The sequence below is a fragment of the Dromiciops gliroides genome, chromosome 1 (assembly GCF_019393635.1).
Source record: "Dromiciops gliroides isolate mDroGli1 chromosome 1, mDroGli1.pri, whole genome shotgun sequence".
NCBI lineage: Eukaryota > Metazoa > Chordata > Mammalia > Microbiotheria > Microbiotheriidae > Dromiciops > Dromiciops gliroides.
Window position 1 is genome coordinate 374,919,708 of NC_057861.1, and position 72,089 is coordinate 374,991,796.

Below are 72,089 nucleotides of genomic sequence, written 5' to 3' on the forward strand. Positions count from 1 at the left end.
CAGGATAAAGTATTTACATGCTTAGAGGAGACACCCTTTAACTCACCAACAAGTTTGAGGTCCCTCAGTTAACCTCAGTCTGATCTGGTCTGTCTGCCAAAATGGTTTACCAAGGTATAGCCTGCTACAGCTTCTTGGAACCACAGGTGAGAGTTGTATGGCAGATAGACACCAAAAGTGAAAGCAACCCTGAAAAGGTCTCAGCAGTCCTTGCACCAGAGGTATTAGCCTTCCCTAAAGACCCATATACCCTCCAGTTCTTATGAGTCTATGCAAAGGAGCCTCCTGCTTATTCTGTTGTATTTATGTATAGATGCTATCTTATTTTATTCTTATGCAACTAAGTAAAGTAATTGCTTATCAGCATTTTAAAGATGAGAAAGCTAAAAATGTGCAAGGTAATGGTTCATACAAGGTGCATGTATCTGGGGCAGAGTATGAACTCCCAAAGTGCTATCTAAGGCACATCCATCTGCCTCAGTTAGCTGCCTCTTCAGCTATATATGTGTACTCCCTCCTACTCCATATAGTAATAGCCCATGTCACCTCTGTTATTTCTACAGTATGAAAATTCCTTCAAATCAAGTCATAAATAAGAAAAGAGCCTTATCCTAAAATCAATTTTCATATACAAATTTCAGTGGTGATTGAATTGTCAAGAATAAGCTTGAGATAGTAACCAACTTTTATTGTTTGAGTTCCCTCATTTTTCTGTTTCTAAATTCCAAGCTTGAAACATGGATCATAATCTTTACCCAAGGCAGCTAGTTGGTACTGGGGACTGAGTACTGGGCTTGGAGTCAGTAAGACTCATCTTCATGTGTTCTAATCCTGCCTCAGATGTTTACTAGCTGTGTGACCCTAGGTAAGTCACTTAACCCTTTTTGCTTTAGTTTCATCATCTGTAAAATGAGCTGGAGAAGGAGATGGCAACCCACTCCAGTATCTTTGTCAAGAAAACCCCAAATAGGGTCAAGAAGAGTAGGACACAACTGAAAGTATCGAATAAAAATGACAACAACAAACTATCTCTACCTATTGTATATACGAGGACTTCACTATTGAAAGCCATGCACTGAATCCACTTCATTGACACTGGTTTATTATATTGAATTTAATACTTCCTCTATTTTATCCTTCCTTTCCATATTCTGACTTCAATTTCAATATCTGGATTCACTCTATTGTATCAATCATGACTTTTTATACTTCTTTCTAAGCATTTTAAAAAGTGGATTGCAAGTGCATGGTCACATTGGTGGCACTTCAAGTCAGACCTTCATTGTGTGTCACCATTGTAAAAAGGATTTGAGTGTCTGACATTCCCTAAATAGCATAGGGAGTGCAGAATAATTAGAAAATCTTACCAAAGCAAAACTTTGGATTTTTAGTCCTGGGAGTATAAAATGGTGGTATAAAAGAATAAAGTGTACTGAATGGTATTTCAAGTAAAAAACAAAAAGAAGATGAGAAAGGAACAGTGTTTTCACCCATTTTTACTCAGGAAAATTATGTAAAAGGTATTAATGCACCATGTTATTTACAGGGCTCCTATAACATACAGCATATCTATAAGTAACAATGTCCATCAAAACACAAGAAAAACTTCAGAAAGAAAAATTCAGGACATGGAAAATCACCAATCAAATATTTTCTCTCTATATGCTTAAAGAATGGTTGAGTTCTTATCACCTTAAATCCATGCTCCTACCCCCTTTAATCTCTCAACCCAGTGTTCTGAACACTGAGCTCAGTGAAAGAAGCAGGAGAAGAAACAGAGAATGAAGGAAGATTTACAATGATAGAGCTTAATAAAATGAATGAGATATTGTGAATATCAACGGATAACACAGTTTTTGATATTTGCAAACTCTGAGGGAAAAAGAGAAAAAAAGATATTTAATACTACAGTGGGAAAAGGGAACATATATATGTATAGATATATACGTATATATATATATATATGTGTGTGTGTGTGTGTGTGTGTGTGTATGTATACATTATATATATATATATATATTAACTTTCCCAAGAAGAATAAAAATATTTTATAGCAAAATCTCAAGTCATAGACCATTCAAGAGGATTTTTTTAACATAGAGAGAATGGCTGAAATACTGCAATGTATGAAAATAGATGCACACAATGTTGAAGCTTGGGAAAGCTATTCACAGTTTTTTGAAAAGATGATAGAGCCATGTAATTTTGCCAACAGGGTTTTTCAGGGTGAAAACAGATAGAAGAAAAATGATGTTTTATGTATTTAAGGAACATGTTTTTCTCTAGGTGCAATGACAAGAAAATGAACAAAGATGGATTTAGAATGGATATATCAACAAAAATACTGTCTTGGAAAAAAAAATCTCAGGAAATTATTACATCTCCTTTGGTTTCATGATTGAAAATCATTCTATACTCATACACCAGAGAAAAAAGAGGTTGGCAGGAGTGGAAATGCCTACAGGAAAAAAAAATATTGAGAACTTAGCTTCTGTTTGGGTAAGTGTCCAAAAGCTTCCTACCTTTTGAAAGCTTTGAGAAATAGGATATTCCCTATCCACTCCTAAATACATGTCTCAATTGAGTTGGCATCCTTTTATCTATTATTTTCTTCTGTGTACTTTACTATTAGTTGAAATACCTGCCTCTTGGGCCCATGTCCTATTCCAGCAAAACTATGAATAATGTCACATACTGCTCCCTCCTTCCTCCTGCTAAGGCCTAATTTCCAGGGATATCTAACACTCAGTCTTAAGCTGACCCATAAAAATATTTAATGCCTAAAAGGAAATAACACAGGTAGGTTTTGAGGAAATTAAGATAAATTTCCCAATATTATCATACTGAGTGGGAAGATTATGATTTTCTAGTTTAATACCTACATCATGAAATTAAAATAATGTCCCTCCCACTGAGGTGGTCACATATCCAGAATGAATCCTAAAATCTCTTTAGCTTTTTAATTCTAAAGAAAATAATTTATAATCTGACCTGCAATAAAGATTATCGAAGCTGATTATGTTCTAAGAATATCAGTGAGTTATGACTCAACTAATTCTTTCTTACAATATAAATGATTTATATGAAAATGTACCAAGATATTCTAAAATCTCACTACATAAGATATGTATGCTTCTTACCACTGGAAAAATAAAATCAATGTAAACACACCAGATCTGACAGGCTGTTGTTATCAATGTTTCACAACACCTAAAATCAACCTAAAAGATAACCTTCTGAAACTCAGAGGAAAATGCACACTTTTAAATTTGCCTGCCAATCTCTCTCTCAAAGAAAAAAAACAAAACAAAAGCAGAAAAGTGACTTTAAAGGGGTATGGTCTCCTATGATTCATTTTTTAAAAAATGTGTTTCCCATTGGAAGGAACTTTTATCAGGACAAGACAAAGCTTTATGCTGTCTTGTTTGACAGCCAGTCACACATTTCTCTTTTAAATAATGAACAGTTTTGTTGAAAATTTTGAATTCGAAATTTTCAGCCACACATTTCAAATGCCTTCTTGTAAGAAGTTTGAGCTACTCAGAAATCACTACTTGGTTTTTCTCATAAGGTGCAATTCAAAGGAAGCTGTTGTGACCACTTTTTACCCTCTCTTTCTGAATTATTCTTTTGAATATTTATTTGCTTAATTTATAATAAATGTAAATTAAAATTATCTACCCAACAACTCTGTTGAGGAGCCCAAAATGATTCCATGCCTGTACAACCTTTTCAGTGTGGTAGTGCGGCAAGAGAACTTAGTTTCCAAGTTTGTGGATACTGAATAACCTCAAGGTTTGCTTAGCAATTTCCTGTTTTGAAACAGGAAACTTTATATATAAAGGTAAACATATATCTAGACAATAAGTGAGATATTAGGACTATAATTGCAAAGTTAGAAAGGATTTCAGAGGGAAACTCGTACAATTCTATCCTTTGAGATATTTGGTTCCTTATATATCTTATGTAAAAACACTTAAGACAATCACTTTGACTCTAAGTATTCACTAAACTGATTAAATCATAAGGGCAGAACACAAAGACCTATTATTTCCATTTCAGCTCTATATCAGAGATCTTATGATTCTATTACCTACATGTATAACCTAAATCCTGAGGTTGAAACTTTTTCAATCTTACCACCACATAAATTTGGTTTAAAATATAGAAAAATGTCAACAATTAGAATTGTAAGAAAATGCAATGACTTATTTCCTTGGGTACTGTTTGAGAATAAGGTGGATAACCACTTCCCCAAAAAGCTGTAGAGTTAATTCATTCATTTGGATGGGGTTGAATTAGATTTGTTCTAACCATAAAATTTTAAAATTATATGATTCTGGATAAATTACATGGATGGATTGGTTGAAAGTTGTGCTCAGAATGCATTCCAGAACTCTTAAGTATCAATATAGACTGAGGACATACATAGTTTCTCTAGAAAAAGAAGTATGGATTTTAATTTTTGAGGCAACATCTTCTAATTTTATATAGAATGGACTTTTGAAATGATTATTCTATTGTTATGGGACCAATTTACAAGTAGCATGCAAGTAATGTACACTGAAACTTGATATTTACTGTTGGTTCAGCCTAGAATTAAAGCTCTTACTATTTTAGTTCCACTAAAGGTTATGATTTATGAATCATATCCTCAATCAATGGGAAGATAATCTGACTGACTCAACACTTCTGAAGTAATTTTGATACAGGCATCCTATATATGACAAAAGAAATTTTTTTCATGTTATCTATGTAGCAATTCTCCTAATTATATTGTTTAAAATATTCAGACTTTTAAAGGGAAAGAAAATATGTTTAAATATTTTATGATATGAATGTTTTGCTAAAATAATTAGAAAGAGAAATTATATTGTTATAATGGCATATTTAATTTCCATCTACTAAATTACTATTCATAATAGTTCAACCAGATGAGTAAGTAGCTCTTGAAATTTGTCTTTAGAATGCAAACTCTGAAAAGAACCTCTAAGCTAGAAAAGTTTTAAGAATTGACTAAGAAGGGAATATTGTCTGAGAATAAGTCTACTTAAGTGAAAAGAACCTTTTCACTAAAAATGTTTCCAGCTAGGACACTAAGTTATTTTGGCTTCAGGAATTCATAACACCCTATACAAAGACATGGGAAAGCTATCATTAGTATTTTAATGGGAATAATCACATTGATGAAATAATGAATTTTTACGAAGTACTGAAAAATTTAATAATATTCATTACTACATAATTGTTATCATTACATGCTATTGTTCAAGTGTGTCAGTTGTGTCCAATTCTTTGTGACCCCGTTTTTTTGGCAAAAATAATGGAGTGCTTTGCCATTTCCTTCTCTAGCTCATTTTACAGCTAAGGAAACTGAGGCAAATAGGGTTAAGTGATTTGCCCAGTGTTGTATATCTAGTAAGTGTCTGAGGCCAGATTTGAACTCAGAAAGTTGAGTCTTCCTGATTTCAGGCCTGGCACTCTATACACTGTACTACCTAGCTACCCTTATAATTAAATAGCATCCATTAAAAACCACGGCAATGCATGATAAAATGTCATAAAATATATACTTTGTTAAATATGAGACTATTACTGATGATCTTATATAAAAACTTATACACTGAGGCTCATAATCACATAAATTTAATTTTTACCAAGATAAGAACTTGTTCCATAATTATAACTAAGAATACTCGCAAAGAAAATGACATGTACTATAAAATGTGGTGTCCTACAACTGGTCTCACCCAACTCAACTTGCTTAATTGGAATGAAATTTAGTTTAATAATTTTAAAATATGTACAAAAGTGAAGGCATTAAGTAGTTTAATTTCATTTCCAATTGTTAAGTTAGTAACATATCAGAGAAGTTGATCTGTTACAATGGTCTCTAAACTTTGTGCAAATGACTGCTAATTATAGCCATGCATTTCTCAACTCAGCTTGAGGCAGCTTTGAAAGTTTAAGAAAGGAACTATAATTTCCAGTGTAATTTGAAACTTGAACCATTATGAGGAATAGTTGTCACTATGTGATTTGTCACAGTGCTACCTGGATCATCTTATTCATTTAGTGATAGACAGAATTAGTATGGAATAATCTAATTATCTTTAAAAAATCAATGATGGCAACATCTCACTTATTCAGCATGGTTAGGAAACAATGTGCTTTTAATGATTAAAGGTAACAGTAATAGAACATGTTATTATAAAACTCAAAGGCTTCTAAGTAATCATCTAGTCAAGAGACTATAATTCTAATCCAGCTCTATCAGCTTTGTGAGCTTTGGCAACCATATCTATTACATATAATCAAAAGTTCTACTAGGTAAAAACTCTAAGGACTTCTCTATAGCAAACATTGCATTTCTCTATGAAATGAAATATCAGTATGAGATTTCCTCCAGTTCCAGCCCTCTGCTTATCTATCTTGGTCACTTCAATTTAACTAACATACAAATACATGTCTCTAGCTATCACTTCATTTTAGTATTTCTCTTGACAATCATGGTATTTAAAAGAGACAGATGCAGACACAGACACAGACACAGAGAAAGATACATAGAGAGACAGAGATGGAGACAAAAAGAGAGAGAGAAAATAAAAGTTTTAAAATTGGATGGGAAATTAGAAGTCACTCAGTCCAAATCATGCAATTTAAACTTGAAGAAACAGAGGTACAAAGAGCCTTGCTCATAGTAACATAGCTGGTAAATGTCTCTAGGTCTTTATAACACTGTAAATCCAACATTTTAAACATTTTGTCATCTACTTTCCTAATCCAGTACTTTTCTGAGATATAGGCATATTTGTGTGGGAGTAGGCTAGGTGGAAAGAATTGATTCTCAAGTTGATTAAAAATAGACATGATTGCAAAAAATAAAATAGTTAATTCTGACTAAATGAAATGGTGGAATTTTTTCATGAACAAAATAAATATAGTTGGGATAAGAATGTAAATGTTTAATGAAGGAAAAATTTTTTTACATCAATGATTTCTGTTAAAAATATTCATACCTCTTGACCTAAAGGACCCATAATTAGGTATATGCAATCTAGCTACAATAATTTTTAAGAAGGCTTCATATACATCAAAATATTTAGACCACACTATTTTTAAATTTTATGATTTTTATAGTATTTAATTTTTCCTAATTACATGTAAAGATAATTTTTAACATTCATTTTTATTAGATTTTGATTCCCAATGTTTTTTTTCCTCCCTATTTTCTTCTCTTCCTCTCTCCTTTCCCTCCTCCCTCCATAAGACAGCAAGCGATATGTTATAGGTTATACAGTACAATCATATTTAACATATTTACACATTAGTCACATTGTGAAAGAAGAATCAGAACAAAAAGGGAAAACCACAAAAAAAGAAAAAAGAAACAAAAAAGTGAAAATTGTATGCTTTGATCTTCATTCAGACTCAATATTTTTTTTCCTGGTTATGGCAAACATTTTCCATTAGGAGTCTTTTGAAATTGTATTGGATCATTGCATTTCTGAGAAAAGTGTAGTCCATTATAGTTGATCATTGCACAATGTTGGGCAGTTTTTTAGTAGTAAGTCCTTAGAAGCAAATTACAGATCTATTGGCTAAATATATTTAAACAAATTGTGACCTATAAATAAAAAAGAATACCAATATATAATTTAGTTCATTATTTTGAATTTTGTTTATATAATTTATATTTGTTTATATAATATATAGAATATGTATACAGTGGTATGTATGTTTTGTTATATGGTATGGTTTTCTTTGAGAGTAGAGCTGAGGGGCAGCTATGTGGCACAGTGGATAGAGCACTGGCCCTGGATTCAGGAGTACCCGAGTTCAAACCCGGCCTCAGACACTTAACACTTACTCGCTGTGTGACCCTGGGCAAGTCACTTAGCTCCAGTTGCCTCACTAAAAGAGAGAGAGAGAGAGAGAGAGAGAGAGAGAGAGAGAGAGAGAGAGAGAGAGAGAGAGAGAGTAGAGCTGAAGGGCTAATAGTGGGGAATGAATGATTTTTAAAAGTATGTATTCATAAAATACTAGTATATAATTAACTTTACTCTTCTATTTCTACTTATCTGTTGGATATATTCACTTACAAGTTCTGGCATCACCCTAATCCCCAATATATTTAAAATTATTTCATCCTCTTTTTTTCAAATCAACTTATTCCCCATACTTTCAATCATTAAATTAAAAAAAAACTGCAATTGACTTTTTAAAAATTAGATCTAATGAACTGATGTTACAGATGTAGAAATTTTAGACCAGAAAAATTGAAGGATTTATTCCAAGTCACAGAGTTGGTTTAGCTGAGCCAGAAATATAATCTAGGTCTGCTTTTCTTTTTCATGTTTTTCTATGTAGAAGCCTATGTGAAATGGATTAAAATTATATACCCCTAAAAACACTTAATATGCTTTGTTAAAGGTATTTATATATTTTTTTCCTAATGTATCAATTGTGAGGTAAAATTTTAAAGAAAAGTCTTTCAGAGAGAGAATCTAACAAAATTATTAAGAACTAATCCCAAATAATAGAAAAAAAAAACAAACTTACAAACACAAATGCTGATAACTTTCTTTTGTTTTTCTCACGAAAAACAAATTCTCAAGATATAGTTATATGATCTCCTGGTCGATGTATCATGTGTATTCTTATTTAAAAGTATATAAAATAAAACAAACAAGGGGAAAGAAGCTCTTCATCAACGTTGTTTTCTCATCCTTAAAACATGTTTCTTACTATCATTCTCAATGTCATTTGACTTTTAAGCACCATTAAAAACATCCATTATCTGTCATAGGCAAACACTTCTATCTAATAATCAGCTTTAATCCACATATTTGGTCAACTACAACATTCTCTTTCCTTTCTAGATCAAGTAGCTAATTCATCTAAGTTTGTTCACTGTATTGTCCTCTTTCATCAGGAAACATTACCATCTTGTGGTCTTTTAGGATATTGCCAACAAAACCCAATAAAAGTAGAGTTCGGTGGGGGGGCAACTTCTGATTATATTTGGATTTGTATTATCAGTTATTGTTGTTGTTTTACCATAGAAGCTTTTCTAGATTTCTTTCTAGATGTCTGGTTTATCTAATGTGAAATATACTTTAAAAGTAAAATATTTCATATTACTGGATGTCAGATTCTCCTCTAACCTCATGTCTATTATAGGCATCTTGAAGAAATCAGTAGCTTTGTCTTGATAAAAACAAAGGTATGGCAAGCCAGTAAAATTCATATAAATAAAGTAGAACAAACAATATAAAGATAAAAATAATTAATAAAAAAGAAACTAGAAGTGCAAACAAGATGTAGAAAAGAATTTTAAATGTACTGGCAACAATTAAGTTATGTAACAATTCTAATGCCTTAAACTCTCTTTCATCCTCTATCTTCCCACCATGAGAGAGAGATTGATTCAGCTCAAAGCATTAAATTTTATCATTCTGAGGACAAATTTCTAGGCAAAACTATTAATCAGGAAGTATCTTATGAAGTCAGAACAAACATTTGATTTCTCCAACCTTCAACACTGTTTTTAATTATGGCCCCAAATGAAGTTCATCCATTCTGAGACCTACCTTATTGACAGATGCTTCTATAGCTTATGGTGATGATGTTCAAAAAGAAATTTCAAAGAAATATCTTAATGGAGATTATCGCTTTACATGAATGGAGGGTTTAAGGATGGATATTACAAGATCATGTTATTGTTCAGAACATCATAAATATTTTTCCTAATTAGCACAGTTTTTTTGTTCTATAACTGTTCCTCAATGAAATGAAATTAATGATGTTGCATATTTATTTAGTTTTCAAAAACTTATCACCAATTAAATATCTAGGCAGACAAAATCAGGTAGAAATAATTATTCACCAGAGGCTTGGGTATTTTTCTTACACTAGGAACAAAGAGGATATCCTAAAATGGTGATTTACTCTTATGAGTATCTCTCTAATAAGGAAATTCCTTGTACCCATACAGGTCAGCAACCACTTTATAATTTATACTTTTAGAAAGTTGTCTGTGACACTGACAGGTTAAGTGACTTGCCTAAGGGCATTTAGTTTTATGTGGATCTTGCAATCTAAATCTTCCTTGCTCTCAAGCACATTCTCAAATACCTATGTTGCATTGACAATTCCCCAAATATACTTGGGATTTTATATATATATATATATATATATACACACACACACATACACACATATATGTATGTATGTATATGTGTATATATGTTTGCATATGTATATATATATACATATATATATGTGTATATATATACATTTGAATCAACACAATTACAGAACAAATCATTACTCAAAATCATCTTAACATAAACTTATCCTACAGAAATCTAAGAACAATTCTTAAAATATTGTCATATTATTCCCCAATTGATAAATGGCCAAAGGATATAAACAGGTAATTTTCAGATGAAAAAATTAACGCTATCTACAGCCACATGAAAAAATGTTCTCAATCACTACTAATAAGAGAAATGCAAATGAAAACTACCCTGAAGTGCCACCTCACACATATCCAATTGGCTAATGTGACAAAAATGGAAAAGGATAAATTTTGGAGAAGAAGTGGGAAAACTGGAACACTAATGCATTGCTCATAGAATTGTGAAATGATCCAACCATTCTGGAGAGCAGTATAGAACCATTTCCCAAAGGCTAGAAAACTATGCATACCCTTTGACACAGCAATATTACTACTACATCTATATCCTAAAGAGATCATAAAAAGATAAAAGAACCTGCATGTGCAAAAATATTTATAACTTCTCTTCTTATGGTGGCAAAAATTGGAAATTGAGGGGATACCAATTAATTGGTTAATGGCTGAGCAAGTTGTGGTATATGAATTTAATAGAATACTATTGTGATGTAAGAAGTGATGAGCAGGCAAATTTCAGAAAAACCTGAAAAGACTTACATGAATTGATACTGAGTGAAATGAACAGAATCAAGACAACATTGTGACAACAACATTGTGTGATGATCACCTGTGATAGATTGAGCTCTTTTCAGAAATACATTGGTCCAAGATAATGCCAAATTAAATTTTACAGTGTAAAAGCCTCTCTCCACATTCAGAAAAAGAACTGTGAAATCTGAATGTAGATTTAAGCATACTATTTTCACTTTTGTTATTGCTGTTGTTATTTTATTTCTTCTTGTGTTTTTTTTTTCTTTTTGTTCTGATTCTTCTCTTACAACATGACAAATGTGACCAATCATGTTTAACATGATTGTAATTTATAATATGGTAATGTGTATATATATATATATATATATATATATATATGTGTGTGTGTGTGTGTATGTAATTGTCAACATTTATTTTAGTAATATTTTGAATTCCCAATTTTTCTCCAGAATCCATCCATATGTGGGAATTCAAAATATTACTAAAATAAATGTTGACAATTATCTCTACATATAATTCAAAAACATTATTATAATAAATATTGTCTTATTCATAACTCAAAACCTCCAAACCAATCAAAATATAGAAACTTAATGAGAAAAAAATCAAAATCTAGTGGAAAAAATAAAATATATCTATCACCATTTTTTTCTATCTGCTACTGATCTTATCCTGAAGATGCCATCAATGAGGTTATAGAAAATGAACTTGAATCTTAATATTTATATTCCTTTACAAAAATTAATCATTTTATCCACTGGTAGAATAGTCTACAAAACATTGAACATAAAGGCATAATATGATAGTGACTTGATACAGGCAGATTTCCAAATTCTCTATTGAACATAAAGTTAAGAAAATAAAAATAATAATTATTATAATCATAATTATTTTATTATAATTTTGATTAGAAATTTCCATAATTTGAAATGTTGTTTTATTTTTCCCATTCAGTTACTCCCCGGGATATCATGGAAAGGTACTTGTGACAGGTATTATTGTATCCTTTTACCAAGTAAGGAAACTTAGGCACAGAGATATTAAGTAATTTTTCCAATTTTATAAAAGACAGTGATTAAAGTAAGATTACTTGCTTTATGGAAAGGAATTTGTAGCTCAACTCTATCCAGATCATTAATTTGTTCACCACCTCTGATCTAGTGTTATTAATTCTAGGCATATGTTCACAATGAGATCAAACAGAGAAGAAAATAACCAATATGTGTAGAAATCTTTATACTTTCACTTTTTAGTTGTATCAACAAATAGGAAAACAAAGTGAGTACTCATCAATTGGGGAATGACTGAATAATTTTTGTGCCAATATAATGGAATATTATAATGTGTTAAGTAGTAACAAACTGGAACAATTCAGAGAAATTTGGAAAAAACATGAAAAAGGTGCAGAGTGAAACTAATAGAAACAAAAAAGTAATTTACAAAATGGCCACAACATTAGAAAACTCCAGAATTATACCCAATGTAGTGACAAATAAAGATTCAGTATTTTTGTCTGCCTTTGGGAGCAAGGTATTAAACTGGATTCACAGAATGAGTCATATCTTTTAACGTATTGATACGTGTTTCACTTTAGTATACTCATCTGTTATAAGGCAGGGTTCTATTTGGCAGGGAGAGGAGTGAATTAGTGGGAAGTGAGAGTTGTAAAAAAATTTTTTTTAAAATAAAATATAACTATATATATTCTACGCTGATCCCACCATCAGGGTCCTAGTGGATTGACTCCTCCTCAATTCACTCAGGTTCCATTAAGAGGCAAACATTTTAATGGGCAGCTAGTAGGTGCAGTGGATAAAGCACCAGCCCTGGATTCAGGAGGATCTGAGTTCAAAACCGACCTCAGACACTTGACACATACTAGCTGTGTGACCCTGGGCAAGTCACTTAACCTTCATTGCCCACAAAAAAAAAAAAGAGGCAAACATTTTAGCAGACAATTTTTAGGACTCTGAATTCAATCTTTGGATTCATATAAGATTAGTATTGGGCTTATTAGGAAGATAACACGGTAGGATGTGTCCACTATCACTAATCTCATACAATCACTAGCTTCCAGAGAAGATTCAAACCAGGTAAATTGTAATTGAAACATTTGGAGCAAACTTTCAATAAAAGGAGACATTCTAAATTTCTGTTTAAACTTCTTCAATGGCCTTTAGCAGTATCAGGTTATCTTGCCCCATGCTAAATGGTGCTCACACTTTCAGATATTCAAAATTTCATTGTAGCGCATTGGAACATGAAACTGTTGGACCTCATGTTGGGAGACCTGGGTTCAAATCTCATTCCCAATATGGGTAATCATGGTTAAGCCAATTAAGCTGTCTAGTACTCACTTTACTAATCTATAAAGGGAAAGTTTTAATACTTATTCTGTCTATCTATCTATCTATCTATCTATCTATCTATCTATCTATCTATCTATCTATCTATCTATCTATCTATCGATTGATCTATCCAGCCATTCAGGGAATTTGTTTTTCTTGACTAAATATTTGTTCGAAATATTTTTATTTTCTTCTCTTTCCCCAAGTGGTATGGAGTTAGACGTTTGAGAAAATAGAACTGTGCTCTTTTCAAAAATAAATAAATGGGGGCAGGGGGCAGCTAGGTGGCACAGTGGATAGAGCACTGGCCCTGGAGTCAGGAGTACCTGAGTTCAAATCTGGCCTCAGACACTTAACACTTACTAGCTGTGTGACCCTGGGCCAGTCACTTAACCCCAATTGCTTCACTAAAATAAATAAATAAATAAACAAACAAACCAACAAATAAATAAATAAATAAATGGGAAGGGTGCTACAGATGTGAAATGTTTTATTATTTTCAGATGAGGTAACTGATCTATTTGTTTTACATAAGTATTTTTTGTTTCTATAAGAAACCAAGTATGAATTAGATTTAAAATGTAAAAATGAAATACATCAATAAAACTAAAAGAGTCAAAATTTTAAAAAGAAAATACTTGTTGTGTAGAAATCAATATATGATTTATCAAAAGGCGGGGTGAAAGAAGAAATAAACTTGATGTTGATACTTATGTTGATACTGTCATTAATATTTATGAGACCTGGCAGAGCAGCTGAAAAAGGTAGATTGGTTTTCTATTATTTTTGTTTTCTTTTGCCTCAGGCATACTTGAAGGCTTTAAGGCATGGGAGCAGAATGTGTTGGCTGTAGATCTGTGGGAGCTATGCCTGTCCCCCACCCCCCAAGTGGCTGTTATACCTCAGGGAAGTAGCACAAGTCATAGTCTATAGTATTTTTATACATTTCTACCAAACAGCAATATTTCTTAAAGCACATTTCCCATTAGAATAGTTTTCCCCTAATGCTGCCAAAAAAAAACATATTGAGACAGCCAAACTCATAAAATTTTATTCTTGGAAATGAATAAATAAAATATATTTTTATCTTTGTCTTTTAAAAATATATTCTGGGGGGCAGCTAGATGGCTCAGTGGATAGAGCACAGGCCCTGGAGTCAGGAGTACCTGAGTTCAAATCCGGCCTCAGACACTTAACACTTACTAGCTGTGTGACCCTGGGCAAGTCACTTAACCCCAATTGCCTCACTAAAAAAAAAAATATATATATATATATATATATATATATATATATATTCTGAATGGGTAAAATTGTCTGAGAAGATACAATTGAAGTCACTTTGTTTTTACATTTAGTAGTTATTTAAAGATGGAGAATGAATTGAACATAAATCCAGAGGCCCATAGAGGCCAACTAACTGCTTCCATACTTTAAGCATCCCTTCCCCAGGATACTTGGTGATCTGGCTTGAGGAAAAACAGTGAAGGGAACCATATTTCCTCTTAGTCAACCATAATTGTTAGGAAAGTTTGTTGTTTTCTGAATTTTTTTTTTTGTTTTACCTTTCTCCTTAAATGGAACCTAATATGCTTCTTTGAAATCCGAAGCTCCTATTTCCATTTATCAGAGCCAAGCAAAGCAATGTTAAGCCTTTTTTTGAAATGACACACATTCATATGTTTTAAGGGTTAAACCCACAATCTTATTTTTGTTTAAATATCCTCAGTTCCATTAATGAGTCCTCAAATGTCCTGAATATAATGTTTTCAACATCCTAATTATGGCCATCTGGACTTTTTTTCATTTTATCATTGTTCTTCACAAAATTTCACTGAGAGCTAAGCACAATACTGTATGCATGGTATATAAAGGGAGTGCAGTTGGACCATCACCTCTCCATTCTTGAATCCTGTTCCTCTCTTATTGAAGCATTAGCTTTCTTGGTTGGTACATTGCCCTTCTGATTTTCACTAAACTGGCCTACATGCCAGCTGTGTGACCATTGCTCGGCCATCTTGTCTGTTTGACTCTCAGGTTTATTCTTTGTAAAATGAGTAAAGTGATATCCATATTACAATGTTGGTGTGAGACTGCCTGAAATTTATGTATCCAAAGCGCATTATTTACTTTAAAGAACTGTAATTATCATTGTTTTTTTTTAATTCATAATTTATGGAGTTCAGAGGGAAATAGTCCCGGGAGAAGTCACTATTCAATTGTTTATATTTGGTAGACTGTTGATCAGGTAGATAAAATTATTATTTTAATTATTGAAGCAAAAAATCTCCATGGAATCTAGCACATATTAGATCATTTGTTCTGGATATTATTGTATTCATTGTTGTTTTTCATATCTCATTCTCATTTTTTTCTCATATGGACAGATTTAAATAGTCCTAGGACAAATTTATATCCTGCTAGGATTTTTGTATTTAATAATCTATGAATTATACTTTTGATTTATTCTGGTAAATCTCTTATTTTAAAAGCTTTTTTGTTCCACATAGCCTAGAAATTATAAACAAAGGGCATGGTGATAACTATTAAAATGTTAGACTTAAATTTTTATGTATAAATGTTTTCTCAGGGCAATCAATCTGTTGGTGAGAAGAGTCAGTTTCCAGTAGATTTTATTTCTTTAATTCTCATTTTTTTTTTCAAATCTTTATTTGGAATAAAGGGATTGCTTCTTACTTCATCAAATATAGCAAATTCCTGATGTATGATACAAACCAAGTTGTGTTTTTGGCAAGGTAGCTGCTACATTTTATAACAATATCTAATATTTCCTGGCAAAATCTTCATCATTATTTTCATCCCTCTGTAATTTTAGATGGTAATGACTTGATCCTCAATTACCATCATAAACTCTTCATTTTCTATAAAAAATATGCATTACTCAGCTATTTCTTGGCTGTATCTTTGTCAGTATATTGTTTGTGCTTAACCATAAAGGTTAACCTATAGAGGACCATGTTTGTGTCTTCCATGACACTAACTTTCCATCTCATCCTCTGCCATCCCCTTCTTCTTTTGCCTTCACTATTTCCCAACATCAGAGTTTTTCCAATAAGTTCTGTCTTTTCATTATTAGCTAAAGTATTTAAGGTTCATATTCATCATTTGTCTTTCCAATGAATAGTCTGAATTAACTTAAGTATTGATTTGGGATGATATGTTGTGCAGTGATGGCCTTGTTTCAGGAAGACTTATCTTCCTGAGTTAAATTCTGTCCTTAGACACTTACTAGCTGTGTGACCCTGGCCAAGTCACTTAAACCTGTTTATCTATGTTTCTTTCTTTCTTTTTTTTTTTTTTTTGGTGAGGTAATTGGGGTTAAGTGACTTCCCTAGGGTCACACAGCTAGTAAGTGTTAAATGTCTGAGGCCAAATTTGAACTCAGGTACTCCTGAATCCAGGGCCAAATTTGAACTCAGGTACTCCTGAATCCAGGGCCGGTGCTCTATCCACTGCATCCATCTAGCTGCTCCGCCCCCCATGTTTCTTCATCTGGAAAATAAACTGGAGAAGGAAATGGCAAACTGTTCTCTAGTCTTTGCCAAGAAAACCCCAAATGGAGTTCAGGAAAAGAGATACATGACTAAAAGAATTGAAGAACAAGAAGTACTGACTGATTTTATCTACTTGCTGTCCAAAAGAATCTCAGAAATTTCTCCAGCATCATAATTCAAAAGTGTAAATTCTGTGGTGCTCAACTTTTGTTATAGTCCAACTCACAGCCAGACATTACTACTGGAAAAACCAAAGCTTTGACTATATAGATCTTTCTTGGCAAGGTAATGTGACTGCTTTTTAATATAGTGTTCATATTTGCCATAGCTTTTCTTCCAAGTAGAAAGCATCTTTTAATTTCATGGCTGCAATTGCTGTCTGCAGTGATCTTTGAGCCCAAGAATATAAATCTGACACTGTTTCCATTTCTTTTCCTTTTTTTGCTAGGAGTGATGGGATCAATTGCCAAGATCTTAGTGTTTTTTTAATGTTAAACTTCAAGTAAGATTTCATACTCTCTTCTTTCACCCTAATCAGGAGGCTTCTTAAATCTTCATTTTTTTCTGCTTCTGTTAAGCCACTATGATTTTTGTCTTTTATCATGCCCATTTTCACATGAAATGTTCCACTGATATCTCTATTTTTTAGTATTTCAATCTTCTATGATGAATTGACATCTTTTTTGAGGGGAGGTTATTTCTAGATATTGTAGGTCTTGATAAAATTGAGCAACTTTGATTTCTTCAGCATTAATCCCATGAATTGGAGCATAGACTTCTATTACTGTGATGTTGAATCTTTTGTCTTGGATGAACAAATATCATTCTGTCATTTTTAGGATTATACCCCAGTACTGCTTTTCTCACCCTTTTATTTACTATGAGGCCTACTCCATTTCTTCTAAAGGATGCCTGTGCACAATATTATATGAAACAATCACCTCAACTAAATTTACTCATTCAATTTCATTTATGTTCACTGATACAAAGATTTTTGAGTATAAATTTTCTGTCTCTTGTTTGATCACATCTAGCTTACCATGGTCCATAGATTTACATTCCAGCTTCCTATGTGATAGTAGTCTTTGCATCATTGGACTTTTCTTCCATCATGAGAAAAACATCCACAACTGAGCATCCATTCAGGTTTATTCTTTCTGCAGCTACATGTACTTGTCATCTACTCTTCCTCAATAATATATTGGATACCTTCCAATCTAAGGGGTTCATGTTCCGATGTCATATCTTTTATTATTTAAATACAATAAATGGAATTTTCTTGGAAATGATGCTGGAATGCTTTGCATTTCCTTCTTCAGTGGCTTACCTTTTATTTGAATACTCCATTACAATCTGTCCATTTTGGGTAACTCATAACTCATGGCATTGCTTAACTCATAGTATCATTGAGCTATACAAGTCAGTAATGACATAGCAGTAATTCAGGAAAGATAATTTGGGGTACTGACATCACTGAAAATGCTGTTTCTATTTGGTGTGGTGACATCTATTGAAAAGATTATTCTTTAGGTTACTGTGTTTTGTTTTGGTTATTTGTATCAGTAGTATGTCTGGTCATTTGGGAGAAGAGTTCATTCTTTGCTTAGGACTTAGTTTGAGTATAGTTTAATTATTGAGTTTTATAGAAAAAAATGGGCTTTTGTCAATTACTCCATGAAAAAAGGAGAACATATATAGTCTAATTCTAGCCAGAAGATATTTAAAATGAGTTAAATATTTAGCACTCTTACCAGATTTAGTGGTATGGACCATAATTTCCATGATTTCTTCACATAATCTACATTTATCACTAAAACTCCAAAAGAATAGTTTTTCTATAGATTTTGCTGTCAGGCCATTGGTCACCAATTACTATCACAAACCTCTCTGTTTCCATAAACAAATCATCATGACTCAGTTATTTATGTAAAGCATATAGCCATTTGCAATATATTTGAGGGTATTATTAGCCCTTATGATTACAAAATGAAGTGAGATATGCTTATTATGAAAGTTATTGCATAAGTTTGTTTCCTGGTTTTAAGGCGATCTAAGAATGTCAAAATCTTCAATTTTGGCCAAATCTTATCAGAGTTTATAGAGGTAAATAGGCTGTGTGTGTGTGTGTGTGTGTGTGTGTGTGTGTGTGTGTGTGTGTGTTTCATTTGTTTGTTTGTGTTTGCTTGGGGCAATGAGGGTTAAGTGACTTGCCTAAGGTTACACAGCTAGTAAATGTCAAGTATCTGAGGTCAAATTTGAACTCAGGTCCTCCTGAATACAGGGCCAGTGCTCTATTCACTGCACCACCTAGCTGCCGCTTCTATGTGGTTTTAATATTGTAAAAGTTTTTCTTAGAGTATGCAATCTCCAAGTATATAATCAGATTTATATTTATTAAATTCTGAAAATAAAATAACAAAGAGCCACAGATTTTATTCAACAACTGTTAACTCTGAAAATACCAAAGAGCTCACAAAAGTTGTACAGCAACGGTCAACTGTGACCAAAGAGCCACAAAGATTATAGTAAAAAAACTTTATATTAACTATCCAACTATGAAAAATAAAATAAAACTCAAGGGGTAACAGTGGTTATAAGAAAAATGCACTTTTTATTCTTTTGGAAGAGGGGAACTAGATATGTGCTAGGATCTCCTTTAAGACCAAGGAAATGCAAGGCATTGAGGTTAAGCCTTGATACATAAGGGTTTAGTTAGAAAAAGAACTGAACAGTGAGGTATAGTCATGACAATGAGAGGTAAAAGAAATCATGAGAAATGTTTGATTCATAGCAGGTCTTCAAGACTAAAGGTGCTTGTCCAAGTTCAAGGACTACCTCGTGCTGGTGTGAACCAATTCTGTGATTTAACTGCCACAGAGTTTATCTACAGAGTCAGAGGAAAAGATTATTGTTATGTCCAACTCGGGGCGCAGCTTGCTTACTGTGCATTAGCTCTGGAAAACAGGGTGTCTCCTAATAGTAAAAACAGAGGATGGAAAAGAAAGAGGTGGTCTTGGTATGGGGAACCTGATATTTTACATAGCTATAAATTGCTCTAAACCTATTCTTCCTTTTCAGTTTTTATTTCAGAATACTAATAATTCTCTTAATGTATTAAGTCATAGCTTTCTACATAATGTTTTTTATAATGTCTTGTATGGAGGACACCAAGATATATAGCTATAACCATCATATATAGGTTTAATGGTATTTCTGAACTCAAGCTCAAAACTTCAGTCCCTCCTCTCGGAATGTTAATGTTGTTTTTTTTTTCTCATTTATTTCAAAAGAACAATTGCACAAAAGAATAAAGAATGTATTGAATACATATCGCATAGAAATACTTGTCCTAAGGTTTGAGTATGCAAATAGGAAAGTAAGACTTTTTTTTGTTTTGTTTTCAAGGAACACACATTCTAATGGAGGAAACAACATATTTGGAAAGTTTCAGCCCCAAGTTACATAAAAAGTTTCCATAGGCCTTAGGGTTTATTGACAAAGAAGATGCTATTTCAATTTTAATGTCATTTCTACTGATAAATTAATATAAATTTCTGATGTCAAATTCTATTACAGTGTCAAAAACATTGGTAGTAAGAACTTTTTCTTTTTCTGCATTCAGTAACTATAGAAATACCAACTTCAGAGTAGTTTACAGGTCATATTTCCATAGATTTTGCTTTCAAGGATGATGGTGTAAGACATTGGGCTAAAAAACATTTTTGTTAGTAAGGTTCTCAGATTTCAAAGACTGCACTATCTCCATGAGGGTATGAGGGGATATAGTGATCAGAATGGTAGTGCTGGTTTCACTTATGTGGCACATGCTGCCTCCTGTCTTTACCTCAAGGTGCCTTGTTGTTTCATCTAAGCACTCTTTCCTGCCCTCTATGTGTCAGATGGTGGGCTATTAGTTGATGGGGATGGATGGATATTCTCCAAAGAATTTCCTTCCTCAGATGGGTATAAAGGTTAATTTTGGAAGCAGGACCAGTTGTCTGAAAGGTGCTGCTAATTCAAGAGGTCCAGTTGACGTCAATTGGCCAGAAGTTGTTGTTAGAAGTAGTAAGGACAATTGGCCACTCCGTCTACAATGATTTTTCAACTTAATGATCACTGTGGTAGCTGTTCTGGAAGCAGATTATGTGGTTTGTGGGAGTTGTCATCCACGAGGCTCTTGACTTAGGGTCTTGGGCTATGTCCATCACTGTCCAAGATGAGATGGTGGTCAAAGTGGTGGTGGTGATTTGAAATGCCTGGTTGTTTACTACCTCCTCTGCCTCTTCTGTCTCCTCCAGGTTATCTTACTACTTTGAGTATGCTGACTTGCATATCCTAGTACATTTCATTATCATGGAAGAAAGATTCTAAGAGCTAAAGGGGACATTTTATTTTTTTATTAAAACATATGGGTTAATGTTATCTATTAACTTATTAATAAGAATGGTTGTGTCTTGTTTGTTTGTTTGTTTTTAATTTTGATGCTATTCTTCTGGGAGCCAAGATGGTGGAATAAGTCAGGAACTTACCTGAAATTCTCCCAAATTCGCCTCAGACAGGTACAAAATAATGCCATGAAATAAATTCTGGAGTGGCAGAACCAATAAAAGAAATGGGGTAGAATAATTCTTTGGTCAAAGACAATTTAAGTCAGCAAGAAAGATCTGTATCACTTATATAAAAGGTGAAAATTATCTCACAGAAGTAAAATAAAAACACAGTCCAGTGTTGGTGGTGCCAAAGTAAGCCAGTAGCAAGCTATGCCCCAGTAAGCCAGTGGGAAGCCCTGAGGTGCATCTCAGGTAAGGCCTGAGGCTACAGATCTCCTGTACAATAGCAGGTGAAAAGAGAGGCAACACAATCCTGTGCAGCAACATGCAAGTAGCTAGGTTCCCATTCCAGCAACATAGCAGCAGGCAAGGAGCTGGGACCAATAGCCCCTAGCCTGAGAATCTTGAGAGATAAACAGGGTGGAAACAAGATGGAGGGAAATACACAGTAATCATAACTGTGAATGAAAATGGGATAAACTCGCCCATAAAATGAAAACAGATACTATAGTTGACTAAAAACCCAAACCCTAAAATCCTAGATGCACACTTGAAGCAGAGGGACACACATAAAGTAAAGGGAAAGGGCTGGAACATAACAGCTTATGTTTTAGTGGAAGTAAAAAAAAAAAAAGCACAGATAGCAATCATGATCTCATACAAAGCAAAAGAAAAAAGAGATCTAATTAAAAGAGATAAGGAAAGAAACTATGTCTTCCTAAAAGGTATCATAGTAAATGAAGTAATATCAATAATTAACACACACACACACACACACACATATATATATATATATATACATTTTACATTATCTAGATTTACATATATGTATACATATACACATATAGGTGTGTTTATACACACACACACACACACACACACACACACACACACATATATATATATATAATGGTATAGGATCAAATTCTTAAAGAAGTTAAATAAGTTACAGGAGAAAATAGGAAAATTATACTAGTGGGAGAACTTAGTTTTCCCCTCCAAGAACTAGATAAATTTAGTCACATTAACAATAAGAAAGAACTTAAGGAAATGAGTAGAATTTTGGAGAAAAATAGATATGATAAACCTATAGAGAAAAGGGAAAGGAGTTAGAATGGAAGACACATTTTTCAAAGTGGTAAATGGAACTAACACAAAAAAGTGACCACATATTAAGGCAAAAAACCTCACAATCAAATGAAGAAATGAAGGTATATTAAATGTGCCTTTTTCAGATTATAAGATAAAATTACATTTAACAAAGAAAAGTGGAAAGAAAAATCAACAATTAATTTAAAATAACCTAATCCTAAAGCATCAGTGACTCAAATAATGAATCAAAGAAACTATCAATAATTTCAATAAAGAGAATGACAACAATAAGACAATATAATAACATTTATGGGGTATAGACAAAGCAGTACTTAGGGGAAAATGGATATCTCTAAATTCTTAAATCAATAAAATGTAGAAAAAGCAGATCAATTAAAAAGGCATTCAACTAGAAAAAGAAAAAAAACTATAAAAATACCAAATTAAAAATTCCCAATTAAAAAACAGATTGGAAATCAAAAGAGAGATGAATAAAATTGTAAGAAAAGCATTAAAAAATAAATGAAACTAGGAGTTGGTTTTAAGAAAAAAAATTCAATAAAATAGAAAAACCTATGGTTAATTTGATTAAAAAGAAAGAAAGGGGGCAGCTAGGTGGTGCAGTGGATAGAGTGCTGCCCCTGGAGTCAGGAGGACCTGAGTTCAAATCCAGCCTCAGACACTTAATACTTACTGGCTGTGTGACCCTGGGCAAGTCACTTAACCCCAATTGCCAAAACAAAAAACACACACAAAAAAAAGAAAGAAAGAAAGAATAAAACCCAATTATTAGGCTCAAAAATGAAATGGGTAAGTTCACCACCAATGAAGAAGAAATTAAAGCAATTAGTATGAGCCGTTTTGTCCAATATATGTCACTAAATCTGAAAATCTAAATGAAATGGACGAATATTCACAAAAACATAAATAGTCCAGATTAAGAGAAGAGGAAGTAGAATGCTTAAATAATCCCAATTTAGAAAAATAAACTAAACTAGTTATAAATAAAATCTCTAAGAAATATTTGCCAGAGCCAGATAGGTTCACAAGAGAATTCTACCAAATATTTAAAGAAGAATGAATCCTAATACTGTATAAACTATTTAAAAAAAATAGGAATCCCACCACATCTCTTTTATGACACAAATATGGTAATGATGCCTAAACCAGAAAGAGTCAAAACAGAAAGAAAAAGCTCTAGACCAATTTCCCTAATGAATATTGATGCAAAATTTTTCAATAAGATTCTAGTAAGTTGATAACAGAAATATATTACAAGAATCTTATACTATGAGCAGATGGAATTTCTACCAAGAATGCAGAGCTGGTTCAATTTTCAAAAAAGTACCAGCATAATTGACAATATCAATAACAAAGCCAAAAGAAATTATTGTTTTCAATAGATTCAGAAAAAAAGATTCTGTTAAAATTCAAATACATTCCTATTAAAAAGAAAAATTGGGAATATAGGAATAAATGTCATTTTCTTAAAATGATGACTAGTTACTAATATAAAATGAAGCAAGGATGCTTATTATCACTACTATTATACAATACTGTGGTAGCTATAGCAATAAGAAGAAAACGAAATTGACGCAATTTAGAATAGGCAACAAGGAAACAAAACTACTATTCTTTGCAAATAATGTCATGATATACTTAGAAAATCTTAGAGAATCAATAAAATACAAGTTAAAATAATTAACAACTTTAACAAAATGTTAGGATATAAAATAAACCCACATAAATCACCAGCAATTTAAAATTTAAAATACTACAAACAAAGCCAAGCAGCTAGAGATAGAAAACTTCTAATTAAAATAACTGTAGACTATATAAAATACTGTGTAAATTTATTTTGATTTGAGGACCCTACCTTTGGGCTGAGATTAGAAAGCCTTAGGCCCTCAGGGTCTCTTCTCTGTGGGAGGGGCTGGTGCCTCTCCTCCTCAGCTTCAGCTGAGCCAAAAAGCCCCATGGACTGTACAAGACACCAGGTAAGACAGCTGGGGGGAATAAGCCCCCAGCTCCCGCCGACCTGAGCGGAGGTATCTGAGAGATGCTGGGCTCTGGCTTAGCCTGTGCTGAGGCACGTGAAGCTGGAGCGCACCCCCCACCACCACCACCACCACTGGCTGCAGCCCTGGCTAGTGGATTAGCTTGGTCTGTGGGGGCGCAGGAAGCCCAGGGATTTGAGACCTGGGAGTTAGACAGCCGGGGGTTCTCACGGATGAGAGAGGCTGAGAAGGGGGGCGGATAAGAGAGGCTGAGAAGAGGTTCGGAAGGACAAGAAGAGGTCAAGAGGAAGCTAAGGAGACAGCAAAGAATCGGACTAGAGATGGGGCTACAAGGACGCAGGAGAAGATGAGTAGGACGAGAAGGAGCAGAGATAAGAGAGGCCGAAGGGCAGACTGACAGAGCAGACAGACAGAAGGTCAGTGAGAGAGAAACACAGGGGTTCAGCAGTGGCAGTAAGGAGAGGAAAGTTAGAAGCAGGGGGATTTACAAAGTGAAAGGGGCTCAGAGTTAGAATAAAGGACCTGAATACCCTGAGGCGAGAGGTGGCAAGAAGTTCGAAGTGCAGCAGGTGGGAAAGAGACCACAGGAAAACAGTCAGGTTGTACATTTTATTTCCCTGTATTCTTAATTTTAAATAGTATCTCATAAATAAACTCTGCTTTGATTATTTAGTTAAGAGCCTTCTTAATATTTTGCTTATCAATTTTGGGAGTGGAGCAGTGTGGTAGAACTTTATAAATGGCCCACATTAAATTAATAGCAGTCAGATAGCCAAACAGTCAACAGTCCCAGAATTAGTACACCAGTCAGCTTTAGCCCCCCCAAATCAGGCCCAATCATCAAAAATATTTCACAATACTAAGGAGTCTATCTAACAAAATATACCCAATAAGTATAGGAACATAATTACAAGAAACTTTTCACACAAATAAAATCAGTTCCAAATAATTATAAACATATTAAATTCTCATGATAGGTACAGCAATAAAAATGAAAATTCTATGTTATTTACTTATACAGTGTGATACCTAACTACCAAAGGTGGAGCCTAGATGGCAGAGGAAAGGTAGCAACTCACCTAAGCTCTCCCCCAATCCCCTCCAAATACCTTTAAATAATACCATAAGAATATTCATGGTGCAGCAAAACCCACAAAAAGACAGATTGAATTAATTGTCCCACTAAAGACAACCTAGAAGCTCTTCAGGAAAGGTCTGTTTTTGCCAGGATGACAGTGAAATGCAGTTCAGCACGGGCTGCCCCAATACACACCAGGGCCCAGAAAACTAGGAAAAGGCCTTGGGAAGCACTGAATCAGCAGTGGCAGTGACTGCTTTGGTAACTTTAGACCACCGATGAAAAGGGTGGGGGCAGCGGGTTGAACAACTGGTCAGAAGGAGATTACAGGGGTCTCTTTGCCAGCACTTAAGCAGGATTTTCTTGCTTTGCCCATACCCCAATCCAGGTCACAGTCCTGGGGCATGGAGTGGGTGGTGTCCCAGGATGTAGAGGGGTACAGGCACACCATAGCTTGCAGCAACAGTGGATACTCACAACAGTTCCAGGACAGATAAAAGTGTTTGTGCTTGCTTACAGACTAGAACACAGGTAAGGAGAGTATTGAACACACCTCTCCTATATTATAGAACCAGCGGGTAAAATATAAATGGAAAGAATCCAAGTACCTCCTGAAAGAGTTCCTGAAATGAAAACTCCCAGAAATATTACAGCTAAGTTCCAGATCTCCCAGTTCAAGGACAAAATATTGCAATCAGCTAAAAGAAATAATTGATATATCACAGCATCACAGTTTTGATAACACAAGATTTAGCAGTTTCTACATTAGAGGATTATAGGACTTGGAATATGACATTCTGGAAAATAAAAGGGATAGGATTACAAGAGGATAAGAATTGAAATCCTTCAGGGGAAAATAATGAACATTTGATGACATAAAAGACTTTGAATCATTCTTGATGGAAGACTAGAGCTAATAAAAATTTTGACTTCTGCGAGATTTAAAATTGGATACAAAAGCATTAACCTCCCCTTTTTAACCTTTCCCTTCTTTATCTCCCAGACTAATAAATGGAAGAAGCTTCTGATCTCCAGTTAGAGCTTTTATTGTTTGGAAATTACAAGGTGATGTTGATTAGAGGGATAGGAAAGTAGAAATACAAAACAAATCGTCTTAAGTCTAACTTTAGTCTATATTCCATATAAAATTCACCAAAAACCAAGGTCACCTTTGGGGGGGAGAGCCGCGTCAAGCACGTGCTGCTATGGCTAGTCGGGCTGAGTCGAACTCCAGTCAGCGTCTGTCTGTGCAGTGCAGCCAGCAAACAAGGAGAGCCAAAAAGAGAGAATCCCACTTCTGTTCTCTCCTTGCCTTTTAAGCTCGCACCCCGAAAGTGGAATGCTTAGCAGCCAGACTGGTGTGCATAGCCCATGCACGGCTGTCAGTCTCCTCCCCGAAAGGGTGGTCCTTTAAAAACTGGCATCTTTCTGTGTTCACTAACCGACTGTTAAAAACTTTTTACCACACTTTCAAATACAAAACTCAAGGGAAACTTAAAAAGATAAATAGGAAAGAGACATCATAAGTCTTTCTTTTTTTTCTTTTTTTTAAATTTTAGACTTTTATTTTCCAAATTACGTGTAAAAGCAAATTTTGACATCAATTTTTTTTTAAACTTTTTGTTCCAACCTCTATTCCTCCCTCCCCTCCCACCCCCAACCCAAACAATTAAACATAAATTATACATGAGCAGTCATGGCATACAATTCTACCTTATCTAGGTTGTGAATGGAAACAGATAGAAACAAAACTTCAGGTTAAGAAATTGTCAAAAAACAAATGTGTTTCAGTATGTTTTCAGATACCATCAGTTCTTTCTCTGTAGATGTACTGTAATTTTTCTAGGTTCTTTAGAGTTATATTGGATCATTGCCTTGCTGATAATAACCACCTGCTTCCCAGCAGATCATCTTACACTAATTCTGTTATTTTGTATATAGTACATTTCTCTCTGCTTCAGTTCATGTGTGTTTTTTCAGGTTTTTGTGATAACATCCTGTTAATCACAATTTCTATATAGTACCTTAAACTTGACAGAGGATTTTTGTTGTTGTTGTGACTTGCCCAAGGTCACACAGCTAGTAAGTGTAAAGTGTCTGAGGCCAAATTTGAACTCAGGTCCTCCCGAATCCAGGGCTGGGGCTTTATCTACTGCACCATCTAGCTGCCCCTTGACATAGAATTTTCTTCACAATAGCCCAGCAGAGTAGGTACCATACATTTCAACATTGTAGTCAAACAACGTAACTATTTCCCTCCATCCCATTCCCTTCCAATGATATTTATTCCATTGTCTACCTTATTTTGCCCTAATCCTCCTCATAAGTGTTTTGCTACTGACTACCCCCTCCCCTACTCCACCCTCCCTTCATTCACCCTTCCCTCCTTATCCTCTTCCCTTCCTACTTTCCTAAAGGGTGAAATAAATTACTCTTCCCTATTAGATGTGTGTGTTATTCCCTCCCTGATCCCAGTCTGATGAGGTTATGGCCCTTGAGCTAATTCTGTTTTCTAAAGTTTTCTTCCTCCCTCCCTCCTCAACTCTCCTTTTGAAATCAAGCAATTTAATATATGCCATACATGTTGTCTTATGCTGAACATCTTCACCTTCCTTTAAAGTGTTTTGCTTTTTACAGCTAACTCCCCCAAACTTCTCTTCCCTCCTTCCCTCTTCTCCCTAACCCCACCCCCATCTCCTTCTCCTCCCACTTTTCCTCAGGGCAAAAATATATTACTATACCCGCTTGAGTATGTATGCTATTCCCTCTTTGAGCCAATTCTGATGATACTGAAGTTCACTCACTCTCCCTCTTCCCCTCTGCTCCATGGGCTTTTTTCTTATTTTCTTCCTATGAGCTACTTCTTCCCACTCCACCTCTCCCTTCCTCCCTCCCCCAGTCTATTCCTCCTACACCTCATCCTTATTTTAAAGATGTCCTCATGGGTTAGCTGGATTGCACAGTGGACAAAGCACCAGCCCTGTGCCCAGGAGGCCCAGAATTCAAATCTGGCCCCAGACACCAGAAAACCCACCTTGTTTGTTCCATAAATGTCAAGGGTATACAAAAAATAAATGCTTTACAAATACCATCCCTTAACATTCATTTCAGACCTGTGTCCTCTGTGTAATCCTTGCTGAAAAAGTTCTTATGAATTGGAAGTATCATTTTCCCATGTATGACTGTAAACAGTTCAATCTTTTAATGTCCCTCATGATTTCCTTTTCCTGTTTATCCTCCAATTATTCTCCAGGGTCTTGTATTTGAAAGTCAAATTTTCTATTCAGTACAGGTCTTGTCATCACAAATGCCTGAAAGTCCTCTTTTTCATTGAAGTCCCAATTTTCCTCTGAAAGATTGTACTAAGTTTTGCTGGGTACATGATTTTTGGTTGTAGTTCCAGTTCCTTTCTCCTCTAAAATATCATATTCCATGCCCTCTGGCCCTTTAATGTAGAAGCTACTAGATCTTGCTTTATCCTTATTGGAGCTCCACAGTATTTGAATTCCTTTTTTCTAGCTGCTTGCAATATTTTCTCCTTGACCTGGGAGTTCAGGAATTTGGCTATAATATTCCTGGAGGTTTTCCTTTTGGGATCTCTTTCAGGAGGTGATTGGTGGATTCTTTCAATTCCTATTTTAGCTTCTGCTTCTAGAATATCAGGGCAATTTTCCCTCACAATCTCTTGGAGGATGGTGTCCAAGCTCTTGTTTTGGTCATGGTTTTCAGGTAGTCCAATGATTTTCAAATTATCTCTCCTGGCTTTATTTTCCAGGTCAACTGTTTTTTTCCAAGGAGATATTTCACATTGCCCTCTATTTTTTCATTCAATTGGATTTGCTTCACAGTGTCTTGATTTTTCATAAGGTCACTAGCTTCCATTTATTCAATCCTAATTCTTAGGCAATTATTTTCATCAGACAGTTTTTGAATCTCCTTTTCCATTTGGTTTTTCAAGCTGTTGACTTTTTTCTCATGACTTTGCTGCATAGCTCTCCTTTCTCTTTCCATTCTTTCCTCCCTCTCTCTATATCTTCCTTCTATCTCTCTTATTTTCTCTTCAAAGTCCCTTTTGAGAGCTTCCATGGCCTGAGACTAGTTCATATTTTTCTTGGAAGCTTTGGATATAGGGGCCCTGTGCTTGATTTCCTCATCTGAGGCTGTACCTTGATCTTCCTTGTCACTGAAAAAAGCTTCCCATAATTTTGAACTTTCTTTGTTTACTCATCTTTTAATTGATTTTAAATTCTCTACTTGGTGTGGGGGGGTGTTGGGAGGAGGCTGCTTCTTGGCTCCACTCCTGTTCCCAGATTCAGAGGGTCCCAGGTGTTTTGGTTTGAGGAAGGGCTGGTTTTGCTCTCACCTGGGCTGTTCTCTGGTCTGAACATAATCTCAAGCCTACTTACTAAACAACCAACCAGCAAAACTTTCTGTGTTGTGGTTCTTAGCTTTGATGAGCCTGTGTACCTCCCCCACCTGAGCCTCCCATCATTCAGAATTTCTTCCAGATTCCCCACTAGGGTGGGACAGCCAAATTCTTCCCCCATCCCACTGGTACCCCTTCAGTTTCTGCCTGCCCCTGTCCAGCCAATCATCCCTCTTCCCCAACCACACGCTCAGCTCCATTAGACCCCAGCACCATAGCCAAGTCATAGGCTCCAAGGTAAATTCCTCTGGCATTGTGTCTGGTGTGTCTGGCAGTGTGGTTGTGGGGTTAGACTTTACTCGTGGTCTAGCACAGCCCCCTGAAATCTATCTATAACTGGAGAATAATTGCAGCCCTTACTTTTGTGTGTTTTTCTATTCCAAGGGTTCTTTTATTGCTGTTTTGGGGGTGATTGTATCAGTAGCTCTGTGCATTTAATGTCTTTCCTCTGCCATCTTGGCTCTGCCCCCCCCATCATAAGTCTTTCAATAATGTTAAAATGTTTTATTTCCACATGTTAAAATGATATGTGTAACTCCTATAAACTTTTTCCCCTCATTTTTAGGGCAGTTAGGAAGCATATACATAGAGAACACTAATATGAGTTGAATATGATTGGATGTTATCTATAAAAATTAGGGAAGAGAAAGATTAGTGTACTGTGGGAAGGGGAAAGGGAAAAGTAGAATGAGGTAAATTATCTTGTATAAAAGAGACACAAAAGAACTTTTACAGTGGAGGGGAAAATGGGGGACATACGGAGGAGAAGTGAGTGAACCTTACTCTCCTCAGAATTGGATGAAAGGGGGAATAACATATTCTCTTAGTTGGCTACAGAAATCTATCTCACCCTACAAGGAAGGAGAAAGGGAAGGGGATAAGAGAAAGGGATATTGATACAAGGAGGCAGATTGGGGTAGGTAAAAGACAGAACCAAAATGTTCTTTAAAATTGACAGGGGGAAAGGAGAGACAGTAGGATAAAGAATTGGGGGAAATATGATGGAGGGAAATACATTGTAATCATAACTGTGAAAAAATTCAGCAAGTTTCTCTGATAACCCCATAGAATATATTATGTTTCTGTGTAAAACACATACAAACTCAATTGATTTCAATTTGCCCGGAATGGTTACATTTTTTTTTTAAGTTATAGACATATGATATCTTTGGTTGTCTGGTAACTACTCTCTACCCCTTCACTCTGGTTTCAGACAGATTCCTCTTGTAAGTATGATTCAAATACCAAATAGAAGTTTTGATTGTTGCTTTCTCCAATTTTTGAGGAAAGAAATTTCCCTGAAATTACACACACACACACACACACACACCCATACCCACATGTGTGTATGCATATGTATGTGTAGATATATACATATACCTATACATATACATATATATATATTGATTGATTGATTGATAGTTTGTTCAAAGAATAGAAAGAAAATTTTATATGTGGTTTTCCAAATGATGTCTCTTTTATAATATATTGAAATTTTCTTTTTAAAAGAATATGGCTATATCCAGAACTCCTTTTGAATTTTGATAAGGTTTATTCTTCATAGTGACAGACAGAAATTAATGGTAATGTTTCATTTTTGTTAGACTAACACTATATCTTTTCAAATATTTCCAGATAAAATATTTACTCTTTCAGAAAATAACTTGAATTTCATAACATAGAGTCATAACATCTGGTTTTAACTTCATTTTAGGAATTTGAAGTCCTGAAAATAAAGAATATATATATATATATATATATATATATATATAAAGGAATAGTCATATTATATAAATAGATACATATGTATATGTTTATGTATATAAAATATTTATATGTATATAGCCATATATATTATATTATATGTACTTTTTGTGGGGCAATGAGGATTAAGAGACTTGCCCAGAGTCACACAGGTAGCCATATTTTAATAGAAAATAAAATATAGCTATAATTATATGAAGTATATACACATTTAAAATTTAAATTTTTGATAACCTTAATGTTGTTGTTGAGATTTTTTTGGGGGGGAGGAATGTGACAATTTTCCATAGGTATGCTACTGTGCAAAATGCTGAGATGCAACAATTAAGTTACCTTAACGAATGATAACTTTTGCTGTGACAGCTCTTCTTGGCACAAATTCCAATGCAAGCCAATGCTTGACATCTCAAACAATGTGGACAGAGATGATGTCTATCTTACCTCCCCCCCCCAAAATACTTTACTATTTTCCATCATTTCTCTTGCTATAGAGGGCACTGCCGTACTCTTTGTCATCCAGGCTTACAACTTCATTGTAATTCTCTGCTCATTAATTGCATTCATCCCACATATCCAGTCTTTCATCCAACCTCATCCATCATTTTTACCTTCAATGAAACTCTTAATGTGTGCACTTTTCTTCATTGATATGGCTACTACCTTCATGTATATAGTCATTAGTTCTTACCTGAACTATTCTAGTAGTCTTCTGATAGTCTTTTACATCTTTATCCCTTACATCATTCCTTACTCCAATCCATCTTTCTTAAATCATAGGTGTTATCTTGTCACTATTCCACAGACATGCCTCAAAAAGCTTCAGTTGCTCCTTATCATCTCAAGGATAACATAAAAAATCTTTTACATTTAAAGTATCCACAAGCTATCCCTTCCTACCCTTATAGTATTTCTATATTTTTTATTACTAAGGAATACTTGTTGATGGACTGATTAAATGATAAGGAAATCAAGACTTTTAAAAATATACTTTAGAGTATTATTACACTAAACAAGAGATTTATCTATATAATGCAACATCTTTGAGGAATTAATTCTCAGTATTTTACTAAACATGTATTAAGCACATACTATATATGAGGCACTGGGAATAAAAATAAGGATAAGCCTTGGAGGTACAAATAAAGACAAAAGATGGTCCCAACCCTCTAGGAACTCACAATAAAATGGGAGAGAACAAATGCAAACTATGTATAAGTAAGTTCTATACTAGATAAATAGAAAATAAACAAAAGAGGCAAGACATTAGAAACAGAATTAAAGAGTGATTGGGAAAGGTTTTCATTTCTTATTATCCCCCCTCCCTTGCCAAGAATCTAGTCATTTATAACCTAAAACGATAATCCTTTGAATACTCATCACATGGTCATCCAATATGATGATCTGCATGTTCACATCTTTAGAGGGTTTTTATGTAATTTGGGATTTCTATACTGTGTTGAAGAGCTCTGAAGGCCAGTGGCCAGGTTTTACTCTATAGTTTAAATCAAATATATGCATTTTTCTTGTTGGCCTGTTTTAATATAAGTAGTAAGTAGTAAACACACTGGACTGTTGCATTCTCTTCATCTTTTAGTCAACTATGTTATCATAAATATAGTGGGATTTGGACAGACTCCTTGGGAATATTAAAGGTATTGTGGCTACAGTCCCTCCCTGCTGCTAAACTCATGGCCACCTTTTAAAAACACTTTTGGGGAAGTTATATAAAAGAATTTCCTTGGAAGTGGAAAGGATATCAGAAATATTTTACTGTTTCAACAGCCTGTTGTTCCTTTCATTCAGTTTCTGACAGTGACTTTGTAAAAGTCATATTTATTTGTTTTTATTCTTATAAGTTGTTGTTTACTGAAATTACTAAAATACTTTTAATTGAGTTTTATAGTTCATGAGTACCTGTTGCATTTTACAGAAGAAAAGAATGTAAACTTAAAGGTCTAATTTAGGATTAGGCTACAATAGTAATAATGGTAGTTTATAGTTTTCATCTTCATATGGTCATTTACAAAAATGTTAATTCATTCTGTGTGTGTAGATGTGTGTGCGTTTCTCTCTCTGTCTCTCTGTCACCCTTTCACTATCTCTCTGTCTCTGTCTCTGTTTCTCTCTCATTTTGAAACATAGATATTATTATTTGAAGAATGGCAATGGGATTGCCATACCTGGTTTCTGTAGTTCTAATACATGGAAAACATGTAAGATTTAAATACCAATTAAGCAACTCATTTTGAATCCTGATTAGACTAAAAAATAAATAAAGCACCCTCCTTAATTTTATTTACACCAGAGTCATTTGAGAACAATTATGAACATGAATTGAATGGGTTGATTAGTGTAGAACTACAGAACATTTCTTATTTTTCCTGTCTTTTTATCTTGTTTTTTAAAAGACTTTTAAAAGGCTTTAGTGTCTTTATATTTAGTTGATACCACTGTGATGGAGCAAAGCAAAACAATAGAATGCTACTACTTAAGGAAAAAGCAAAAATAGAAAATGAAAAGATAAATTTGATGCAAATTGAATGTTTGATCTTGCTGATTACTATATTTACTTGAGAAGAAAGTACTTTTCTCTAGTTTGACAAAGTTAAATTGAGTTGCTGAGAACTAATTCTTTATATACTGATATATAATTGCCAAAAAAAAGAAAAATCCAGAATGATATAACACTCAATTTGTATTAAAATTACTGGCTCTGAAGAAGGGAACACTTAACCTACTTGGATGACTTTACCAAATAATCTGTGAAATGAGAAGAAGGAAGGAAAGGGCTGAATATATTAGCACTTATAACCTTCTACAAGTGCTGAAAACATATTGGTTTTGATGTAGTATATAGACTGTGCTTTGTTAAATTCAAAAGGAGAATTAGGCCCTACATCCCCTTCTTTATCTTTTAATTATCAAAGCAAATCAAATACCCTATTGTTAGATCTGCCAGGAAATATATTTTATAGAATATTTGTTTTCAGTGTTGACAACAATTCAAGTTTTAACATATACTAAGAAACTGTTAATCTTTGAAATACCATTTCTCATTGACTATATATTTTCTAGTTTGATTTCCATTGAAAAGGACCTGAAATCATTACTGACTCAACTAATTAAAAACCTATATAACCTAGTTTGTATCCAGTTCTCAGAATGCCCACTAAGAGAGCATAGTCAAGCTCATTGGCCTTTAGTTTCCAAATGCTTTTTACTTTTTTATGAAAACTGGAACATTTGCCCAATTCTTTTCCTATGGCACTTCTTTCATTTTCAGTAATTTTAAAAATGTCTTTGACAGAAGTAGTGGGACATAAAGATATCCATTTCTTTCCTGATACACAGAGGATCTCTCCTTAAGTTTTATTGTTTTCTAAGGTGGTTGTACTGAAGGCCCTGCTGAACACAAGTTCCATTTGGTAAATAATTTCTCTCTTCTTTTCAGATATCTTTATGTATCTCTTATTTTTGTTATTTAATAGATGTTTTACTAGGATGGTTTCCTATACATTGGAAAATGGATTCCAACTCCAATATTACTTGTAAACTCATTTTTTTTTTTGCAATATAAATAAATTTTAAGTTGAGGATTTACTTCCCTAGGTCCTTTGTTCACATTCCCACTGGTACTGAAAGACTCCTCTCCTGTACCTCCTCTCTCCCTCAGTGCTGCCCATCCTTTAAGAGTCATTGAGTTCGGGTGCAGCTAGGTGGCACAGTGGATAAAGCACCGGCCCTGGATTCAGGAGGACCTGAGTTCAAATCTGCCCTCAGACACTTAACACTTACTAGCTGTGTGACTTAACACTCATTGCCGCCCCCCACACACACACACAAAGAGTAATTAAGTTGCATGACCTCCATAAAACTTCTATGCCTACCCTACTTCCCTCCTTAGTAATATTTTTCATCCATATTTATATCATTTTGGGTTCCATCTCTCTTCAGCATTTAGAGTATATTTATGTCTTATTCCAATGCTACCCTATAAGCTCCTTGAGTTAAGTATTATTTTATTTAACCTCTGTTTACTCTAACTCAGTAACTAGTTCTTTATATAGAATAAGCATGAAATAAATTTGTTAAATTTATAAATTAATCATTGAGAAGAAAAAATTATTTAAAATTAAAATTCTAAGGGCAGCTAGGTCGTGCAGTGGATAAAGTACCCGCCCTGAATTCAGGAGGACCTGAGTTCCAATCCTGCCTCAAAAACTTGACTCTTACCAGCTGTGTGATGTTGGGCAAGGCACTTAACCCTCATTGCCCAACAAAATAGTAATAATAATAACAATAATAATAATAATTTTAAAAATTAAAATTCTAATTAAATCAATGTGGCCAATATTCTAAGGTTCATCTTTAATTATACCTTAATGGGGTGGGGAGAGGAATCAACTTTCCATAAAAATAATTAAATGCTTTTTACTGACTTAAGAACTTTCTTATTTCTTTCTTCCATACTATTATGCATGACTTGTTTTTATTTAAATTCTTCCTAAGTTTACACAACCCCAACCAATGGACCAATGGTCCATTCAAACAACAGTAAGGGAAAGAGTTTATCTTACACACATACACACACACATTCACAAACCAAGCATGTACACACCTGTATATACAAGCGTATATTACTATAAATTTCTATAAATTTAACTGGAACTAAAAACAGGAATTTAAAAGGATATTACATGAAAAGCAAAACTTTTGTTTTCTATAATTTGTTTTATATAAATACATATACTAAGCACCTACTGCATTCTTTGTTTTTTACAGTGAGGCAATTGGAGTTAAGTGACTTGCCCAGGATCACTCAGACAGTAAGTTTCAAGTGTCTGAAACCAGATTTGAACTCAGGTCCTCCTGAATCCAGAGCTAGTGCTCTATCCACTTTGCCACATAGTTGCCCCCAATTACTACATTCTTGTCATGGTGCTAAGCACTAGGAATACAAATATGAAAAAGATAGTCCCTGCCAAAAAAGAACTTACATTCTAATGATTAATATATGTGCCTAAGATTTTAATACTGATATTTTGAAACTATTGTATGATTCTAAATCATAGATAAATACAATTGTCAAAGACTTTAAAATGAGCATCAAAAAACATAAAATTGGGAACAGCTAAGTGGCACAGTAAATAAAGCACAGGCCCTGAATTCAGGAGGACCAGAGTTCAAATCTGGCCTCAGACACTTGACATGTATAAGCTGTGTGACCCTGGGCAAGTCACTTAACCCTCATTGTCTTAGAAATAATAGCGAATAAAAATAATAATGAAACAAACAAATGAATGAATGAATGAATGAAGTATGATGAGGGCTTAAGATGACAGAATAAAGAAACACTTGGCTGATCTCATCCAACATTCCTCTCCAAACAACTTTAAAATAGTGCCTTGTTGTATAGAGTGATTTTACATACATGTATACAAACACATTCATATAGGTATATGCATGTATATATATGTATGTATGTATGTATATATATATTCCTATCTGTATATCTTTATATACATATGCATATATATGCATGTGTATATAGAAACATATATACATGTGCATGTGTAACTATATAGATACGTACCTATTTGTATATGTGTATGTATATATGTGTGTGTATATATTTATCTGTCATCTATCTATCTTTCTATCTATTTATTTATCTACACATACCTATTTGTGTCTCATGGTAGCCATCTCTAGGGCAGGAAGGGAGAGAAAGGAAAAAGGAGGAAGAAATTTACATGATGAATTTGTTATATATTTGTAGAGAATAGCACATTGTACATGTTAGATTTGCAGTTTCATGGCTAATCATCTATTTTTATTGTATGGTGTTATGGAAATGCTTATTTTGTTACATTAATTGAAAATTAATTAAATAACTAACTAATTAAGTAAGTAAGTAAGTAAATGATAGCTCAAAATGAATTCTGGAGAGGCAGAGCCAATAAAAGATCACGGCTACACTTACTTCCAGTCCAAAACATCATAGGAGGTCAGAAAGAGAGATCTGTGACATGGGGGAGATAGCATACCTAGAGCACAACAGCTCTGTAGACCTTCACTTCAGTAATCAATCTAATGCCTCTTCTCTCCCATACTTTCCTCGGGAGTCTCCCATACACTGAGCTAGCTCTGCCAATGCGTGTGTCAACCACATTATCAATGTGTGCATCCCTGGAAAGTATACAACCAAGGTAAGTTAATTTATCCACAGTATACAAAATTCTCCCTTTGCTGTAATCAATTGTTCCACATATGGATGGTGTGATTTAATTAATTTGTAATACAGTTATCAGAGTGTTTTTTTTTAATTATGAACCCTAGTTTAGGAACTCCTTTATTAATGTAAGCTTTACATGATAGGTAAGGAAGCAAACTCAGTATGGCATGACAACAACCCTTTGAATACTATTTCTCCTGTACTTTAGAGAGAGGATGCTTGCATAACAAAAGGTCTGCCCTGAATGGAATATTTTGCTATTATCTACAGCAAACATGCAACCAATCGGTTTATAGACTGAATTATGGAACTGCTCTAGGTAGTTACAAGTACATTAGAATATGATTATAGTGGCCAGGTCATGGAAAACAACCTTATTGCAAAGTCCATGTAGTACTCTCAGTAATGAACACCCTTGACCAGGGTCCAAGGTGAAAGTAGTTATTACTGAATTCTATCATACCAGGAACTGTTTTTAATAAGGCCCCAGTGGATTGGAGAATTTGATGTATTTTAATTAGATTGGTATGACTTCCTAGGCACCCTTCATCAATATATTGAAGCTAATTATATTTGTGGTCAATTTTAAACTTATTTTCATATATTTTATACCTTATGGAAGACACAGCAGGTCAGTGAGGCTGCATCCTGTTTAAAATATCAGGAAGAATTTTTCTTCTATTTTTGTCTTAGATTTTTGGTTTTACTCCAAGTCAATGCTAATCAGTTTTGACAGGTCAAAGTTGATGGCATGACAGCTACTCTATTTTTTAGGACTTTTAGTACATCAATGTCAAATAAATAAATTTATGATTTTAGTACCCTGAGCTGATTCCATATACTTGGCATGTTTCCTGTTCTCCTTTCCCTAGACACTGTAAGGTGATTCTCTCTAAACTTAAATAGATCCCTTTTTTCATAGCATTTGGCCTTTGTAACTGACTGTGTATTTTATTTACTGGGAAGCTAATACAAATATGCTCTGACATGCAAGGAAGATTCTTTTACAAACAGATAAAGTGCAATTTTGAGCAACTAGATTACACTGCCATCCTCTGCACAGTTTTGGATTAGAATTCATTTTTGGAGTATAATTCAACCATCTCTCAATTGTCCAGGGGTTGATTCTCCAGTTAGCATTCTGTTGAGCTTTTTTAATATTTCCATTCACTATTTTGCTGTTCTGTTTGGGATTTTATTTTTAGTGATCAAGAAGTGATAAGGAAAATCGGTCAATTGATTTTTTTTCCTTGTTGGTAACTGTGATTTTAGACCTTCCTTTTTTTTGAGCTAAAATATATAGTACCTAGACTAATTATTTTCTTATGTAGTTAAAATATGGTATGACCTATACAAACATAACAGGAGGGTGGGAGGTACTAAACCCTTAATGGCATGGTTAAAAAGACTCGGGTTCAACAGCTGCTTCTGACATATATTAGGTGTGTGACCAAGAAAAATGACAACCTCTAATTTGTCTTATAAAACCATTCCTGGACATAAGAAACAAAGGAATTGTTGCTTATATATATATATATATATATATATATATATATATATATATATATATATATATATATATATATATATATATATATATATATATATATATATATATATATATATATATATATATATATATATACACACGCACACACACATATGTGTGTATATGTATATAAATACGTTTGTGTACATTTATACTTATGTGTATTATGTATATCATACATGTGTTTATAGATCTTTATGGATATATGCATATTTACATTCACATATGTGCATGTATATGCATATGCATTTACACACATCTCATAGATGCATAGATAATGTATACATATAATTCACGTATGTATATTCATATACATAGTTCATATGTGAGTTTGTATATATGCATGTGAATTATGCCACATTGTGGAATTGGGGGCTAAGGTTATGAAAGCCCTCCAAATGGCACTTGAGTTGTATTTTTCCTGGCTTGTAAATAGAGGAAACAGACAACATGCATTTATTAAATGTCTAGTGTTTGTCAGGCACTGTGGCAAGTGCTTCACAAATATTAACACAACAACACAACTACCTGGAAAGTAGGTGCTATTGATTATCCCCATTTTAGTGTGAAGGAAACTGAGATATACAGAGGTTAAGTGATTTGCCCACAGTCACACAATGAGTAAGTGTCTGAGACCAGATTTGAATTTAGCTCTTGAATTAAGGTCCAGTTTTCTGTGCATTGGGGTACCTAGCTGAGAGGAAAATGAGAGGAAAAGAAGGTGGCAATGATCACCAACACATGTAACAGGAATTATCTTGGTGTCAGTCATATACAAGTTCCCTTAGTCAAATTTGTCTTTCTCCACAGGAGATCATGAAATATGGCCCTTAAATGGACAAGTTTGTGGTTGGTTTTTTATTTTTATTTTGTTTTAAATCATCACCACTTTCCCATGTAGCCAAAGTTCCCAGAGTACTGAGAGAAAACAGACATGAGAAATCTGATGATCCATGTCCTGTTCCTTTAATAATTCCATGTATATGGGTTATTTCTTAATTTTGCATTTCAATATTCAATCTTACTTCTAATTAATATTGGTGGTTGATCAAATTATGGGTCATGTCATCAAGTTTCACAAAATGAGGTCTCAGGATAGCTTTGAAAGTCACACTAGTAAGAGTAATCTTTTCTACTGTACATCTATGATTTCAGTACCCCAAAGAGGTTTTGCTTTTTACCCAGGGACATGATCACGTGCCTTTTCAGAACCATACTTTGAAGTGCAGGATTATTAAGAACTTGGACCAAAGCCATAGAGACAGGAACCTAATAGTGACTAAGACTTACAAGTAGATAAGTATTAGTTTGTTATCACATGTATGAATAAAGCATTAATTGAGGTACTATTATAAGACAGGCTGGAGACATTTGAAAAATGCTGTTCTATTCTTAATATGTTGTGAAACCAGGAGACATAAAAGCCTTAAATTTCTTATCCAGCAAACAAAACATATATATTGTGTCTGGTAATGCAGTCATCTTGTAAATATTTGAGCAAATTAAGGTAGAAGAAATGTATTTATATTGCTCAGGTCATACAATAAGATCTCATTCTTGCATGAGCTGTGAAGTAAACTGATGCACAACCACAAGTATTCCACAGAGTATTTTTAACATGAGAAAAGAAAGAAAGGATTCAGGATAATAACTTTTTCTTCTGTCAAATGACTTGCAGTGTCATAAAGTACAACCCTTAACCTCACTATTTCCCCTGCCCATCAGCCTCATTACTAACTTCACTGGTACCACCTTTAGGATTCAAACTAAAAACACTTGTCTCAGCCCCCAAATATACAGCTCCTTTAGAGAGGGAACCATATGGTTTTCTTTATCTAACCTTATGCCCCTGGCCCTTGATAAAAAGATACTCAGCGCTTACTTTGATACTTCAACATTTTTACTATCACAACATCAACAGTAAATCTATAGTACTGGATGAAGTAGAAAATAGAATTCAATAGTAGGATGACAATTTTAATAGTCCACTTTACAAAGGTACCTCCTGTGAATTGAGATTTCTCTAACAGTTGTAAAAATATTACCACATTCCTTAATTCCCTTTTGACTTTTAGATTCTTCTTTTAAACCTTGATATTAATTAATAGCATGTTAGTAAATGTTTACCAGCTGATGGGGGAATGGGTAATTTGAGGAAATGGAGGGGAATGTATATATATATACTACAAGCAATTATGTTTAATTTCCATTACTAATAATTTCTCCATCACCTTCTTACATCTAGACAATCAAGAAAATAATTAATAGACTCCTGATTTGTAGCATTTGTTGATTTCTAAGGTATAAAGGCACACAGTAAAAATTGAACAAATGACAATCATTAACTGTTTTCAGCTGACTTAGCACATCCCTGATATTAACAAAGATACCCAATAATAGCTAACATTTATATAGCACCTACCATGTGATAAGCACTGTGCTAAGCACTTTCCAGTTATTATCTTATAACATCCTTACAACTATCCTAAGAGGTAGGTACTATTATTTCGCCATTTAACATATGAGGAAATAGAGGTTAAGTGACATTGTCTTGGGACACACAGCTAGTAAGTATCTGAGGCCAGATTTAAACTTAGGTTTCCCTGACTCCAGGCTGTCCCAATATTATTAAAATTATTTTTAAAAAAATAAATGTATTTTATTATTTTCCAGTTACATGTAGCGAAAGTTTTCAACACTTGTTTTTATAAGATTTCTAGTTTCAAAATTTTTTCCCTCCCTTCCCTCCATCCCCCCATACACAAGACAGCAGGTAATCTGTTCTAGGTTATATATGTACAATAACATTAAACATATTTCTGCATTAGTCATGTTATAAGAAAACAATCAGAACAAAAAGGGAAAATCTCAAAAAAGAAAAATATCAGCACCAAAAACAAAAGAAATATTATAGTTCAATGTGCATCCATATTCCACAGTTCTTTTTTCTGGATTTGGAGAACCTTTTCCAGCATGAGTCCTTTGGAACTTTCTTGCGCTGTTGGATTATTGAGAAGAATCAAATCTATCACAGTTGATCAACACATAATATTGATGATATTGTGTACAATGTTCTCCTGGTTCTGCTCATCTCACTCATCACCAGTTAATGCAAGTCCTTCCAGGTTCCTCTGAACTCCTGCTCATCATTTCTTACAGCAAAATAGAATTCCATTACATTCATATACTGCAACTTGTTCAGTCATTCCCCAGTTGATGGGCAGCCCCTCAATTTCCAATTCCTTACAACCACAAAAAGAGTAGCTATAAATATTTTTGTACATGTGGGTCCTTTTCCCTTTTTTATGATATATTTGGGAAAAAGACCCAAAAGTGTCATTGCTGGGTCAAAGGGCATGCACAGTTTTATAGTCCTTTGGGCATAATTCCAAATTGCTCTCCAGAATGATTGGATCAGTTCACAGCTCCAACAACAATTCATTAGTGTTCCGATTTTTACACAGCTTCTCCAACATTAATTATTTTCCTTTTTTGTAATATTAGCCAATCTGATAGGTGTCATTTGGTACCTCAGAGTTGTTTTAATTTGCATTTATCTAATCAATAGTAATTTAGAGTATTTTTTCATATGGCAATAGATAGCTTTGATTTCTTCATCAGAAAATTGCCTATTCGTACCTTTTGACCATGTCTCAATTGGGGAATGACTTGTATTCTTATAAATTTGATTTAGTTCCCTATATATTTTAGAAATGAGGCCTTTATCAGAAGTACTGGCCATAAAAGTTGTTTGCCAGCTTTCTGCCTGCCTTCTAATTTTGGATGCATTCCTTCCATTTGTACAAAAACTTTTTAATTTAATGTAATCAAAATCATCCATTTTGCATTTCATAATATTCTCTATCTCTTTTTTGGTCATAAACAGTTCTCCTTTCCAAAAATCTGAAAGGCAGACTATTCCTTCCTCTCCTAATTTACCTATGGTATCAGCTTTTTTGTCTAAATCATGTATCCATTTTGACCTTATTTTAGTATAAGGTGTAATATGTTGGTAATTGTGTTCATAGAGTTCCTGGGTTTGTCCTGGAAAGTAGACTCTCAAGTATTTTATATTGTATACTGTTACTTTAAATGGAATTTCCCCTTCTATCTCTTGCTGCCGGATTTTGTTGGTAATGTATAGAAATGCTGATGATTTATGTGGATTTTATTTTATATCCTCCTACTTTGCTAAAATTGTTAATTTTTTCAAGTAATTTTTGAGTTGATCCTCTAGGATTCTCTAAGTATACCATCAAATCATCTGCAAAGAGTGACAGTTGTTTCCTTGTTGCCTATTCTAATTCCTTTTTCTTCTCTGTTTGCTAAAGCTAACATTTCTAGTACAATATTAAATAATAGGGGTGATAATGCACATCCCTGTTTCACCCCTGATCTTATTGGGAAGGCCTCTAACTTATCTCCATTACATAGAATGCTTGCTGATGGTTTTAGGTAGATACTGCTTGTTATTTTAAGGAAAGCACTGCCTATTCCCAAGCTCTCTAGTGTTCTTATTAGGAATGGATTCTGTATTTTGTCAAATGATTTCTCTGCATCTATTGAGATAATCATATGATTGTGGTTATTTTTCTTATTGATGTGGTTGATTATGTCAATAGTTTTCCTAATGCTGAACCAGCCCTGCATTCCTGGTATAAATCCCACCTGGTTTTAATTATGCAAAAACTTCAGGAAGTAACCTCAGGGATGTTGTCAGTCAACTTAGATGCCTGGATAAAGTAACCTGTGATTTCATTGGGCCAAGGTCAGTGAGTATAGAAAGGGTATTATTGCTTTGGGAATAATGTAGAATGATACTAGAAGAGTGGTTTATTTTTGTTTGTTTCAGCAAATAAGTTTAGTGGGAAGTGTTCATATGTAGGATATCCAGAAGAGTTAGTTCATGTAACGGCAAACCCAAGTGTTAGAAGTACAGTATTTTCATTGGGAGGGAGGGTGGAGGTAAAGCTATGGTTTCATTTCTAGTATTATTCCACCTCACACACATATACCCTTTATTACAAAATACAAGCTATGATAAAAGGCTGTAAATAAGCTTCTATCTCATACACTGTTTTGTTGTTTTGTTTTGGGTTTTGTTTTGTTTTTATTCTTGGGCAATGAGGGTTAAGTGACTTGCCCAGGGTCACACAGCTAGTAAGTGCCAAGTGTCTGAGTTCAGATTTGAACTCAGGTCCTCCTGAATCCAAGGTTGGTGCTTTATCCACTGAGCCACCTAGGCGTCCTCATACAGTGTTTTTGAATCAAAGCCTTCTAACTACTTTCTCCTGTCTCTTTGAATTGAGAATGCCAGGTTATAACAGCCAGACCCCAAGGAATAGGTATACTATGATTTAATTGTTATAGGAAATTCTCTAATGAGGAAAAATACTTGACTAATATTGGTTGGCACCTTCTTTAAACTTCCAATCTTACAGAATAGCCCAAGGTACTGAGAGGTGAAGGGAATTTTCCTAGCTCACACACATAATTTCTATATGAGAAAAAAATTAAATCAACTAATATGTTAGCAAAAATTGAGATGATGGGGCAGCTAGGTGGCACAGTGGATAAGGCACCAGCCTTGGATTCAGGAGGACCTGAGTTCAAACCCAGCCTCAGACACTTACTATCTGTGTGACCCTGGGCAAGTCGCTTAACCCCCATTGCCCTGCAAAAAAAAAAAAAAAATTGAGATGACACTAATTAATTCATTGAGATTAAAAGATTTATGACAGAATATGTTTTATAATACATGAAAGAATACTCTGAATCACAAAATTGGATTTCACATTTATGCTAATAGTTATGACACCCACAATAGCAATATCTTCTGTGAAATAAGTTTTCTTTCTGTGGTCAAGGTGGAAATAGTGAATTACATCATCTATTTGTCAATTTAAACGTAATAAAATTGGCACACGGAGACTAATTAATATTGTCCCTGATACTCCTGATATATTTTTCATGTACTACAGATCCTACTGGGTACACACTAACACCAGGGAGAAAACACAGCATCGCAAAGAGGATAGTGATTAAGTACTTTCTGTCTTTTTTCCGTTCTTTGCAGAGGCCATTCTAGACCTCAGAGAAACATTAAGGTAGCTACAGAAATTATCATAGCCTATCCCAGAAATTACAATATTAGAGCAATTTACTATGTGATAAAATTAATGAAGTAGATAAACCTCTAATTGGGACAAATGACTTATGCTCCTATGATTCCCAATGTAATTTGAACTTGGAATGGCACATTGATTTTTAGAGGAAAAGTGATCTATGTTTTCACCTGCAATTTAGAGTCTTCCCTGTTTCTTCCATAAGATTGTATATTCCTAGAATCCAGGAATTAGGCTACATGTTACTTTTGTATCACCTCAAATTACGGCCTATCAGGGAATAAAAGAATATAGGAATTCCTTAAATATTTCTCAAATTTAATTGAAAACATAGGAGAAATAATCTCACTTTTGTAAGTAACCCAGGTCAATTTCTTTGACAGAATGCATGCACATATTAGTGTGTAATATGTTTTTTTTGTTTGTTTGTTTTATGTTTTTTTTTTGGTTTTTTACTGAGGCAATTGGGGTTAAGTGACTTGCCCAGGGTCACACAGCTAGTAAGTGTTAAGTGTCTGAGGCCGGATTTGAACTCAGGTCCTCCTAATATAATTTTTAAAAAACTAATAGGATTTATGCACTTTGAACTGAACTGCAAATTTTTTCAAACTCCATAAACTATAAAAATACTTTACTATGTAGAAACCCAAAACTTCCTAACCTATGTCACAGAGTCTCTCAAGCTTTGATTTTATATGGACCAAGTCCAATGTCAGAGTCTGAATTTATATTTCTAAGAAACCCATTCCTCAGATTATTCCCCTTCTCTGTATTTAAAAATTTAATACCTGATCCTGAGAATTTATCCTCCCTAATAAGGCAACCTAAAGGTCTGGAATTTTTCAAGAAATCTTCCTTCTCTGACTAGAAGACTGGATTATATATATAAATTGTATGCCTGGGAAAATAACCTCATAAGGCTAAAAGATAATATTTTAGACTGTAAAACTTGGATTTCCTTGCAAGGTAATGCTTAAAGCTGGCATTGCCGAGGAACTTCCTTCTTAGGCCATATGCTGCTATTCATGTGTTTCAGCCAAAATAATGGTATATTTAGATAGATAGATAGATAGATAGATAGATAGATAGATAGATAGATAGATAGATAGATAGATAGAAAGAAATATATAGATATACCTAAAAGTATGCATGCACACACACACACAATACATAAATGCATATATACTGTCTACTGTTTGACAGGTGCAATGCTCAGCTTTTATTTCATTTAATTTTCACAACAAACCTGAGATATAGGTAGTGTTATTATCACCATTTTAGAGCTGAGGAGTCTGAGGAAACAGATACTGTGATTTGCCCATGGTCAAATAGATAGTAAGTGTCTGAGGCTGGATTTGAAGTCACCAGGCAACATTACTGCCTCTTATTACTTAATGATTTTTTTTCATAAAGACTCATAATGGAACACATATCTTATATAGTAATGTTAGAATATCCTCTCGGTATAAAGTATATATAATCTATTTAAATATATTTTCCAGTCATCCTAACTACGGTACAAAAAGCTTAACTTTCAAGGGCCATGTTTTGTTTCTGTTTTTTTGTTGTTGTTGTTGTTGTTTTCCAGGATACTTGGTACTAACTTCTGCCAAAAGTTTAAAATATATGAGATGGTAAGAACAATTGTCCTCAAAGGGGTTTATTTGGTAATTTTTGAATGTTTTGACACACACCTGTGAATGTATGTGTATGTGTGTGTATGCTAAAATTATTTGGAGAAATATTTTTGTTAAGGGATTTTAATATTGAATGAACAATATTATTTCATGTAGACAACACTTAAAGTATGTGTGTATGTTGTATTTTATCATCTTTAACTGTTATATACTACAATGAGACAAATTTACTCTACAATAATTCTAATGATTAAAAAACAAACAATAAAAGAAAGGAATGAATGAATTACGACAACAAAAACATTGCTTAAGCAACAACTTAATTTCAGGGCAGGTGCTATTTCAGTGCTAAGTATTGAAAAAAAATTGTCTCTACCTTCAAGCAACTTATATTTTGCCATTGGAAAAGGGAAAAATACTATACATATAGGAAGATAAAAAATGTATACAAAGTCAATATAAGATAACTTTTGAGAAAGGCGAAACACTGATAGTTAGGGAGATGAGGAAAGTTATCTTGAAGCAGGTGTTACATGAGCTATGCCTTGAAGGGAAATAGGGCTTCCAAGAGTCTGAGGTGAGGAGGAAGAATAATAGCAAACATTTATATAGTTCCTATTCTGTGACTAGCATTTTCCTGAGCACGTTACAAATATGATTTCATTTCACACTCACAATAACCCTGGGATGTTGATGCTATCATTATTTCCAGTTTATACATGAGGTAATTGTGATTTAGTGACTTGCCCAGTCACATAGCTAGTAAGTATCTGAGGTCAGTTTGAACTTCCTGACTCCAAGCTTGACACTTTATCCACTTAGCCACCTTGCTGAAGAACATTTCAGATACTGGTAAAATGCTTGCAAGGCTTCAAAACAGAAGGAATGCAGTTTATGAGGACCAGCAATTAGGGTAGTTTACTTGGAAAGAAAATTGTGTGAGGAAAAGTAAAATGAAAAATGTCTCAAACCACATTTGAGACAGCTTTAAATGATAGGGGAATTTATAGTTTATCTTAGAAGCAACAAGGAAGCACTAAATCTACCTGAGCAGAGGAGTAACAAAGTCAGGCGGGCGTTTTAGAAATGAAAATTTGGCAGTTATATGAAAGATATATTGGAGAGGGGGCAGATTGGCAGGGAGACCAGTTAAGCTATGGCAATACTCCTAGTGAGAGGTGTTGAGAGACTGAATTAGATTCTTGAGCACAGGAATGGGTAAAGGAGATAGATATGAGAGATATTGTGGAGGAAAAACAGCAAAATTTTGCCAATAATTGCAAACTGGGATTATGGTGAGTAAGAGGAAAGAGCAGAAGATGACTCTAACATTGGAAGTCTGAGTAAGTAGAAAAATTATGGAGCTCTTTTTTGTTCATTTAAAAAATATATATATATATATGTTTAAAAATTAGGGTCTGAATTCTTGCCCTCCTTCTTACCCGTCTCCCACCCATTGTGAAGGCAAGAGACAGGATATTAATTATACATGTGGAAACGTTTATAATATATTCCTATATTAACCATATTGCAAAAAAAAACTAAGACCAAGAAAGCTAAAAAAATAATGCTTCAATCTGTATGCAGATTTTATCAGTTCCTTGTCTGGAAGCGTATAGTGTTTTCCCCCTCATAAATCCTTTAGAATTATTTTGAATCCTTGTATTACTGAGAATAGATAAGTCATTCGCAGCTGATCATCATACAATATTGATGTTACTGTGAACAATGTTCTCCTGATTCTGCTCACTTCACTTTGCATGAGTTTACATAAGTCTTCTCAGGTTTGACTGCAGTGCTCTTGGTGAAAACAAGGAAGTTAAGAGAAAGGGGAAGGATACTGTATTTTATTTTCAACATTTTGAGTTTTCAACTTCCAGAGGAGAAACTAAGTTGGATAACAAATCTATTTGATGAATTAAAGGGAAAATGTGACAACATAAAACCAATACCTAATGAAAACAAATATATACATTCAAAAGACAAGATGAAGAAAAAAAATCAAGGAAATTAGAAAATGACAATCACCTAAAAACATCATTGAAAGTATTATAAAAAAAAAAACTAATATTAACTGCTATTTAATCAGTAAACTCTCTGCTGTTTGGCCAATCTGAAAAGTTATAACTATAGGCGATCTGAAAAATTATAACTGGCCCATAAGTCCTGCCACAGTCATCATTCTGTAAAATTTTACAACTGCCTTAGCTGTAATTAGCTGGCTGGCGGGCTATCTGTAAAACTATAGCTGGTAAAGCAATAGCTGGCTATTAGCTATGTAAGCCAGTCTGTAAGGGACTTAAAAAAAAAATCTCCTAACTGCTTCTCCCAGACTGATAAGCAAAAGCCTTTTTTCAATAAAACATGAAACAGGGTTTATTGAGGTGAACCTATTTAGAAATAAGAATAGAAGTAGGATACTACAACCTGCCTCCATGTTTAACTATCTCCCTGCCACCTTGAAATCTCCTCCCTCCTTTCTTGCCTGTGGGTGGGGCTGGCCAGCTGCCTCCACTGTAGACACACCTCAGTTGGACTGGTTCGCCTCCCTCTCTCTAGCTGTCTTTCGCTATGAAAGCCACTTGCCCTGTAGCTGCCGCCTTTCCTTCTCCATAGCATCCCTCTTTCCTTCTCAGCTCCCCTGCTTCACTCTTCCTCTCCCTTTGCCTCTAACCCCCAGGCTATATAACCCTTCTTCCTCTCAGAAGCCTTTGGCCAGGCCACCCACCAATGCCAAGCTAATTGGTGCCCCCAGGGCAGGTGTTCTAGGCCAGCAGGGTCACAACACTCCAGTGCCTCTCACCTGAAGCCAGGGGCTTGGCAGAGGAAGCTGGGGCATTCCTGATTCCCTTTGTGCACATCCCTGTTGAGTGGGGCATGGGCTGGGCGTGGTGCGCTAGGCATATGTGCCTGGGGAGGTTTCAGGAAGAGCAGTTGCCCTGGGGGAGGGGCAGACTGTTTGGGGTGCCCTGGCAAATTTTAGCAGCTTACCGTATATAATAACATAAAAAATTCAATTAAACAATGATTAATATATATTTAAAGAACACAAGGTAGTAAATGAAAAATCAGTAAGTATAGGAAAAAGTAATACATTGTGGAAACAATGCAAAAAAAGTTCACACAGAAATTAATCTAGACAATAGAAGTAGTAGCAGAAAAGAAAATCAAGATAATATATTTTGCAGGTATAGTTATACAATAAATTTGAAGACTTGAAACTCTGAAAATCAAAGCATTTTGGGAACCAAGTAGATTAAGAAATCCTAAAGATGATGCAATATGCCCAATAACTGTTAAGTTATAGAATTTTGGAGGCTAATTTTAAAAAATCCAAATACAGAAAAAGAAAAGAAGCTATATTTTTAAAATACCACACAGAATATCCTTATATTTGTCAAGAACAACAAATAAATAAAAATACAATTGGACAAAATATATAAAAAAAAATTTAAATATTAGATGAAACCCCAAATTACAGATCCTAAAAATAAGATCCTGTATTTTAAAAAGAGTAAAATTAATATCAAAAGCAAATTAATACTAGACAAATTTTTCATAAAAAATCTATAACTAAATATATAATGATAATAACTAAGATTTAAATAGCATCTACTATATGTCCAGCATTGTGCAAAATTACATCTATCTATATATTTACCTATCTATCTATAATCTTGCCCAATTACATGTTAAAAAAATGGTCAATATTTTTTAAACTTTTGCATTCCAAAGTTTTTATCTCCCTAACTGTCTACCTTATTCCCTCCTTGAGATGATAAACAATCTGATATAGGTTATACATGTGTAGTCTTGTAAATCATTTGCATATCAGTCATTTGGTATAAGAAGATTTTAAAACAATAACAAAAATAATGAAAGACAGAAATGAAAATAGTATGCTTCAGTCTGTATTCAGATGTTATTGGTTCTTTTTTCTGGAAACAGCATTTTCATAATGAGTCCTTTGGACTTGTCTTGAATCATTGTATTGCTGAGAATAGCTAAGTCATTCATAGTTCTTCATTAAACAATATTGCAGTTACTATGTACAATGTTCTCTTGGTTTTGCTCACTTTACTTTGCATCAGTTTATGAAATCTTTCTAGGTTTTTCTGAAATCATCCTTCTTATCATTTCTTATAGCACAATATTATTCCACCACAATCATATACCACAACTTGTTTATCCATTTATTTAGTGCAATACCAATCAAACTACCAACAACTATTTTATGGAGCTAGAAAAAAATAATTAAAAAATTAATTTGGATAATGGAAAGTTCCCTGCTTTAGACTCAGAAAACCTTGGTTCCACTTCCATTTCTGCCAACTTAGTTGCCCTGGGCAAGTCATTTGAGTACTATGGGGATCAGTTTCCTCTAAAAAAAATTAGGCCAGAAAACATCGAAGCTAATCTTGGACATCTTTACTTCACTTCTAAAAGCAATACAACTAAGAGGTGCTTTACATTAAGGGCATAATTGAAGCCAAGGGAGTATATGAAATTATCAGGGTACATAGTGCAATAGAAAAAAAAAAACGATGGAAGAACCCACTATGGAATCCTGAGGAATACTTCATTTCAAATGATGAAAGAAAGTTGAAGAGTGAGCACAAGAGATAGATGGTTGGAGAAGTAAAATTACTTACAGAGAAGAAAAAGAAGATGACAACTAGGGGGAAAATAATTTCTATTTGACATATGGATTCACGGACTCCCAGTGTTGGAAGGGACTTGAGATGCCATTTAGCCCAGTCATCCCTGTCCTACAACATAGATGAAAAATCCAATCTCTGCCTATAAACCTTTACTGAAAAGGAAACCTAATGTCTTCTGTGAGAACCTACTGTCATCGAGTGTGTAGTTATTTTTGGAATCTGTCACTCCACATGATACCTATTCCACCTAGCATAAAGTCGTCTGAAAATTTGACAAGTATGCCATCCAATCCTTTACTCAAGATATAAATTGAAATATTAATTAACACGGAGTCAATATTTAAAACTTAGAACACTGTATTAGAGACTATACTCCTAGCTGGCATTGCCTTACTTGTAAGAAATAATTGGGCCCAGTCATTCAAACAATTCTGAATCTACATAACTGTTCAATTATTTAGGCCATTTTTCTTCAACTTCTCAACAAACATTTTTTTTAAATGCCAAAATTTAAACATTTACAGCATTCCACTAATGTACCATTTTAGTCACATTGAGGGAAGGTAAGAAACGAGAGAATTAGAACAGTTTGGTATTAGCTATTTTTGAGAAAGCTATGCCATTTTCTAGGTATTATTATTTCCAGTTTGCAATTACTACAGCACATAATCTTCATTAAGAGAAGGAGGGAGATTGATCATCAATATTTTCTTATGTTCAAGATATCTCAGGCCTAGTTTGGATTACAATTACATGTATATCTACTTTTAAAAGGATATTTAAGAAATATTTTTGTGTGAGATTTCCTAATCTCATTTTTTAGATTTACACTACTCACATTTCTACAATTAAACTTATCTCTTAAACACCCTTATGACAAGGAGTACTGCCCAATAAGATTGAACTCAGGTCCTCCTGAATCCAGAGCCAGTGCTCTATCTACTGCACCACCTAGCTACCCTCTACCTCATTGATTTGTAAAGGGATCATCAAGAGTAAAGCACAAGCATGTTATTTTAAAAGGAGTAATTATATCATCCAAATGAGGAATAAAAGGGATAAAAAAGATATAGAAAAAACTATTAGGAGGGAGGGCAGGTAATGCTGGTTCCTGACTCTCACAGGGAATGCCTTAAAGGGGGAACAGCATATATATCTAGAAGGGTATAAAAGTCTACTAAATTCAGAAAAAAATAAGAGGACAAGGTGAAAGGATGGAAGAAGAGGATAAGGGAGGGACTCTTGAGGGGTGAATAGGTTAACAAATAGGAGGGCAAGATAGCAGGTAGAAAGAAGTGAAGGAGAGGAGTGAGAGGGATAAGGTAAATAGGCTGAGAAGGTTGTAATGAGGAAAAATAGGAGGGAGGAAAATACACAAGTAATTTTTGCTTAGAATGCGAATGAGATGAATTTACCCATAAGAAATAAACATCAGATTAAAATGTTGAATTCAACAATATGTTGCTTTTAGGAAGCATTATAAAAATGAGAGATATACACACAAATAAAATAAAAGACAAGTAGAATTTTTATGGAAATAAAAGTAGGTATAGAAATCACAATGTCAAAGTTACCCAAAGTTAAAATAGATTTAATCAAAAGAGAAAAATAGAGACACTACACCGTGTGCCAGCAATATTATACAGTATTGTTTTAGACCATATAAAATAAACTGACAGTACAAAATACCTGAGCAAATATCTGTCAAAACAGACACAAGAACTATGTGAACATAAACATAAAACACTTTTTATACAAATAAACTCAGATCCAAATAATTGAAGTAATATTTATTGTTCATGGGTAGGTAAAACCAATATAATTTTAAAACAACAATTTTCACTAACTAATCTATTTATTCACTGTCATCCCAATTACTAAAAACATTTTTATTGAGATAAAAAAAATAGAATAGCATAGAAAAAATAAGAAACTTCATTTGGAAGAACAAAAGGTCAGAAACTTCAAAGAAACCAGGGGAAAAGATATAAATTAAGTAGATTCAGCAGTATCAGACATTAAACTGTATTATAAGGTAAGAGCATAGTTGAAGTTTAAAATAGATAATTTCAATTATTTTAAATTAAAATTTTCTTATATAAATAAAATGTATGTATGCAGGAATAGAGAGAATGAAAAAAATTAAGGGATACATTTTTCATTGACAATCTCTCATGTAGGAAGTGATCAGATTAAGATATTGTTTTGGTGTAGGAAATGATGAGCTGGTTGGTTTAAAAAAAAACATGGAAAGACTAAGAATTTTTTGGGGGGGACGGGGACTATGAGTGTTAAGTTACTTGCCCAAGGTCACACAGCTAGTAAGTGTCAAGTGTCTGAGGTCATAATTGAACTCAGGTCCTCTTGAATCCAGGGTTGGTGCTTTATCTACTGTGCTACTAAGCTGCCCCAAGACTTATGGAGGAAGATGCTATCCACCTTCAGATGAAAGATGGAAATAAGCATAGTATGGTCTTACATATATGTTTATAAGTGTTTATGGCCATATAAGTATAGATAAATAGATGATAGTGATAGAGTATAGAGATAGAGGTAGGTAGAGATAGATCTATGCATGTACATATGTATATATTTGTGTGCGTGGCTATATATGTACCTATATATTTTTAGGTATCTATAGATGTGTGTAGATAGATAAATACATAAATAGATAGATAGATAGATAGATAGATAGATAGATAGATAGATAGATAGATAGATAGATCAATGCTTAATTGTAGCATTCTTTAGTATGTACTGGGGGAGGGGAAAAGTATAGTAAAAAATGCACAGCAGAAACCAAAAGAAAACCTACAAGGAAGCAAAGAAAAGCAGAGCAATTTAAAAAAGCAATGTGAAGTATTTATTCTATAGGTTTTCTTAAAAGGACAAATTATTGTTTTGTATTGAATTCTCTCATGTTCTTCTATGTACATGGCATTTTTTTCTTTTCTCATTTTGTATTTAAGTTTAAAATATTTTTTTAAATCACCAAAAGAAAGAAAAAAAGAAAAAGTGGTGGCAAGAGGAGGTAGTAAACGTTAAGGAACAGAGGAAAAGCCAGTCACTGTAATCTCCCTGTGTCCCATCAGTTATTACAATGAAATGTGCAAAAGACACGATTTCCAGCAAATTTGAATGATCTAGTACAAATGACCCATATTCCATTATATTATCAGATTATTATGAAATAGTTTCATATTCTATTTTTAGGTTGTTGAGGAAAATCCCCCACTTTTTTCAGGGATTTTGCATGATCCACAACCTCATTTATATAAATAAGAAATTCAAGGGGAAAAATGTCTCAAGTTGTTATCTAAAGGTACTAGAAAAGGAATGAGTAAAAGGAAAAGCTAGCTAACCAGCTATCTGTTAAATTAAAAAAAAAAAAAGATGATAAAACTTCCTTTGGTGTTGGTGTTGGTGTGGGTGATGGTGGTGGTGGTGATGGTATAAAGTATTTGATATTTCAGAGGTACATAAAACATCTAATGGAGAGATATACTCTATCAATGTTGAATGGTACCTGCTATTCAACTTATAGATTTATGTAAGAGAAAAGCCTAATACATAGAGAGATTAAAGGATTTGATCAGGTTTACATATCCACTGAGTAGCAGAAGCAAGATGTGAATCAGGTTTTCTTAATTCTGGGACTAGCTCTCTCTGCCTCCCCATGATAAGTTTAATAGCAGAATAAAAATAGAATAGAACTGATAAATAAAACTGAGATCCAGGTAAAAAAAAAGTAGCAAGTTCAATTTTTTAAAAAGAAAGAGAAGATGCAAATAAACAACATTACAATTTCAAAAGGAGAGTTCACAAAAACAGCAAAATCTATCATCATCATCATTGTTATCATTATTATTATTATTATTATTATTATTATTATTATTATTATTAATGGTAGATACACCTACATTCAAACAAATTACTAAATATAAATAAAATGGAGTACTACTTATAAAATATAAATTAATCACACACATACACACACGCACACATATATATATTGGAGAATCAGTAGCCTTGATTTATAGATTATTAGATTATTAGATTATAGATTTATAGATTTTTCTCAGAAGAAGAAACAGGACAACTTATGAAAGACAAACCAAGGTAGGATAGGGTTTAAGGACACATTAGGACATGTTAAATAAGTCCAGTGCTATATTGGAGATAAAAATGTTAATAATTAAAAATAAATGAGAAAAAATACATTTTTCTCATTGTATCTAAGGGTGATTTGACCATTTCTCCATTTAGTAAACAAAATGGGAACTTAATATCTTCTCTAAGATATATAATAGCAATAATATGAGATTTCAAAGGTAAATATAAAATGACCAATAAAGGGAAAATAATTCTCCTTTTTCACCCTGTAATTATTAAGTGATATATATTTCAAATTAGGGAAATCTTGAAATAAAACTAAAAGATAACTAATTTGATTAGGTTGAAAGGGAAGTAATCAATTATCTGGGGGGAGTGAAACAATATTAACTGCAAAAAGAAAATAAATTCATACTCTTGGAATGTAATTAAAAGGAATGCAAATGAAAGAAACATGTAAAAAATATTGGAAAAGAACGTTTACATTCCTTTCAAAGATCACAATATCATTATTATTTTGGTGAAAGGTTCCCAACCAATAATATAATATAAATCTTGAAGTGAATGTTTACAGACTTTTGAAATTTCAGAGAATTTTGAGATTGGACCTTAAGGAAAAATGCTGCTTGCTGAAAAGTACTGTTGTAGTGTCATTTAGTATTAGCTTCTTAGATGGTATTTCTTTTCTAAACTAGATATAATTCCTTTCCCTTGAGTTAAATGGAAAGTGCTGTGTCTTGGTTCACTGGGGCAAAGATTGTATTGTCTCTCAACCAAGAAGTCCAAATATACAAAGGAAACAAAAAGAACCAATGAACTGTTGTAAAGGCTCTTTCATTGAACCACATTTTTAGATGCTGATGAAACTCTAGGACATGAATTCTATTTTATGCATGTTCAAGCCCTCCATACATACTGTACAGCCAAGAAGAAAAAGAGGATTGAAGAGGCCATTCAGTTTAGACGAATGACAGGGTCAAGTTTCAGGCAAGATTATTGAAGAAGACAAATACTTTTCAAGAGCATCAAGTGGAATAGTAATTGACAAAGGCAGTCTGCTCCCTGAGACTTCCTGAGAGTTATTGATTGCCTTATACCATGCTATTCAGAGCAACAACTTACCTATAAAGATGTTTCTTTTCCTCCTTTTTTCTTTTTTCTTTTCCCTTGGAAAAAAGAAAACTGGAGAAAATTTTATTCTAAAAGAAGCATTTCTAAACCTGATACATCTGTTAATTTCTAAAGGGTTAAACATTTTATTTTCTAAAGCTTCAGATGGAGGAAATAGTATATTTGTATGATCTTTAAATTGCATATTCATGTCACTACTCAATGAAATGAAAGGGATTTTAATTTTTTAATCCATCTACATACTTCTGGCATTCACCATTTTAAGAATTTTAATATAGTTAAATTATCACCCTTTGATAGTTTCTAAAGGGAAAATGTAAAGGTGATAAAGCAAACTAATATTTAGGGTTAAGCCACAAAGAATAGGCATAATTTTTTTGGCGGGGGAGTTAGGCAATTGGAGTTAAGTGATTTACACAGGGTCACACAGCTAGTAATCATTAAATGTCTGAGGTCGAATTTGAACTCAGGTCCTCCTGAATCCAGGGTCGGTGCTCTCTCCAACTGTGCCACCTAGCTGCCCCATAGGGGTAATATTTAGGATTTTTGCGGGCTTTCATCACATACATAAAGAGATAGATAAGTAGATGTTTATTTCACAAAATGTCAGAGCTGGAAGAAACTTTAGAAATTATCTAATCCAACCTGATCATTTTACAAATGAAAACACTGAGACCAAATTATGTTAATTAACATATTCAAAAGATCACCACACATGCTGAAGAAAACTAAATCTATAACTTTATTCTGTTGACATAGGAAGCCAAAGCTCTTTTACTTGCCAACTAGAAAAGATCCAGTGGCTTCCAGTTACCTCTAGAACACAATACAAACTTTTCTAAGATTTAAATTAACCACCTTACAGATCTGATTTCACCTTTATAAACATTTTTATTCCTTCTTTTTATATGCTTTATATTCTAAACACACTAGCCTATCTGCTGTTCCTCCGGCATGGCATTCCCTCTTCTGTCTGCGGCTTTGTAAAGGCTCTCCCCTATGGCTGGAAGGTTATTTCTTCATTTGAATTTTAGCACCCTTTAACATTATGCTCAAGGGCCATCTCCTACAAGAAGACTTCCTGAACCCCATTTTATTACAGTTTTCTTCCTCTGAAAATTATTTTGTATATATCTACCTGGCTATGTTTTATACTCCCCATAAAATGAAAGTAAAATGGAATCACCTTAAAGGCATCAGGAACTGATTTTCATTTCTGTATCCCAGAGCCTTATATGGTACCTTACATATAATAGGAGATATATAAATTCCTTTTTTTAGATTAAATCGATGCACAATAGATAAATCTGCTTGTTGATGTGATCATTATCATCAAAGAAGTCATCTTCTTTTCTTTTGTTTTCTTTTTTGATGCTTGACAGATGTGTTTGCCACAGCCATAGAGCTGTTCTACATGTGCTTGTTTCAAAGTAAAGAACTAGGCTCCCTGAACTTAGACCCATGCTTTGCTATACTAACCTTTCGTGGTAGAGATCATCTATTTCACTTTATTGATAAGATATTACCCTTATCAGTAAGTGGCCAATGAGAAATCTAGTTTTTCCTAGCTGAGGAGGGATTGGAATATTATAGAAATGTAGAGGCCTAGGGGGAGAGAGAAGAGTTAGGAAAAAGAAAACCTAGTAATTTTTGAGGCCCTTAGAGATGTGAACTACTAGAAATGTGAAACCTCATGAGTATTAGTTCAGACTGACACTTAAAGATGCTGCTAACTCCTGCTAATATCTTCATGCAAAAGAATGCCTACACTTTGGTCTTTGTTTATTTGATGGATATTACCTTTATTTATTTTTTGGCTTCAATAAAATAAGCTGATTTTTTTTTGGTTGCTTTATGTCTCTATTATTTTTTGCTTATGTCTCTTTATCTCTCTGTCACCATCTATTTCCATTTCTCTGTCTCTCATTGTTTCTCTATCCACTCTATGTCTCTCTCTGTCTCTGTCTCTCTCTCCACCAGAAAGAGGAATTACTTAATGTATTAATCTGCATCTATTTTATCAGCACATTCATGTATCCCTAAGAATGAATCTTAGCTGTGGATGGTTTTCTGCTAAAGGAAACTTGAATTTTTAAAGGTGAAAGAGTTTCATTCCTTTTTACACACAACCATTTTATAAATCATGTGTTTGCGCTTTTAATCTGTTTGACAAGTGCTTTGTACATGGTTTTATTAACTTTATTAATAAGAATATTGTAAGAAAATAATGGGCTTTGCCAATGCCCAAAGGCCCCAGCTGGGATTGATTTGGACTGATTAGATTGAATGAGATTGACTGGCTTCTCTGATTAACTTACTTAAAGTTAATTCAATTGAAACCACACCTACCTGACTCTGAAGAGGGTGTGTTCTCAGCTCACATGGGACCACCCTCAAGTCCAGTGAACCAATGGATTTGGGTGATTTTAGCCAATTACCTTGAAGCAGGGTGGAAGGACTGCCCCTCTTTTCAGGACACAGAAGAAAGGATCCTGAGTCAGTTTGTCTTTTGAACAGGCTCATGAAGGAGGAATTGAGGAAGAACCAGCCCAGGCTGGAACTCTAAGCTAGATAGGCCTTTTCTTAACTTTCTGAGCCAAGTGTTCTCTTTTTACTAACACTTAATTTTTGTAGGAGATGGGTAATAACAACTATATTTAATTTTTCGACATCCTGTACTAAATGTTTACAGGTCACTTTTGTCTTGGTAGTTTCAACATGACTGCAGCCTATATAATTACCTGACCACCACCCTTACATATAATTACAATTCTTCACATTTCTTTCTTTCTTTCTTTCTTTTTTTAGTGAGGCAATTGGGGTTAAGTGACTTGCTCAGGGTCACACAGCTAGTAAGTGTTAAGTGTCTGAGGTCGGATTTGAACTCAGGTACTCCTGACTCCAGGGCTGGTGCTCTATCCACTGTGCCACCTAGCTGCCCCCTTCACATTTCTGAAGTATCCTTTTGGACATACAATTTCCTCCAACATTTTATTTGTTTTTTTATTTTAACTTTTTCTATATAATTCAAGAATACTCTAAATTTTAATATATTTTTGTCCTTTTTTTGCCACTCCACTTATAAAACATTTTTTAAAAAGACTATTGGTGCCCCTTAATGAGACTGTTTTTCTGGTTTCTTGCTCTTAGTTTTCTTGTCCCAGAGGTGTCCTGTCAGTATCACTCTAGTTTCCTTAGTTGATTTTCTCTTTTAGCTTTGTAGAGAATTTTGTTGTATCTAAATTTACATCCCTGGGCACCACTTTGATATTCTTACTTTATGTTAGGCTTTATGCTCATGAAATTGTAAAACCAAGGTAATCAACATAAGGGAGTGAAAGGTCGGGTTCTAAGTAGAGTTTGAGAAAAGCTACTGTCTTTCATTCCCACCACTACTGCCTCTAATAAAGAGTATTTATAAAATACTCTTAAAAATGTGATTTCTGTCAAGCACTCCTCATTTGGTAAAGGTTTCTGATTTTGATTTTTGGAAGTATGATACTTACTTGATTTTTTCATATCATGAAATTATCCTTTTGATATTTGTGATTCTATTGAGAATACTAATTTTGGGGGGGAGCTAGGTGGTGCAGTGGATAAGCACCAGCCCTGGATTCAGGAGGCCCTGAGTTCAAATCTAGTCTCAGACACTTAACATGAGCTGTGTGACCTTGGGCAAGTCACTTAACCCTCACCACCCCGCCAAAAATAAATAAATAGATAAATAGACAGAGAAACGAACAAATAAATGAATAAATAAATGAAAATAAAGGGTTTTTACAAAATAGAGGCAGCTAGGTGACACAGTGGATAAAGCACCAGCCCTGGATTCGGGAATACCTGAGTTCAAATCCAGCCTCAGACACTAGACACGTACTAGCTATGTGACCCTGGGCAAGTCACTTAACCCCCATTGCCTTGTAAAAAAAAAAAAAAAAAAAAAGATGAGAATACTAGTCTTGCCACTGGAGAAAACTTGAGGTTTGAACTCAGTCCTGTGAGAAAGGGCCAGTCACTTCCAAATATGGATTATGTCTGTACCTTGGTGAGTTGCCACCTGGTGAATTAAAGTACTTGATCAGTGTAGCACTATGAAATTATTTCAAAAGGTTCATCATGGAAAAGAACAGGTAACTGGCACTCAGTGTAGTCACCTGACCCATTATGCAGAATTATGACCATTTATTTAAATTGTACTCCAAAATTGCTCAATACACTAGGGAGCTTTAATTTCATTGGTACAAATATTATCTCTATTGATTTAGCTCAAAATTCTGTGGAAGGATGTATTCTTATACAATATTTGTGACAATGGATATAGGACATGGTATATATCTTCAGATGGTTTTCTCCCTATATTGATTGGTTTTGCTCATCTATTTTTTATCTTCTTTCTTTTGTTCTTTAAAAAATTATATATTACATGAGATGACTTTCTGAATGGAGGGAGAGGAAGGAATAGAGAGAGAGTAAATTTAAGCAATGTAAAAACAAAAGACAACAATAAAATTTACTTTTTAAAAAGGAATATCCTGGATGGAAGAATTCATCAACCTAAGGCTAGCCTGGTGATAAACCTCTCAATGTATCCTGACTAGGATACCGAGCAAGCAAAATGGGCATCTTGGCTTATAATCTAATACTTTACAACTTGGCATATCCTACCAGAGTTTATGCTCCACTGCTATTAAGTTTGAGTGCCCAAAGTCATTTCACATACCATGATGAAGCATTCTAATAGCTTGTGAGGCAAAATTGTTTTTCAGACTGTCATGAATTACTTGCTTACCTCTGCTTTCAAATTGCTAAATACCAAAGTTAAAGGGAATTACAAGGAAAATAAATCCCTAAGTACCAAATAAATACCTTGCCATTAATAAATTGTTACAAAAATAGATATATGCCTGTTCATCATTCTCCCAATTGCGGATTCCCTTAGGATGTTCTTACAGTCCTTCAGAATAGTGCGCCCTGAGCCTGTAACCTAGTCTTTGGTATACAAATGGAGTTTAAGATATAGAATTTTTCATTACTGACAACTTGGATAGAAATAATCTATCCTATATGTAGTAGATGGTCCCATCTATATTGTTCTAGCTTGTATTCAGTTGCTATTTGGAATATAAGTATCAATTACAATCTTAACAACTCTCATCAATTTTCTCTGAGCAGTAAGTAATACATTCAAGCAACTCTTAGTTTTTCCAAAGGTTAAGTCATCTTTCCTGGCATTTAGATGTTAAAGCTGTTGCATCTTCTCTGTCTTCTTCCCATCTGGGGACTCTGTTTTAAAAGGAAGACAACTCTCCAAGTGTTTCCTAACTTAAATGCTGTTGCAATTAGCTCCATTTTGCCAATTGTCTCTTAAATGTGACGTATCTTCTTCCCTTCTCCTCCACATTTACAATCTAAAGCCAGCAAGAGGAAAAAAATGCATTCAACAAATTTAAACAGGCATTTTTCTTTTAAGTGGTTTTTGCAAGATTTTTATATTGTTTTTTATTAGTATTTGAAAGCACTGAATGATTGTATTATGTCCCTTGCCTCACACTTCATTGAGGAAAGAAGAAAAAGAAAAATCCTTACTTGACCATAACTTTCCTCCATTTTATTGTTCTATGTATATCCTTCATTTAATATTCACACTTCTGGAACATTATTTGTTCTCCTTTGATCTCACTCCCAGTTCTCACATTAAACTCAGTCACTACTTTCTGATCCTATTAATTCACCAAAACTGCTTTTTCAAAAGTTATCAAGGATTTCATAATTATAGTAATTAATATTATTTTATCAGTTCTCATAATTCTTGAACATCCTGCAACAGCTGACATCACTATCTGCTCCTCCTATATAGTTTTTCCTCTCTGAGTTTTCATGCGTTTTCAGCTCACCCCTTGTAATCCTTTTATAAATCTGGATGTAACATCATTGCCTCCTTTGATAGATCCCTTTCTTGGATTGTTCCTACTGTCATTTGTGCTCATTCCTACTCAAGTGCTGCTTAACAAAGATACACATGAAGAGTTATAATCCTTTTTCTTTCTTTCTTCCTTTCTTTCTTTCTTTCTTTCTTTCTTTCTTTCTTTCTTTCTTTCTTTCTTTCTTTCTTTCTTTCTTTCTTTCTTTCTTTCTTTCTTTCTTTCTTTCTTTCTTTCTTTCTTTCTTTCTTTTATTTGCAGGGCAATGAGGGTTGAGTGACTTGCCCAGGGTCACACAGCTAGTAAGTATCAAGTGTCTGAGGCTGGATATGAACTCAGGTCCTCCTGAATCCAGGGCCACTGCTTTATCCATTGTGCCACCTAGCTGCCCCTCTCTTCCTTGAAAAGGCAAAATCTCTATATGTATAAGTGATGCCATTCATACCCATCTTCAGCAAATTGCTTTCTCTTTCAGCTCATATCTCTTTGCCCAAATTATCTGCACATCTGACCTCCAGCATCACATGTCCAACTGTCTATTGCATATGTCCAAATGGACACCTCAAAGACAACTTGAATTCAACATGTCTAAAACTTCTGTCACCCCAAACCCTCCCTTCTTCCTAACTCTCCTATTTCTTTTGAGGTTGTCAGCATCTTCCCAGTCATCGAGGCTTACAATCAATTTGTCATCTTCATTTCCTCATTCTTCCTTACTTCCCAAATCCAATCAGTTGTCAAATTTTCTACTTTTTACATATATAACATCTTTCATATATGGGTTTTTTTTCTCCTCTGATACTGATATCATATGAGTACAGACCTTCATCATCTCACTCCTGGACTATTTGTAATAGCCAGCTGGTTGGTTTTCCTAACTCAAATGTCTGCTCTCTCCAACCCAACTTTTACTCAGCTGTTAAAATGATCTTCCGAAATCACAAATCTCACCATAGCATCCACCCACCTACCCCCATTTGATAAAATCCATTGTTTCCTTATCAACTCGAGGTTAAAATAAACAATCCTCTGTTTGATGTACATAAACCGTCCCCCCATTTTCCAGGCTTCTTATGCCTTACTCACCTCTATATATGATAAAATGCAGTAACATAATTCACCTTGCTGTACCTTGTGCATGATACTGCATATTTCCTGACCATTTTTACTAGCTGTCCCTAGATTATTTTCCTCTTCATTTCAAGTTCTTAGTTTTCCTTGTTTCCTTCAAATCTCAGCTACAGTGCCTTCTTCTCTAAAAAGATTTTGTTGGCCCTGCTTAAATTTAGTGCTTTACCTATAAGTCTACTCTGAATTTATCCTATATATTTCTTATTTGTATATACATAGTTGTATGTTGTATCCCCCATTAATTATCCTGAAATGGAGGACTGTTGTTTTGCTGTTTTTTTTTTTACTTTTCTTTGTAATTTACGTGCTTAATATATGTCTTGACACAAAGTGGGTGCTTAATAACTGACTGTTCAGAGAATGACTAATAAGTAGCAGAGTTGTACTTCAAGTTCAAGTTCTCTGAACTCAAATTCCCATGCGTTTTCTCTTGGGACAATCTGCATTGTCTATGCCTTCCTTCCTGGTGGTTGCTTTAAGTATAAAAGAATGATAGCTTCTCAAAATCTTAGGAAACTTTGCTTCTTCATTTCTTTCAGGTAGAAACTTCCTTGTTCAGTAAAAAGGAGCAACTAAATACTAAACTTTAGTTTAAACAAGAGATGAATGAGGGGTGCAATAGGCAAAAAAGTGCCTCATAAGAATGGCTGTGGTATTCTTGTCCCTGATAATAAAAAAAAAAAAAAAAAACAAAACAAAAACAAAGACATAGAGCTTGGCTTTTCTCATCTTCATACACACTCATACAATGAAATCATTTCACATGTTTCTCAAAGGAGTGTGTAATAAGAAACAAGTATTTTCTGTGAGCAAAGGCCTCTGCTACATAATAAAAGTATGTGGTAGAAGTGGGAGTCGCAAGGGTGGAGAAGGAAAGGATTGTTTGTCATGTTTTAGTCATTTTTTAGTCATATCTGACTTTTCATGATCTCATTGGGGGTTTTCTTGCCAAAGGTACTAACTAGAGTGGTTTGCCATTTCCCTCTTCAGCTCAATTTACTTAAGAAGAAACTAAAGCTAACAGGGTCATACACCTAGTAAGTGGATGAAGACAGACTTGAACTCAGGAAGATGATTCTTCCTAACTCCAGGTCCAGAGCTCTTTCCCCCCTGACACATAGATGCCCTGTGTCATAATTTTATGACAACATAGTATCTCATTATTAAAATAAAATTCATTCAACATTTTCACTAGTTATTGGCCATAAAAATATTTTAATTTATTGTTATAAGAAGTTTTAAAAAACTACAAATGTTTTTTAACATAATGTCATACAAAATGTTGATTTTGATTTTAAAAATTAGATTTTTTTTTTTTAGTGAGGCAATTGTGGTTAAGTGACTTGCCCAGGGTCACAAAGCTAGTAAGTGTTAAGTGTCTGAGGTCGGATTTGAACTCAGGTCCTCCTGACTCCAGGGCCGGTGCTCTATCCACTGTGCCACCTAGCTGCCCCTAGATTATTTTTAAAGATAGTTTCCTAGGGCTGGTACTATTCAGTCACAGGGTATTAGTACTTCTGTCATTCTAATTATACTTAACCTTAAAATACAATATGAAAAATTAATCAACAAAAGGGACAAGATCTTAATTCTTCATAGATTATAATTTTTATAGACCCATAACCATATCAGAATTCGAGAAGAATATTGGAAAGTTTGATTGAAATAAAAAGCTTGATCCTTATTCAGGGAAAACCTGGGGGTCATTAAAAGCTCTAATAAATTTCCCCAAATCAACCCAGTTTATTCTTCCTATAGTTCATTGTCCTTTCCCATTGTCTCCCAGAAGCATATGTACTGATGGACCAGCAGTAAGACTGCCCATAGAGTGGTGCATTATCCTTTGGACAGTAGGCATTTTTCAGCGACTGTCTTCTTTTTCCCCATATGTGGATCTTTCAAGAGATTTTTAATTTTATTTCAGTGGCTCTGTAATATTCTGGGACTAAATGCAATCAGCCAAATGTGGCTTAGATCATATCTCAGAGTACAGGAATATAAAACTCAGTTCTGTCTATTCAGACTAATATTGCTAAATAATGTATATCTAATGTGACTACTTATTTCTACTAAATTATGACTATCTTTAAGAAATATCTCAAGGGCAGGGGCAGCTAGGTGGCACAGTATATAAAGCACTGGCCCTGGATTCAGGAGGACCTGAGTTAAAATCTGGCCTCAGATACTTGACACTAACCAGCTGTGTGACCCTGGGCAAGTCACTTAACCCCAATTGCCTTGCAAAAAACAAAACAACAACAACAAAAGAAATATCTCTATAATTGCAAATCTCCCCAAGAAAATAATTTATATCACCTACTAATTTAGATTAAAATTCAACATTTCATTTCTGAGAGACTAATACAAAGTGGGAGGTAGCTGCTGAGGTACAGTATAATTTTTATTGGACCACAAGTTGAGACAGCTGGTTTTGGGTCCCAGATCCATTAACTACTATGAATGTGACTTTGAAGAAATCATTTCTCTCTGGATCTCTTTCCTTATATTTGCAGTATGGGATCTGGATTCTTATCTCTAAGATCTCTTCTAGCTCATCTAGTGGAATCATAGGATCTGATTTCCAAATCTCCTCCTACTATTTACTACCTGTGTGACCTTGGACAACTCATTTCATTCTAACTTTTAACATCACTTTCCTCATCTGCAAAATGATGGTTTCGGACTAGATGATTTTTAAGATATCTTCAACTGGATCCTAAATGAAAGGGATTGGGAAAGCCCTTGTGAATTTTAATCACTTCTGAACTGACTATACATATTCATAGGTATTATAGTGTATTTTGTGCAATCTCTTTGAAACAACAGTCTTATTTTCCCAAAGAGCAAAATAAAAGTTCCACTTGCAAATGTACTAGGAGGATGTACCATTAGTTCCATTAAAGTGTTTTTTGTTTGTTTGTTTGTTTGTTTGTTTTAGGCAATGGAGGTTAAGTGACTTGCCCACGGTCACACAGCTAGTAAGTGTCAAGTTTCTGAGGCCGGATTTGAACTCAGGTACTCCTGAATCCAGGGCTGGTGCTTTAACCACTGCGCCATCTAGCTGCCCCCATTAAAGTATTTTTAAATGTTTCCTGATGCAATAGCACTTGTTAAGGATGTTGTCAGGAATGGGTTTTGCTTCAGATCGAGTTGCACTAAAGGACATCTGGAGTCCATTCCAACTATAACTGTTTTAAATCTTTGCTTCTTAAATAATTTTAGGTGAGAAGATACATCAGTAAATTATTGCTGCACACGTAGAAGCAATCAGAAAGAAATGCAACTCTTCAATCAGACCTCTAAACATAAGAACTTTTGAAATTCACTGGAATTTGCAAGAGGAATTTTATGAGAAATAGAAACCGTATAGTGCCAGTATATGTTTAATATAAATAGCCTAGTTACAGTAGCACTAATCAGGAAGTCAGAATGACAAGGTTTTATTTCAAATGCCACCAATGACAAGATGTATGAATCTAATTCAAGTTATTGAACCTTTCTTTGCCTTGATTTTTTCATCTGGTGATAATAATACATTCTTCTTATATGTCCTACAGGGATGTTTTGAAGATTAATGAGCTAATGTCAGTAAAGCACTTAGAGCTCTTCAGAAGAAAAGTGCTATATAAATATGAGGTATTATTAACGATAGTTATACTTATGCCTCAGCAGAAGATTCCCTTTAATGGCTAAGATCTCACAAGCCATTCATCTCTATTAATTGCTATTTCACTAACGTTGGTCCAAAAATCTGTCTCCTTTGGTTAACACCATCATTTTGATTTTCTGATGGGGGGGGGGGAGAGGAAAAGGAAGGAGAGGAAAGGAGAGGAGAAGAGAGGAGAGGAAAAAAAACTGAGATTCATGTAATCTTATTCTTAGGGAAGAATCTTAGAGGTCATCATGGCCCAATAACTTTTCAATATATTATCCTTTCTATAATATCTCTTTAAAAATCACCCATTCTCTTCCTGAAAACCTTCAGTGATGAGGAATAGACATCTTCACCAGTACCTGTCTGATCTTGCGGAAATGATTTCCTTGCCTTAGTTTTCTTGTCTCTTATGTGAAATATTTTGACTAGATGATGTGTCATTAAGCCATTGTATTATATGATTCCTTAGATCTGTCTGAGGAGGAAGTCCATTCTAATTTTAATATTTTAAGATGTTTGGAAATTCTTTTCATAGAGTCATAAATCACCTTTTTTCACCTAAAGTGCCAAAGAAAAAGTCTGATTCCTTTTTAACATGATGGCAACTCAAAAATTGAACACTTTAACTATCATGGTCTTCTTTTCTTTAGAACACATTAAATATATGGTAAATTTGATAAGCAAAATAACTTTGTCAAACAATCTGATGAATATTAGCCTTAAAAGAAGCAAGAAATGAGGAGATATAGCATGACACAATTACTTTTATTAGGCACCTACTATGTGCCAGGCACTGTGCTAAATTTTAGGAACAAAAAGCAAGGTAAAAGATAGACAGGAATCTCAAGCAGCTAAGTTAGGGTCTAATGAGGGAGACAACAGGCGAACAATTATATATAAACTATATGTGTATATGTATCTATGTATATGAACATTTTAGATATTTTATAAAAAGAAGGCATTAGCATTAAGTGGGACTGGGAAAGACTTATATTTCAGACCTTGAAGAGAGAAGAAAAAGGAATGGAATGATCACTGTAGGGATGAAATAGCAAGTTAGTAAAAGCAGAGCAAAAAAAATATTGTTAGGTTAGCAGGCATGGACCAGTCAAGGCTATAAAAACATTCTGTCCTTAGCCATAAAGAAAATATGCCTTGGCTTATATATTTGAAGAGCAAAAACTCCACAAATTTAAAAGACTACTAGATTGTATTGCAATGAAATAAACTTTTTTCTTTTTTTGTGTACCACTTGCAAAAATGCACTATTATTTGTCATTTGTCTTACTTTTCTACAGTAGTTTCAGAGACTAGTGAAATGTTCACAAAACCCAGACCAAGTAGGAAATCTAAAAGAACAGACTTTTAATGGTTAAGTTTTGATCAATATACATTAAAATTTAATGATTAGTGAGATACTGAAGGGTGGAAAAACAGACTAGGGAAGCAAAGAAAATGATACAACTTGAATACTTATGGAGTTCTGGGAAAAGTGAGTAGAAGAAGGAAGCTGGATGTTAATCCTATAGAGATAACACAATTGGGTCCTGTTATATGTAATATGATAGCTTCTGCTTTCAGGTCACTTCTAACAATATGAAAGAAAATTAGGGTCTTATCTCCTACAGCAAGGTAGCATGCTGACCCCGTAAATTGCCAGAAGAATCTCTCTTAAAAATTGGGATGATGGACTAACACCAGACCCATGTAAATCAACACAATATATAAGTGAAGTCTAGGGAAAAAATCTTAAAAAGCCAGGAACATGGGTTTTATTGGAGGAGTAGTTTTGATATAAAAAAAGAAGAAGCTATCCATCATTAATGGTTTGCATTAGTAATCTTTTTTTTTCTAGTTTAAAGGGTTTTATGTATAGACAATTGCAGAAAAGGGAGTTCTAAAAAGAAAGAAAGACTTTTCTAGAATGGAGGCTGCCTGTCACATGAATGGTGAGCCTTCTCCTTTCTCAAAAAGAGAGGTTCTCTGCATGCTCCACATTAATGTACATCAAATGTCTCATAGATGAAGACGACTACAATCAAACCTTTCAAAAGTATTAAAGGGATGTGCATTTATTTCAAAATGTGTTTAAAATAAAGCAACTATTGCATTCAATATAATGCATTAAGTTGAATAATAGATGGAATGTTGTTCAAAAATGTATGACATTAGGGGCAGCTAGGTGCTGCAGTGGATAGAGCACAGGCCCTGGATTCAGAAAGACCTGAGTTCAAATGTGGCCTCAGACACTTAACACTTACTAGCTGTGTGACCCTGGGCAAGTCATTTAACCCTCATTGCCCCCCCCCTAAATTTTTTTTAAAAAATATATGACAGGGGTGGCTAGGTGGCGCAGTGGATAAAGCACCGGCCTTGGATTCAGGAGTACCTGAGTTCAAATCCGGCCTCAGACACTTGACTTACTAGCTGTGTGACCCTGGGCAAGTCACTTAACCCTCATTGCCCAGAAAAAAAAATATATGACATTAAATGGAAAAATAATATTTTGGGTACAAGTCCTTCCTCTTCCTCATCAGACAAATAAAATGAAAATGAGAAAGTTTACTTTGTTTTATTTTATTTAGTTTTGGGGAAGAAGTTGCACTATTTGTTTAAATGTTTCTATTCATTACATTTTAAACAATGCAATATCATGGGGAAATTGCTTATATGCTCAACACTAGTATAAGCAAGTGCTTAGCCATTAATACATATATAGCTTCATAGAGTTTAGCCAGGAACAATTCCATACTTAAGAAAATTGTTTGATATTAACAAAAGAAAATGATTTTACTTTGTGATGAGTGTAAAAGAAGCTTAAAATGGTGGGTTTGTTTGGCTGAATGTACAATATGCAAAAATGTTTCTGTTTGAAAAGCATTGAGTATAGAATGTAACAAATTCTCTAAATACAGATGTTCTTACAATTGGGTAAAATAGTGAAAGTAAAGATTAAGTCACAGTGTTTGTGAATTAGTAGCCAACTTTTCTTCCGTAGCTCACTGTACTGATTACAATTTATTGCAGTTCTATGAAACATGGGGTAAAAAAGGGAGAACCACACCTGTTTTCAGGTGTAACAGGGGAAAATAAGAGAACTCCAAAACACTGCCTAATCTATGGCTTTATTATGTTTGGACACACAGAGGAACAGTCTTTGAGAAAATGACATGATAAACTCTATTGACAATGGATGATGTTCCATAGTACTGCCAATAATTAATCCCCCAAAGCTAATCAAGGCATATTCTTTATATAGAGAGATGAAGAATTATCTATTGACATCTGGTCTAGTCCATATTTCCCCACTTGGAAGACTATTTTCCTCCCCTTGAAAGTAATGAAATATTTTATTATATCTTACACACTTGTGTATTATTTAATGTTTTAATTATTAATGCCATATTCCTTTACTAGATTTTAATTCTATGAAAGTAGGAACTTATTCTTATCCATATTATGAATCTTCCTCATAATTTATCAGTGTTCTACCCATAGTGGGTTCCTAATAATGTCTTTTTTAATTAAATTAAATGGAAAGTCTGCATTAAAACCAATATTTCATATACTACTAAAAGCATTAGTCTTTATGAGTTTTAGATCTAACCCATATTGTTAAATATAAAAAAATTAAAATGTAAGGAAAAATGCATGACTCATGTTAGGGTAGTACATATAAAAGAAATTAAACTCATTGGGTTATCAGAGGAGTTCAGTTCTACTATGGTTCTATCATTTATGAACGTAACTTCATTTAGTCAATTTTCATAATTATTTGAGGGCTTGGTTCCTTTATTTGTAAAGTGAATACATTAGATTTTTATCTGTTTACTGCAAGTTCTCCAGGATGAAATGTAGTTCTTTATTAACTAGTTAAGCCTGCAGTTCGAACTTTATTACACATTATTGCCCTTTATATATATTGTGATTCAGTCATTCTGGTGTTCCTGCTGTTCCCCATACATGAAATCTCCTCACTCATATCTTTGTTCTAGCTGTCCCTCATGTTTAGAATGAACTTTATCCTCTCTTCCTTCCCTTCAAATATCTAGTTTCCCTCCCCTGCCACCCCCCCCACACACACACACACACAAACCCTGGCCCAGGCTCAAATTTCTTTTTTTACATTGTCTTTCCTGATGCTCCAATTGGTTTGTGCATTCCCCTGAAGATTACATTGTATCTATATTAT